Genomic DNA, 53,480 nt, shown 5'->3' on the forward strand with positions numbered 1-53,480 from the left:
AGGGTGCTTTGTTGGTGTTTAGACAAATAATCAATTCCCCTCGTCTGTTTTTTTCACTTTTTGTTCCAAATGCCTCGATGGTGTAATGTCTAAGGCTGTACAAACTCTTCAGAAATGAAAATAAAAAAGTCCTGGCATCGCTTACCGCTGGAGAACGAAGAACTACTTTAGAAATGGCTTGCAAAAATTCGGCGAACAGACACGCCAGTTAATGAGCACTCGAGGCTATGTGGCGACCACTTTGAAGCCGACTGTTTTAGGAAAATCCCGGGTTCCTTGCTTGTCAACTTTGAAACCAGGGTCAATTCCCACAAAGTTTTGCTTTGTGCAAGAAAAATCACCGAGGAAACCTCCAGCAGAGCGAACTCGGTCGAAGGCGAAAGCGTACGTAAACACAGCGTCGGACGATTTGCCAGAAACATGTGATGGCTTTGAAAGTGACAGCATTGTCTGGATCAATAAGGTCCTTATCAAGGGCACTATTTCTATAACTTTGAACTGTGACAGGGACAGTTGATTTCTTTAAGTTTGATCATCCAACGTAAAATACCGGTATGCCGGGGAAATAAGCTATTCACGTGTATTTACCTTTCGACCAAGGATCGCTTCGTTCCGCTCTATTTCGCTCCTCTCCTGTAGGAAAACCATCTCTTTAACGCAGGAATAGTCAGTTGACTAGGGGTGTTCACTCATAAGGAAGCTCCGTCGATGTCATCCTCAGAAAGAGTGATTTTAGGCGAATTTCCTACAGTCATGTCCGATGTGACATATATTTTTCTCTGATAATCCCGCGAAACCATCACCACCAATGTTGTCACTTTGAAAGCCATCACATGTTTCTGGCAAATCGTCCGACGCTGTGTTTACGTACGAAGTCGGCTGCTTCCGTTCGACCGATTTTCGCTCTGCTGGAGGTTTCCTCGGTGTTTTTCGTTGCACAAAGCAAAACTTTGTGGGATTAGACCCTGGTTTCAAGTTGACAAGCAAGGAAACCGGGATTTTCCAAAAAACAGTCGGCTTAATTCAAAGTGGTCGCCACATAGCTTCGAGTGCTCATTAACTGGCGTGTTTGTTCGCCGAAATTTTGCAAGCCATTTCGAAAGCAGTTCTTTGTTCTCCAGCGGTAAGCGATGCCAGGAATTTTTTTTTTTTCATTTCTGAAGAGTTTGTACAGCCTTAGACATTACACCATTGAGGCATTTGGAACAAAAAGTGAAAAAAACAGACGAGGGGAATTGATCATTTCTCTAAACACCAACAAATCACGCGAAGCGATCACCACCAAGACTCGGTTTGACGCTGCGAGAAATTGTTTTGACTTCATCGCGCACAAGTGCTATTACGAAAGCTTAACTCATGAGGCGTAACCAAGCGAAACATTATTTTCCTTACAGAGGGTAACTATCTTCGCATTAATTGTTTTCTCCGTTCTTTACGAAACAACCTGTTTGCCTCAAGATCTGGACAGACAAGCCTTTAGCTTTTATCGGCCACCCAAGTATAGCACAGAGATCAACCAATCAGAAAGAAGCTCCATCTTAGTGCGCCTCAAGCGTCAAGCTCAATGACAAGTGTTGTGTTAAGGAGATTCTTGTCTTGCATGGAAGAACAACATTTCGATGCCAGGAAGCGCACCTCGATTGTTTTAGGAAAACAGATTCTCAAAACCAGCAGTCCTTTGGAGTGTGTGAAACCGTTAGGGACAGTGATAATTTTGTGATTGCCTGTCGCTGCGCCGCTAGAAAAAAATAGATGGAAAAAAAACTGCCTAACTGACTTTTTTACTTGTTGAACACTGTGAAGTAATCATTCAATGAATTTTGTAACCGTTTGTTTTAAAAGGTAAAGAGATTAAATTCACTTCAAAGTCTAATCATATTTATATTCCAGCGCCTGACATGTGCGGTCACGCGCGGTACCTTCTATAAAAATTGTTTATAATTCTGTTGGTTTTTACGCTAACTACAAACTAGGTAAAAAGAAAATAGGGTGAAGTCAAACTGCCTGAGTGATTGACTGTTTGACAAACCGAATTATTGTCAGTGTTTAGAAGGAGAAACTAATTGTGCTTGAAACTGACAGCATCTTTATACTCGGTGATTTTAACTGTTTTTTATTAAATAGGGACCCTGATGGCATGCCTACTTTGGGCAAAACGAAGAAGCTTATAGAGACGTTTGAAGACTTTAATATGCAAAACATTATCTCTCAACCATCTAGAATAACATCTACAACGGAGTACCTAATTGACCTTATTGTTACAACTAAAGCAAACATGGTTCGTCAATGCAACGTGCTGCCATTGGGCATATCTGATCACAGTTTAGTTTACGCCACTTTGAAGTTGAAATCCAAAAGACCCCCTCCGAAGATTGTCCGCTCAAGAAACTTCAAGAGATTCAGCATTCAAGATTTCAAGAAAGATATCGAACGTATACCTTTTCACGTACTGGATATATTCGAAGACAAAGACGACGTCCTTTGGGGCTGGAATCTTTTGTTCAACGATGTTTGCGATGTCCACCCCCCTTATAAATACGTCAAGGTTCGCAGCGTCAGTTCACTATGGATTAACAGCGAAATACGATTAAAGATGAACAAACGGTTTAAATTATTCAAAGTAGCCACTCGCACAAAAGATCCGGTCAAATGGAAGGAATACAAAAGATTACGGAATGAAATCACCACGGACGTACGTCGGGCGAAAACTAAACATTTCAAGTACCAACTACTTGAAATAAAAACCTCTGCGGAGTATTGGAATCTTCTTCGCAATGCCACTGCACCAAAACTCAGAAAGGCTATTGGACCCTTGAAGAGGGAAGATGGTTCTCTGGCAGTCGATAGTAAGGAAAAATCAAATCTGATGAATTCTTTCTTTTCTAATATAGGAATTAATCTAACAAGGAACTTTTCATTCACAAAAGTAAAAGCTGCCACAACATTAAAGGCTGTTCCTACTATCAAAGACATTATTTTATCAAAATCCGAAATTGAAAAGTATTTATCAGATCTTAAATGGAATAAAGCTACCGGTCCCGACAAGATTTCTTCCAGAACTCTAAAAACTGCCGGGAGTGCGTTGGTCCATCCATTATACCATATTTATTGTGAAAGTTTAAGATCTGGCTACGTGTTTGAACAATGGAAAGTGGCAAGGCTGAGCCCTATCCACAAAAAGGACGATGAGAGCGACATGGGCAACTATCGGCCAATTTCTATTCTCAGTATACCCAGCAAGATCCTTGAGTCAGCGGTCTCTTAAAAAATCGTCAACCATACATTCTACGAGCACAGTTTAGTCACTAAAAACCAATGGGCTTATAGGAAAGGCTTTTCTACTGAATTAATGCTTATAAAGTTGACAGAGCAATGGAGACAAGCAGTTGATAACAATAAAGTTGTCGGCGTGGTTTCTGTCGATTTTCAAAAGGCCTTTGACTGTGTATCGCATAAAATATTGCTGAATAAACTCGAGATTGACTTTGGGATCAAGGGCAACCTGGCTGCTTGGCTTCACAGCTACTTAAAGGGGAGGCGACAGTTCACAGTCATTGACGGCGCAGCCTCTGATTTTGCTCGCGTTAATATGGGCGTTCCACAGGGATCAGTCCACGGTCCAACCTTGTTTGCACTTTACACAAATGATCTACCTGATAATATAACAAATGCAACTGTTTTTATGTATGCAGATGATACCACCCTGTTCTGTATCGGAGACACCGTAGACATTGTTATTGCCAAACTGAATGCTGCTATCAAGGAACTGGAGCTATGGTGCTTAAGAAATCAACTATTGCCTCACCCCAAGAAATGCGAAGGCATGCTAATTCATCGAGGAAACTTCACCGGTCCACTACAGTCATTAATACTGATGAATCATTGTATAAGATGGGTTTAACACACCAGGCTGCATGAAGTCTATATTGATAATGGACTTAACTGGGACTACCATGTCAAAGCATTAAAGATCAGCTTTGCAAATAAGCTTAACATGCTGAAGCGCAGCTTGTTTTTACCAAGACCCATGCTACTGGACTTATACTTCAAAGTAATCTACCCATCAATTATATATGGTATCACTGTCTGGGGCGGCCTCACTACTAAGGAGGGCCTGATTGCATTAGAGTCTTTACATTGTAGAGCGGCAAAATTAATTTTTAACAGGTCATGGGATATGCCCAAGTCTGAAGTACTAAGCAAGGCTCGATGGTCTTCCATTGAAACCACATATAAAGTTGATTTGGCTAAACTGATGTTCAAAATAGATAGGAAGACTTTACCTATATCCATCTTAGATACCACCGAAGAAGTTGACGTGAATACTAAGAAAAATCTAAGAAGTAATGCCAACATAAAAGTACCAAAATTCAATACATATTACATGAAAAACAGTTTTACCAGAAGAGGACCTATCGTTTTTAACACACTTCTCCAAGAATCAAATCCAAGAAATATAACCATTAAGCAGCTCTCCTCGTTAGCTTACAAATCAAAGGCACTTTTAAATTTGAACTTTAACTCTATTTCTTCACAGACAGTGAACTTTAAGGATCCCAATTTTAAATATTTTTAGATCTTCTAATTTTGACAGGCTACTTTAATTATTTTATTTTACTGCATTTAATTTTATTCCATTTTACTTACGACCCCATAAGCGTGTAGTCGCTCTAACAATTATCGTGTTTAAATAAAGTCTTTGTATTGTATTGTATTGTGCAAGCTGAAAAACTGACCGAACGCTGATTTGAAAGCACGAGAAAATTGGTTATTAAAGGTTTAAATTTGCAATGGGACAGGAATGAAAAAATACGAAAGGAGTTTACCCAAACACACGAAATATTGTGTAAATATACCAGATGCGGTTCTGTAAAGTCATTACGCTATAATTCGTAGCTTCTCTTCGTCTTAAACAATGTAAGCGCATCAATGGATTGCCTTTTAAGGCAATCCAAACCTTATTTAAAAATAATTATAGTCAAGGTTTCAAAACATGATTTCCCACGCCAATCCCATCCCTTCTTCACTTTTCTTTGGGAGTGCAATAAGGCTACGGACACAATTTCTATGAACAACGTTAGACAGTTTTAGATTGACAGTCGTTTATCCTATCACAAAAAATAAATAAAGAAGACTTATTGCAGTATCTAGCAAATTCGTGAATGCATATCCTCTCTTTATTACATGCACACTTGTAGGGCACTTATGTTCTTCTTACTGTTTCAATGCAAAAATTCGATGGATGCACATGCACAGTTTAAGTTTCCTATGTTTTCTTACAATGTCTAACATTATTTATAATTGTAATACAACAGGCTCCTATCTAACCTATAGTACTCAAATGTAAAAACTTGGAAAAACAACCTAGAATTTGTACTGAAGTGATATATAGGGAACCCAGTTATTTGATAAGGCAAAGAAAAGGCTTTTACATCCACATAACTCAGCTTGTAAATAAGCTCTCTGTGCATACATGTGCAGGTAATATGGGTTAAAGTATTTAATCAAATCACACTGGACATGTTTAAAAGAACTACATGCACTGTTGCATTATTGTTTGTGTATCTTAAATTTTCGACCTCACCAAGCATGGGAGCATGTTTCCAGACTCCCACTCCCTTCACAAAGGCATGTGGCAAAGCAACATATCATGCTTGCTATGCCAGCATAAACAAACTCAACTATCTACTCAGTTCAGATCATACCCCTATGGCATTTTCTAATAACAACCCTGAAAAGGGCCTAAATTTACAAAATATAAAGGAGAATGATAAAGGATATAGTAAAAATTGACAAAGGATGAAAATTACAGTACTGGATTAGGGGTCAATTTCTCAAAAGTCCTGCTAACTGAATGGGCCAGTAAAGCTGCTCTGTTTTCATTCAGGATGGGGATTTCAAAAGTTTTGAAAACAATACACTAAAACTATCAGCTAAAGGAATAAAATGGACTGGTTTAGGTGCCAGAACCTGCTTTTCTATCCTTCAAATTTTGATTTTAAAAAAATGATATTGAGCCTGTTAATAAGTTACCAGGACTTTCAAGAAACGGCCTCTGAAGATTTTACATTGGGAGCTAAATTCTACAATCTACAATACAGCTCCTTCAAATGGGCCTTTAACACCCAGTTTTAAGATTTTCAAGCCAAACAATCAAACAAATTCTGTAAAAGAACAAAATTAAGCCTTGTGCTCCTCAGGTTGGTACATTTTAATCTACGTTTACAGGCAAATGTACATGTACACTAAAATGTATCTGCCTCAGAAAATCTAATTGTCACCAAATCGCTGTGAAGAAATATTCTGAGGAATGGCAATCTGAAGAGAGTCTAACATGTTCTCTAGTTCTGATAAACCCTTCTCTTCCTGGGTTTGGTTCACAATGTGATACCTCTCATTTATCTGGGTTGCAGCCCAGGCTGCATATTTAGAATTTTCCTTCTTGGCCTTGGCATCTTTGGAGGCATTTGCCAGATGAGCAGAGGCCATGAAAAAGCCAAAAAGAGCCCTCATGTTGTTATTATCGAGTTTGAGAGCCTGTGCGAAGAATTTCCTTGCCTTTTCAACGTTTTCGTTTCCTCCAAGGGTATACAGGATTTCGGCATGCCTCTGATGGAACAGATGGTTGTGAGGATTTATTAAGATCAATTCTTCCATGCAGAACTTTGCCTTTTTGTAATCTTGCTGTGAAATGTAGAGTTCAGCCAACTCATTCCACGCCTCTTGATCACTCATGAATTTCTTTAAATAGTCGTTCAGCTCTTTAATTGCTTCTCCGACCTTGTTCTCTGCCTTAAGGATGGCGATCAGCCTTTTACGGACTCCACCATTCGCCGGTTCAGCCTCCAGAATCTTCTCGTAGATCTGTTCGGCTTCGTCGTACTTATCAATCGATTCCAGCCGCATTGCATTGAGTTTTTGCACTCGAATGCTGTTCGGAAATTGTGATTTGAGTTCCCTTAAACACATGGTCGCCAAATCCATTTTACGACAGTCGATGGAAGCCAAGAATACTTGCTCGTAAATCGTCCAAAGTTCGTCTCCAAGTTTGTTTCCATGCTCTAAAATAAGGCATTCACCAAGTTCAGTGACCTCTTCACTGTTTCGAAGAGGCTCATCGCGCCATTGTCTCATTTTTTGCCTAGCGACTTCAAGGTCGACTACTTCGTCCGCCATCTTGAACATATAAGAGCAGGTGACGCTTTTCGTTTTTATCCAGGGTAGGGAGGGGAAATCTTTTGTTCATCGCTTTAAATATTTTGGAAAGAACAAAGGCAAAAGTCATAAATTGAACCGGAAAAACTTAGATATAACAATCAGAACGTTTTCAAATGTGCTTTATTTGAAGGTTAAAGTTTATTTCTATACGCCCAAAACGTAGTTACCTCTCTGCCCCTTCCCCTGACATAATTAAATGGCCTGGTGCTTTCTTAGACGAGAGAGACTGGTACTAAACTGTAAAATAAAGATGGCGTCTTCAGCTGTTTGACTTGAAGGTCGAAAGCGATCGATGTCTTCAACGATTGCTGTTAATATTTTCACATCAGATACTACACAGCGAACCTTTTAAGGGAAAATCATGAATGTCATTTTGGCAGTCAAGCAGTACGTCACAAAGATGATCGTTGATAGTGGGCAAGGAATGAAAGTTCTTCTTATGGACAAGGAAACAGTAAGCGGCAAATTATATTCCAGCTGAGCTGGATGAGAGGCTTGCATGGCCCTGTAGAATTTACATGTTTTTCCCTTTCTCTTTTTTCTCTTATTCCTGAATTTCATATAATTGGAAGTTTCTTATCCAAACTTTGCATACCTTTCTTTTAAGTAGCCATGATTACCTTAACAAGCCTAATTCGTTAGTATTTGGAAATTTGGAAATCTGTCGAACCACACGAAACAATCTTATACTTCAAAATTTTATCGTGGATAAATTTTATTTACTCGCAGCGTATGATGCTCTGTCGATAATTCCTGTAAATCTAAATCCAGCTTAACTTTCATAGCACCAAGGAAGCGAAACATCACTACGAATGTTTAGCTTTGAAAGTGTTTGAAAGTCAGTTTCAGTGAGCAAGTTACTTTTTGGCTCTCTATCAGGAATCCCAACGGTTGAGTGAAATAAAAACAGCGTGAATAATGTCGATGTTATGTCTGATTCTGTTTTTTAATTTCTGTTTTTGTGAGCTACAGCTGTTTCTTGCCCTGAAAAGACAAAAATTCAGATGCAAAGGGTTTGTTTGTTTTGTTTGTTTTGTTTTTACTAGACAGGTGTGGTGAGTATGGTGTACAGTCAGAGTGAGGTGCTACAAAAAGAGGTTTATCTTTTTGAAAGAATTGACACCAGTGGACGTGAAACAATGAAACATTTAAAGGCCATTTGCTTCTTGAGACCAACAAAGGTACAGTGTAGAAAAAGACCTCTAATTATAAAAAAATATATTCTAAGTTGATGGAAACTTGATAAAAGTTAAAAAATAACTGAGTGATAACAGGACATGTTAGTTTTGAAAAACTCAGCACATTTTGATTTGCCATAAGGATGGAACAAATATATTCCTTTCGAAATTTTTCCAACAATTGTCTTTTCTTGGATGTTTACAGTTCTTTGCCGAAGAGAAAAATAGCATTTATCAAAATGTTGCCAGTACACGTAGTGACAAGAACGAAAGGATCTCATCTTTTATCTACAGTTGAATAACAACCTGATGTTCTTTTATTATTTATTATTTACAAGGAGAATGTGGAGCACCTTTGCAGTGAGCTAAAAAATCCAAAATATGGAACTTATTACCTATGTGAGTATTTCTTAACATCTTACACAGTGTATCGCTCAGTTTTGTAAAATAAAATAGAGTTCTGAGGAGTCCTGTAAGGAATTCTTCTCTAACTGTAAATTGTTGTTAACCCATTAATAGCTGCAGCTTTTGTGAAAAATTGTGTTTTGAAGCTAGTCGAGCAGATTTCGGGTCACTTTTGTGGTTTTAAAAGCTCAAACTTACCACAAACCCATTCACAGCTTGTATACTCGACGGCCTTTCGATCCAAATGCAAAATGGTGGCCTGAAAATCTCGGGCAGGCTCAGAAAGCAAAATTTCGCTTTTCTCTCTTTCTCTTACCCTTTTTTTCCCCTTTCCTTGCCTGAAGTTTCTCCTCACTTGCTGGAAATTTAGTAGGCTTCATTTTGGTGTAGAAATTTTTTAGGAAACTACTCATTTTCAAACCACATGCTCAGAAAGGTAGGTAGGTAATGGAACAAGATTTTCGTGCAGATTTTCAGGTCAAAGTTACATGGTTTTTTGGCTATTTCTCCAATCTCCTTCACTCAATTGCGCTCATTCTGGTATCGTTTGTAAGATATTTTCAACCTGTTTAAGTACATGGTCAAAGTCGTGCTCCAGGGTTAAAAGTGATGATGTCACAAGGTGTAGAAAGGGTGTGGTTCCACATGGGTGCTTATGGGCGCACTGGACGTCGATGGGTTAATTAACACAGTGACTGATTTATCTTGTGAAGATTTTATTAAAGTAAAGAATGTTCTGTTTTGCATTGCAGAAAGTAATAAAATTGATTTCAGTCATAAACTTACACTTTTTTTCTTTCCTCTTTAATTTTCCTGTAATTTATTGTCACTTACAGTTTGGCATGCCAGACCTTTTGGATTGATTTATTTAAAGTCCCATTCCTCACTGGGGCTTATATTTTTTCTTTGTCTCATGAAGAAAATCATCCTTCTTTAGACTTCTCTAAGTTTAAGTACTGGTTATCCTATTGTTTCAGACTTTTCCAATTTTATTGGCAAGCCCAGTATCAGAGCAATTGCAGAAGCAGATGATCATGAAGTTGTAAGGGAGGTCCAGGTAATAATTATTAGAACCTTATCATTGATGATAATAAATGGTTTAAACGCATTTAACAATAATAGTTACTGTAATAATAATAACTTAATATTTATATTGTGCAAATTAACATGTGGATATGATCAAATGCACATCACAACACTTTTCGGGGGACTTTGGCCGGACTGCATCATCAGTTTACAAACAATCGAAGGAAACTTATTTGAAAATGCCCCCTCCCTCAATTTCCAGTAAACAGGCCAGACCACATCACAGTAATCTTGTGAGTGGGTTCTTTAACGTCCCCTGCCTAATCAAATTAACTAATTAATAGATGCAGGAGACGGGACCTACAGTTTATTCGTCCTTATCCGAGAAGACTAGAATGTCTATCCATTTCTTGATATTATAGAAAGGTAGTGCATTCTCCTCAGTTATTTGGAGACCTTGAGTGTTGGTCCAGCCGGGGCTCAAACCGTTGACCTCGACCTCCCGCACAACAGTCCAGCACTCTAACCAATTGAGCTAACCGGGAGACTGTTTCTATGGAAACCCATAACCAGTAACCTACATGTAATTGGGCGTTTTTCTTGAGTCCTGTGTTTATGCATCTTGATTTGAACATTCTCTATGGGAAAATGCATTCATTCTCAGTAGTTCTATATGATTCAAGCAAGGCTTAAATATGGATCTCTCTATGTAAAATGGGTCTTGTTAACTCACTATTAATTTTGTCCTCCATATTGTGTTTTTATTCTAGAGGCTTAAATGCACATGTACTTTTCAGTTTGAGTTGTGGTTGGTAACAGTAAAATAGTTAAAAGATGTTGTGTCTATTTTAGTGCCCATAGAAGATTCCACCTTTAATGGTAGCTTTTCTTCCCTACTCATCCCCTATCCTTCTTCCCTATTCATTCCCCTATCCTTCTCGGATAAGGACGAATAATTTTTATTGTATCCTCTTTGAAGAGTGGAACTAATTTATTTATTTATTTATTTATTTATTTTTTTTCATTTTTGGCAGGAATTTTACTCTGACTATTTTGCTGTTAGTCCACATGTGTTTTCACTAAACCTTCCAAGTTGTTCGCGGGTGAGTGTTTTCTTATTTGATATTATATTATTATATCACTATTTTACAATTATAATGTGTAGATGAAATCGAAAAGGCAGATCATTTGTAACATGCTATGGGCAATAAAATTTAATAATTCAATTACTCTGAGTGGATTTAATTCTCATTCATTGTGAGTAGCACAAAACTAATTTTTTTATCAATGTGAATGTCCAGTAATAATTAAGTCCTTACTTTTTTTTTTTTTTTTTTTTCATTTTTCAAACTGTAAGGTTTAATTTCAAAACTTAAAGTATTTTACAAAAACATGATGAACTAAGCAAAACCATGTGCATCTTTTTCTCTAAAATACGGCACATAAGTGATTAGCAATGTTATATACTAGGAAAATTCATTACTTGATGAGGGAAATCCGCATTAAATTGCATGGGAAAAGTGCGATAACAGGATTCAAGTGCAATTTAACGTGGAATTCACGAGTCAAGTGATGGCTTTTCCTTGAATCACATAATTGAATAAAAACAAGAAAAAAAAAAAGAAAACAGCACTACTTATAGTTGTTATGTATAATGTAGATGCAAAACAATATCACTTAGCCTTGTTTTCAAGTCGCAATTCCACACTAAATTCCTCACTTTGTTAACCAATCAGAATGCAAGATTCTATTCAGTGATGCAATTCTGAGTTGAATTCTGATACAAGATTTTACTTATCATTATATGATTACAATTTTTTTCTTGAAGGGTGGATCATGGGATGGTGAGGCATTAGATCGCTCCTGCCAGGGTATTCTGGCTGTTTTGTTATCATTGAAGAAATGCCCTTTGATACGATATCAGCAATCCTCTGAGATGGCAAGGAGACTCGCTGAAATTATTAAGGTCAGAACTTTAATCAAACATTTGTTTGATTAGATCACTATTTATCACAAGTATAACATATCCAACTTCACGGTTCATGTGGATTGGGCCATAGATGGTTTTCTCCTTTTTTCCTATTTGCTGGGGTTCCTCTCCTGTGCCTTACTGCAGTCGAGAGACAGTTTGTCAATAGTTTTAATAACAAATGATCACCTTTTCTTGAAAGGAGAGGGTTACACAAATCTTTATTGCTACTTTCAAACCGAGCAAAATTGAACCAAATTGAACCAGTAGTACAACATGTTGCATAAACTCAGAAACCCTACAGCTTTTTTTCCTTTCCATTGAACATCTTTCCTTTCTTTTCTTGTGTATCTTTTTGAGTTTTTTTTTTTTTTTTTCCTTTGGTGTGTGTGTGTTTTATTTCCAGTTCAAGTGTGTGTGTGTGTGTGTGTGTGTGTGTGTGTGTGTGTGCGTGTGTGTGTGTGCATATGTGCGTGTGCGTGTGCATGTGTGTGTGTAAGCCTCAGATGAAACTGACTAGATCTTTTTGTTTTTGATTGTTTGTTTGTTTGTTTGTTTGTTTGTTTTTTTTTAATTTAGCACAAGATAAATGAGGAGGCTTCGCTGTTTGACTTCAGAAGAACAGATGTTCCTCCCGTACTGTTGATTTTAGACAGACGAGATGATCCAGTCACGCCTCTACTAAATCAAGTGAGTATTTACAATCTTGTCTCAATCCCTTTGAGTGAAGGCAGTGTGTAAAATTAGTAGAGCAAAATCACTGGACTGGACCACGAGCTAATTTCCCTTTTTGGTGCACAGATCTCATCTCTTGGAGAAAGAGAGTTCGTAGTACTACGTGCATTTTGCAGATTTTTATCTTGCCTCACATGATTACTCTGAGTACTTTGTGCACGCCTTTGTCGCGGTCTTGAACGGTCAATACATCGCTGAAGATGGCAGACAAACAACATGCTCGATGCATCACAATTCAGAGACCAGATTTTTGAGAGTTGTTTTGTAACCATTCATCCTTACCTCTTGTGTTTTGTAACCATTCATCCTTCCCTCTTGTGTTTTGTAACCATTCATCCTTGCCTCTTGTGTTTTGTAACCATTCATCCTTGCCTCTTGTGATTTTTATTTGCTCTGACGATGGGCTAACGCCCGGAACATCAGCTTTAAAAACCCTTTACAGTGGCCAATTTACATCATAAACTCAGTTTATTAAACCAAATTATAGTTTCTCGTTCTGCCGTTTGGTTGATGAGTGTCTGCCTGATTTAAAGTCAGGAATATTGACTAACTAGAATCTACAGCGGTCGATAATCTTTTTCCCATTTAATTTCCAGTGGACTTATCAGGCAATGGTACATGAGCTCATTGGTTTGAGAAATAACAGAGTAGATCTGTCGAGGTGTCCTGGCATTACCAAAGAACTTCAGGTATCAAAATTCACGCTTCTGCTGTACGGGAAAAAGCTCATTTAAATTATCCTGGCCTTGTTCGTCATTCGAAGGCACACTGTAGACTTACACAGAGCCCTAGACATTTTATCTTTCCGCAGCATGAATTATATATGAATCAGCGTTAAGGCTTTGAACTGGAACCTTCTTCTGGGCATCGAAGGTTACGCCCATAATTTGCTGGTATATTTACGTACCCTGGCCCCTGAGTTGAGAGAGGCATGGGGAGAGTTAAGATCCTCACTAGCTAAGAATGCACAATTCTGCTTGTGCTCAGTCGAACCAGGACCAGGTTTCATTTTAATGATGTTCTTCACAATTATTTTGTAACAGGAAGTCGTTTTATCAGCTGAACACGACGAGTTTTATCAACGGGTAAGCTTTTAATTCCTGAGTATTGATGGTGTTAAAAGCAAAAAACTCAGAAAAAAATCATTTCATAAGCACAAATTTTCTTTTCTTTTTTATTTTAATCAGAACATGTATCTCAATTTTGGAGAAATTGGCCAGAACATTAAAACACTGATGACAGAGTTTCAACAGAACGTGAAGAGCAACCAGCGTCTAGAGTCCATCACCGATATGAAGGTGAGTCAAAATATATCCTAAAAAAATCAAAGAGTGTCCTGAAAGTCCTTGTGATAAAGCAACAAGAACTTTGGTCAAACAGCTTTAAAGTACCATTGCCCAAAATGTCATCTTCTTGCACTACTGATGTCGGGCAGCGTCTTTCGAAGTAACTCTATGCTCTCCCTATTTACACCGACATTATTTTTCGTGACATTTTTTCTTTCGTAGTTTTGCGAAAAGCATAATTTTATGAAATGTTTTCTTTTATTACGAGACTTGTGAAGGAATAACTTCTCGATCACAAAATTTTAAGTGTAGATGACTTGACAACGACAATTTGCAAGGGAATTTTGAAGGGTTAAAGGACAATTCTGCAAGAATTTTCCTTGACAACATTGACAAGCAAGACAAAATCAGCTCATATTCTCGTGTAACTGACAAGCCGTCCTGGCTAATTGTTTATATCATTTGTCATGAGAAACGTGCTGAATAAATGTGGCTATAGTGTGTCATGTTTTTTCGTTGCAACTAGATGTACTCGGTATCTGTTTGGTTTTGAATGTGTATTTTTCCAACAGGCTTTTGTGGAGAATTATCCTCAGTTCAAAAAGATGTCGGGAACAGTGTCAAAGCATGTTACTATTGTTGGTGAGTTGTCTCGTTTGGTTCAAGACAAGTCACTTTTGGACGTTTCTGAAGTGGAACAAGATCTCGCCTGTCAGAGCGACCATTCATCTGCCTTGCAGGTACAGAACCTTGTTAATTAGGGGAGTCGCCAAGTTTTCGATTACCCAGATATATTTCTTATAATTATCGTAACGAAATGTTATAGAAATATTGGCGAACCCACAAGAGCATGTAATGATGTGTCAATCGAAATGCGAAATGCTAAGGTAGATGTTTTGTAACGAGGTGAGACAGAGTTACAGATGAAAGGTGGATAATTCGAGGATTTTTAAAAGGCTCTTTTTTGGTGAAATTTACGAGAAATAACCCTTTTCGAACGTAACCATAGAAATAGATGTCATCGGAAGGAAGTGGGCAAAGTTAAACTGTTCACTCAATAGCTGTAACCGCCTCCCGGTTAGCTCAATGGAAAGAGCATTGGATTGTTGTGCGGGAGGTCGAGGGTTCGAGCCCCAGCCGGACCAACACTCATGGTCTTAAAATAATTGAGAAGAATTTGCTGCCTTTCTTTAACATCAAGAAGTGGTTAGATATTCTAGTCTTCTCGGATAGGGACGAATAAATGGAGGTCTCGTCTCCTGCAGGGTTAGGGGTAGGAGACGTTAATTTCCCACACACGAGATTACTGTGGGGTGGGATGGGTGGGATATTGGGCGCACTTACCTGTATTTTGGAGCCTCGCTCTGTTGTGCGACCCTCACCACACTCTGGTGAAAGTGATTAAATAGATAAACTCTTTGTCGGTGTTAAACGTTTAACCCCCAAGAGTGATTAGTATATCTAATTCCTCCATACAGTATCACCCCTGAATCACACATTAAGGCCACGAGAAAAGAGGAAATGATCACCAGATAGAGAAGCTCTCAATTGTGAAATAGATTCTCCTTGTCAGCACCTCAGGAAATATATTGAGAACAGTATGGAGAATATACATACTGATGTTAATATGTAAAGAGTTATGATTAGGTTTGAGTGATTTACTTGAGAAACATAATAGTACTATTCTAGAAATCTTCCTTGATAAAAGTGTGGAAAAGTTTCTTTTTTGCTAGTTAAATTTTCAGTTCATCTTATTTTAAATTTCTTCAGAATGTCCGTCGCCAACTGGCCAACGAGAATGTGTCTGAGCTGGACATGATAAGGATGGTGTCCCTGTACGCGCTTCGTTACGAAAAACATAGCAGCAATGACGTGGGTGGCCTGTTGAACATGTTGTCAAGAAGAGGGGTTAGCGAGCCTCTAAAGAAGGTGCGTAGACTTAGAGCTGTATGGTTTCCTAACAGCTACAAGAGAACGGTTTCCAGATCTTCTAGATTTAAATTTTCGTTTGACGTAATTGAATTGTCTAAGCAAATTCGATCGTGACGTTCTTTGAGTAAGGAGGCGCTATCCGTCTTTTGTATGTGAGAGCGTGTAGTTTTTTAGATATTTTTAGAACGCAACTACAGTAAGTTTGGTGTTGTATTGTATTCAATTTGCAAAAAAATCTAAACCAAAATTGTAAGCGCACATCATCAAATTCCACTGCAACATAGCACATAAATAAATTTATAACAATATTGAACAAAGAGCTCTGTTTACAAATGGCCGCACACGAACCATTATGGTGGACCCCTTCGAGCAAGAATTTAAGTGAACATCTTTCTGGTTTAGCCCAACAAAATTTTAAGCGAATACCAGATTTAGTAGATCATCAGATCGCTCTCTAACCAATGCTTCTGTGATACAATACTGTAAGAAAAATGTGTTTCCTCGCCTCTATTCTTATCAACGCCTCTTAGCCTCTCTCCCAGAAAAAAAGGCCGTATTATTCTTGTAAAAAGAGCTGGTGAACGGATTAAGTAGCTTATGCTCTAGAAGCAGCTTCAAAGTTAACAGCATTCGGTAGAATCACGTGTACTCAGCTTTTTAGTTTATATCTTTATTGATGACTTTCTTTCATTTGCCTTTTCAACAATTTTGATATCCTTTTGACATGTTACATGGGACGCGTTTAACACTGTTTTGCCTTCCACAAGGATCGATTCACATTGTTCAGTTCAATTCCTAAAGCTTAGTAAATAATTTTTTTTAAATACAACCAGTAAAGTTTACATGTAATCTTCGTCAGCCGCGTGTTGACATGGTATTTTATCTGATCTTGAAGCGAACCACATACCACTTAGGCTTGAAAACAAACGGGTAAATTTCTAAGGTAAATTGATTTATTTTCTTCGAAGGAATCGAAAGAACAAGAAAAGGCGCCCAATACCCTCTTTTTTTTTTTTTTTTTGCTTTGTTTTCCTTTTTTTTTTTTTAATACACTGAAGCCTTCCATTTCAGAAGAATCTATCAAAGTTAATTATGCCGAATGACTTGCATAAAAATCCTTTTATAGTTTGTGACGTTGAATTAATCCTATAATTGTTGTGGTCTAAAACGTAAGACTCTGACCACATCATACAAGTTTTTTTCTTTTTCCGTCAAACCGCTCGGCATGACCTTCGTTCGATCGTTCTTGTCGTCCACCTTCATTTCACCATCATAACCCATAAATACCTAGACGATTTACTAATGAGTGTTTAATTTTTTATTCTATATATTTTTCTATCTCGAAACTTGATTCTCGAAATCACAACAAATCTTTTCATCCAATTACTCTCTACTACTATAAACTGAACTTGCTGCACGAGCTCTTGATGAGTAGCTGGTCAGTCTTACTGTATCCGAGGTCCTCAGTCCAGTTACCAAAGATTTTAAAGCGTCGCGGAAGTCCTGCTTCATGAAAGTGCAGAGGAGCGGATTGCACAACGCTGTCAAGAAGCGAAAGAAAATGATAGTTGAGACTATTGCGATAGCTGCTTTTGGAGACAAACTATCCTGCCCTATGGCGTGCAGGTCTTCCATTAGTGCCCAGAGAAAATAGAAAAACAATCCAACTATGAACACTGTCATCATGGCGATGAAGATCAATGCGACTTTTTTCTCGTTGACTTGTCGTCTGCCTTTGTTGACCTGAGATTCCGAGCGTTTGGTAAGTTCGCTGTGGATCTCGTTGCCTTGCCTTCGAAGGTGAGTGAAAAGCTTGGTGTAAATGGCGCTCGTCACAAGCAAGGGCACCACGACGAGGGCGGCCATGTGAAGGAAGTCGTATCCGAGGTCAAAACGATTCACTGTGTCTTCAGGTATCGTGGGCTGCAGAATCCAGGTAAGCTGTATCATTGAGGCCAGCAGCGCGAAGAACCAGACAGAAGCCAGCACAAAACGGAGTCTTTCTTCCGTTACGATGGACGGGTACTGCAGAATCTTGGTTACTCTTATGTAACGGTCGACAGATAAGAAGGTAAGGTGGCCCACGGACGAGAAAGCCAGAAAGCGGTTGGAGATATCCATAGGGAGACACACTTCGAAACTCATAACGGCTGAGCAGACAATAACCATTGGTACCGCTACCAAACCTGTCAGAAGGTCGCTTACTGCGAGACTGGTAAGAATCATGTTGGATGTGGTGCGGAGTCGTCGTTTGCGCCAGATGAGCAGCAGAATTAGGCTGTTTGCAAGGATGATGGAAAACGAGAGCAGTCCGTAGATGACAAACGCAACTGTTGGGTCGCTCATAAATATGACTTCCTTCTCATTGTCCTCGGTTGAGTTGCTGTCATTGGTGTGTTTCATGTCGTCGTCTTTCTTCTCTTCGCTTAAAAAGCTGTCTTCGCCTCGGCACAGGTGCCTTCTTCGGCAGAATTCTGTCTAGATTTGTTTGGCTTTTTTTTCTTGCTCTGAATCCTGTTTGCTATTCCACTTGATAAACACTTTCTTTACCTTCTAGACCTGGCTAGCAAAGTCCTTATACTTTCGTCTTGCTTCGGTTTGCAAGTTGTCGGCTCCAGATCTCAATTGTAACCCGTTCAATTCGCTCCACTAAAAGTAAAATAAAAAAGATTATAGAAAAACTGATTATATAGAGTTCAATGAAGTTTTCAATTAAAAAAAAAAAATTGCGGTATTGAAATGGAAAATTTGTGAAGAAGTTGACGTCTTATTAAGGTTCTTATTAATTTTGAGTCAATTCCTACCGACCGAGGAGAAAATGGAAAGGGTACTCACACAAATAGATTACTGAAAGTTAAGAGAAAAATAATAAAATCTCCCCTTTAAAAAAAAAGGTGCTCAGATCATCAGTAATCCTCCTTATCCCTACCATAAAGGTACTTCGTCGATATGTTCTCTTAATCGTGTTGTGAACAACCTACCAAACTGATTAGCTTTCGTAGAAACAGCAAACTCGTGAATTGAAATCTTGTTTTGCACCTCCAAAACGAGTTTTAAAGCTAATTACCGCAATTTGGGGTGGTGTTTCGCTACCAGTTTGCTTGCCGCCATTAGACTCTCCAAAGTTTTTTGTTACAAGTTATAGAGGTCAAAATTCCCGAATATAGTAATTTGCAAATTGAGGATTACCGGAAATTACTAGAAGAGTTGTTACCTTTATGCAAATTCCGTAATTCGCCCTTTTAAAAGAGTATGTGCCTATACGTAAGCTTCGGCTGAATTGATTTCACGAATGCGCTCTTTAAAATACTAGTACGCTTTAAGAATCAATTTACTGACTACTACGGGCAGTTTAGATTCCCAATTTCTTGATGCATTTTCAAATCTATAAACCACTAACGGTGTTTGCAAAATAGATGTCGTGAGTTGAAGACCTTTTTTTTTTTTTTTTTTTTTTACAATGTAAGCGGATATTTGCGTCCTGTAAGCTTTTAATGAAATGGGATGTTATTTGCTTTACAGGGAAATAGGGAATTAATTGCAAATGGATAAAGCATAATTGTGACACTCTGATAGGCGTAGCAGATGGAAAGAAATTGTCTCGATTTTCCCACCTGAAATCGTCCTTAATGCGAATAAAACGCTGGCTGGCTTTTACTGTCGTTAGCGTTGATCTGTTTCAGTCATTTTCTTTGTGTAAACAGATGGCGATTACATGTTTTTTTAGAGAGCTGTTTCTTCTTCGTACACAAAGAAAGTGCAATTTCTTCGTAGAAGCGAAGAATAGAGGTTAGAGTAAAACTAACACATTTTTTTGCCGAGCCAAAGGAAGCTAAGCGACTGTGACGTCAACCAATACAATTTCCTCAGCAAAAACCCGAATTAGGCTTAATTGTGTGGAAGCGATATTATTTGCATGTTAATTATGGACCATTTTCCAAGTTGCACGTGAAATCGTGAAGAGATTGTTATCGCGATATTGGCACCACCCCTTGCTGAAGTTATTTTTCATTCCTCGATGTGTGTGGGATTTAAACCCAAGAAAGACAAACCCTGAGACATTGAAAGCCCATCATCTATTTTACGGTAATCTTTCACAGAGTCCTTAGAAGTAAACAAAAGAAAAAGTTTTCAGTAAACGATGTGAAATTGCGGTCTGGAACTGATAGTGTTAATGTTGAAGTCGCACAAAGAGAAAACGCCGGAACTTGGACCAAATTGTCACTCATGCCGCAATACAGTGACTCAAGCGCGTAGACCGCGTACTTATCACCGTCTATATCCTGTTCTTTCCACAGACATTAATAAAAAAACTTAGCAGACATGTCCGGCTCACCTTCACATCTAGAAATGAGGCCAACTTTGTATCCAAATCAGAGAATCTCTTTATAGCTCTTACAAACCAGCGAAACAAGAGTGTTCTTCAAAGATCATTCATCTTGCCTCTAAGCTATTGACATGCGTTTGATATTATTGTCTTTGGTATAATTAGGTTGTTTCTCAAATGGTTCTAAGTGACAACAGTCCACGAATCAGGGAGATGGAAAGTCATAAAAATGTTTCCCGCAAAATGTACCCTATAAACGACATATTTCTTAAGGAAATTTGTAAAAAAATAAAAACGCGAATGATGCGCTTTTCATAAACTTACGTGCAACAAGAAAGGTTACGAAATACAATCAACGCGACATCTTACTTTCTTGATAACAAAAACTAGTTTATGAATGTTTAATGCAAAATAAAAGGAGGAAAGAAAAAAAACGCAAAATCACAATATATTTTATTTGCCCTGATAAAGTGCACAAGTGATAAACGATCAAATAAGCCTAAACGAATATATGTTTTAGCAAAAATGTTTTGTCTCGTATGCTTTAGGTGGTGACAGCTCTAATCCAGTATGGCGGCAGAAATGTCAGGGGTAGCGATCTCTTTGGACAAAACAAAACTCCGCTGTCATTGACGAGAAGATTCTTCAAGGGATTAAAGGTAACGCCTTCAGTGTTTTTGACGACAAACTAGCGCTATTCAAGTGTATTCATTTAAGTCAATGCTTTGTACTGTAATGAAAAGGTTTCGACGAAAGATCAAAGAAAAAGGACATTGTTGATTGGATTTTTGACGTGTTTCCGACAGCGGCTTTTCAATAACGAATAGTAGGAAAAGGAAAAAATAGAGATTTTCATTTTGTGACAAGTGCGATCACTGTTGAATTTTTGTCCCCTAGCCCCCGGGGATGAGGAGTTACTGAGGTGTATTTTCCTTCTCATGGGAAACGACACGGTCTCTTCGACAGTGCTCATTAAACTGAAACATATCACGTCGAAATGATAATTTTCGGTGGTTGTTAAACCCCCCCCCCCCCACCCTATTAGCCTCGCATTCAAAGGCTTCCTTATTATGTTTTGTTCCCAGGTTCCTTCTGTAGATCCCTCGGTGTTGGCATAGTGAGAATTGTTTTTGTTAGTTATTTTGATTATTTTCCCCTAATTACAAGAGCAAACGGTAACCCTATTGTATTTTCAGGGAGTGGAAAACATCTACACACAGCACACTCCTTTGTTGTCTGAGACACTGGACAACTTAGTCAAAGGAAAGCTAAAGGACACGCAGTTCCCATACATTGGTTCGTCAGTGCTGCGAGACAGGTAGGAACCACTCACAGACCCCGTGCCAAATTTTTGTTCTTATTTAAAATAGCCTCGAAATTAAACATTTCAACCCCCAAGAAAAATCCGAGTTCGTGTACAGGTATAATTTTAAGTCAGTGCAACGCCGTTTGCCTGAGAATTGATTCTTGGTAAATTTGGTCATTGAGAAGTTTATTTGTCTGGGTTTAAGCATACACAACACATCCAATCACTCTGAAGTGTGATGTCTAAAACCTTTTTTTGGTTGGTGAGTGACCACGGTGTTTATAACCTTCGAATTGATAAACACTAATTTAAAACGGGACAACAAAACAATAAGTCCTCGGTTTTTCTATTTAAAGCGTTTGTTTCAAAAGTTGAATCCTTTTCTCCAACATTATCGATGCTGAATCAGTCAGTAACAAATGAGATTAAAGGAACTTATCGCCAACTAAAGAAGCTCTTGACTGTTAAACAAACTCTCCTTTCCAGTACCGTAAAGACTGTTGGAATAGCATCCGATCACGAAATGTAGGCTGGATAGGATTTGATTCCTCGGGAGTTATCGCTAACAGTTTCTTCGTTCCATGCCAGTACTCCAACTAAGTTTTATTTTCCGTATTTCTTCTCCAACCGAGCTACGAATATGCGATCTTTCTTACTGAATAGATTTGGCTTTATTGTTATCTATTTCAAAGGCCTCAAGAAATTATCCTGTTTATGGTTGGTGGAGCAACTTACGAAGAGGCTTATGCCGTATATAACTTAAACAAGACATTGCCTGGGGTGAAAATTGTTCTTGGTGGAACCACAATTCATAACTGCAAAAGGTACCCTTACCCTCTCTTTCTATATGACACCGATAATTGACGCTGTCATTTCATCTTTTATATCTTAAGCTATGAATGATTCAATTGAAATTTTCTTTAAAGGCTTTTCTGGTAAATCCGTTCAGGACGATGAGTGCAAAAATAAAGGTGGCACTTAGTGCTATTTAGTGTTTACCTGCGACAAAAAGCACAAATTTAAGGAAAAGCCATCTCGACACTATCTCTATAAAATTCAAATGAATAAAGGCTGATAGTTTCGAAAGAAACTGTTTGGGGCTGCGTCGGTGGGAGTAACGAAATAATTTGGATATATCAACAAAGTTGAAATGGTAAATTGGCCACCGTAACGATTACAAAAGCTGACGTTTCGAGCGTTAGCCCTTCGTCGCTCCGACGAAGGGCTAACGCTCGAAACGTCAGCTTTTGTAATCGTTACGGTGGCCAATTTACCATTTCAACTTTGTTGATATATCCAAATTATTCTCTAAAATTTATTCTGTTTTATCGATATTATTACTATTGTTGTTACTATTACAGTCATAATTTTCATTACTCTTATGATTAAGAATCACAAATGCCTTGCTATTATTATCATATAATATACTTATATAATAATCATGTAATGGCTGAATCTTAAATAGTACGATATTTCCGTACCTCGATAGCGCTGCACTCCACCTTTGCGTTCACGGTGTTGCCTATTATGATTTGATCTCCGAGTTGATCCAAACTATTTTTGTAGAATAAGAGTGTCGCGTCTGGTTTGTGACTGCGAGCAACGAAGATGAGAAAGTCAGACTTTGACGCATTTCTTTACCTTTTTCTTTTTTCGCCGGAGAGCGAAAATAAATACATGCGAAGTCGAAACAGCTGTGAATACATTCGCTTACGTCGATTAATATACATTATTATCCAACTGTGCTTCGTAGAGTTCAAATCACGCGCGAGACGAGTACAAATATCACGCGATATTTTTACTCCAGAAATATCTGCGAAATTCTCCCGCACAGAAATAACAATTTGGCGTGTTAGATGATAAATCTTTTATTAGACGTTTTGTTGTGTAGTATCGCTGAGTATTTTTACTCGTTGTTAGGCGAGTCAAAATACAGGCAACGAGTAAAAAGAATCAGCGATACTACACAACAAAACGTCTTATGAGATATATGTACTAGCTCACGCAAATTTACAGATCATGATACTTAAAGCGTCCAAGAGGCTTTCTAGCTTTATGTGATTTTTATTACATTTATGGTGGTTAGATCACAATGCAAAGGCAAACTTTAGACGATATTGTTATTATTATTTGTTTTATTTACCCATTTTATGGGTTTGTTAAGAATCCATGTTGAATCAGTTGTTTGAGATTTAGCTGGCCCTCTTCCTAAAGAGGAAGTCATTCGTGAAAAAAAAAATGTTCTTTATAACCAATTTTTTTTTGTATCCAAATTATGGATGTATCAGTTTTAAGGAAGGAGGTGATGAGCACTTTAGTCATCCTATCTTATAACTACATCTTTTTAACTTAACGAGGAAATTTGTGTTTAATTTTAGCCTTCCAAACTTAAAAAACAACAACTCTCATTTGATCTGAGCCATTCAGAAAGTGATATAAAAGTGTTAATGATGCTTAGCAAAAACTTATTCTTTATGTGTTTGTTCAAGCTTCTTATTGAAACACGGAATCAGCATGATTTTCGCATAAATGAACCACTTTTTATATTTGTGAGAAACTGCGCCATTTGGGAATTGGATAATTTCTGGAGAAATAGTAGTTCAGTTCTACGTTTGTTGCCGTTAGGCATTTCACAACCTTTCCACGCTCGCTTGTCAAACTAAGTTTTTGAAATAGTCAGTGTCTAAACGAACGAATAACCTTAAGTTACTCTCTTTTATGGCCTCTATCTGACTCAGCTGATAAAATTTAAGGATTCTTACCTCGAAAACATAAGAGCTGTGGTTAAAATCTATCTGTGATCTATAAAACCAAAGGAAGGTTGTAAATATTTAAGTTTCCTCTCGCGACATACTCATTGTACACATCGAACTCTTCTTGTTTGTGCATGTCTCACACCATTCCGGAAAATGATGACACAACTGTCATTTTGTTGTAGATTCTAAATTGTGTTTAAATCAACAGAATATGTAAGATCCCTCCAGTATCTTCCGTTCAATGGTTCTATAACGATTTTAACGGAAATTTTATATTGCATGGATACATTGAAGTAAGAAAGCATCATGGCATCATCTTGTAAATGAGGTTCGTGTGACGTTCAGCACCAAAAAAAAAGGGTAACAAAGAGGGTTCTAATCTCGTTTCGCGTACGAATTTTATAAAAATTCACGCATCATGTGTACGTTAACGGTTAAGAAAAACAACTTACAATTTCTCTTGTGTGCGAGGTTTCAGGAAAGTATAGACGTTTTCGCGTTAGGAAAGAAAAAATTCACGAGTCACGTATATTTTAGGAGGTAAATCACGCCACCCTAGTTCATAAGTTCGTGAATCACGCTCGCCATTCTGTAAACTTCACGCATCACGTAGAGACCCTTTGACACCTTCATTGTGAGGATGTTGTTTTAGTTATTTCTCGATTTAAGATTCATGCAAAGTTTTTAAAACGTGTGGATTGTCCTTTATCCTTGCTGATAAGTTTGATAATTATTTCGTGGTCACTGATTTCGTGCTTCTATTCAATATTGTAATAAAAATGTATCCGTTTGTGATAGGGGCAACCCCACTTGTCCAACAGCAAACAATATATTCGCTTTGCGGCGTTAGTAACTCTAGTGCCTCGAAGGAAGAGATAACGTTAAATTGATTTACACTTTTATCTGCACCTTGACCACGTTAATTGGATAATGCCATGACATTACAATATCCATACGTGCTAAGTTTGGATTACAAAGCAAAGAAGAAAGAGACGGAAAATTTTATGGTCACCCTGCCTTTTCTCTCAATCTACGTTAATTAGGAATAAGAAAAAAGGCAAAGAAAGGAAAGAAAAATGGAAAAAGGTTGTAGGAAGTTGTTTTTTTTTTTTGGCATATTTTTTCTTTTTCTGTCGTAAATAATTGCTTATTCATACTACAAAATATAGGCCTGCGTCAAAAGTATTGGGTTTATTTTAAATTGTTCAAATGTTGATCGAGAGGAATAGTCACTGACGTCATAAGAAAATCAATATTTTATTACTCGTTTATGTTTAGAAGCTGGCCCAGTTTAACGTGACAAAAGTAATTATTCAAAGCAAGCCATCTCCACTTTGGTCAGTTGTTGTTTATTCCGAACTAAGGAATGATTTCACCACAAATAAATTCGTCTACAGGTAGTGACGAAACTGCAGATGAGCAGATGAGCAACCAAACAGGATAGATTGAAATTTAGTGGCATTATTTGACAACTATTTTATCGTTATATATTTCGATGACAAATTCTTGGTTTCGTATTGATAGCCCTTTTCCGAATTACCTTTAGCCTCTTTTTCAAAGCGAGCTCTGGTGCTCATTCTTTCATATGATCACACGTCTTCATTTATACGTGGAAATTAAAGTCATTTTCGCAAGAATAGTTGAGCTCTGGGCCTCGTTTTGAAAAAGAGGCCAAGATTAATTCTGAAGTGGCAACTTATGCTGGCTTTTCTGGACTATATAATTCATCTTCCTGAAAACGTTACGAATACTTCGCTGTTTTGAGTTTCAAGTTTATCACTCATTCTCTTCTAATAGAATTAGAGCTTTGATGTCTTGGTTAAGACGTCTAACATTTGATTTTTAATTTTGATTTTTTTCACAGTTTCCTTGAAGAAGTAAGTCATTCCACTGGCCAAGGCTCTGCTACTAGAGCCCGGGCTTCCTCTGGTGGAGCACATTACAGATCTTCATTTTCCTCCTCGTTTTTCTGAAGTTGCCCGACAACGTATGAAATCTTGTTAAAGGGCGTTTAAATTTGGTCTCTAAAAATGTAACACATAACTCACAACAGCTATTCAGAAAAATTAGCTTTATTTCAATGAGCCAACGAGAAATCAAAGTAAAAACAAGCAAGCAGACTGAAGCGCGTGAAGAGGCATCTGCCCGACTCGCGATTGATTTAGTTCAGATCTTTTCTTGTTGAGAGATTGTCGCGAGTGTTCCAAATCTGACTCAGCACTAACACAAAGTAAGGCACTTTTTCTTTCATGTTTCTTTCAGCTTCAATTTCCGTACGTCTTGCCTCCCGCATTCTATTTTTCCAGCTTTCTGAGTTCTTACTAAAAACGTAAAGAACAGTTCTTTATAAACGTGCGACCTGTGTTTGAGTGTATATTCGTGGAGTGATAACAAAGTAGTACTTTACTAAAACCTGAAACCCGAAAAGAGTAACTAAAATTAAGGTAAACCTCATTTTGTATGTTAAACAGCTGGATTCTGTATTTCAAACAAGTTGCTTTTTCGTTAGAAGTCGATTCGAAAATATGGTGCGTGACCACGAGAAGCAAAACAGAGACGTACTGCTGGGTGAAGTAAATTTAATACCAAAAGGAAGTGCAATGATGGCAGATAAGCCGATACTTCAGAAAAAAATATAACTTAGAATTATATATGATTTTTTTTAAAAGCAGAAAATAGGACAGTTTCATTTTGAGAAGATAGATGAGAGGGGAATAATTCCGAGTTATTTATGCTAACAGCCTTCGGTATCTTTTGTTCAAATTTGAACTGCTACATTTGACCATGTATAAGGTTTAGAGGTATTTCATTTACACCAAAGCTTCAGAGCATCGTCTATGAGGAGATTTGATACGTGATTAAGAAAAGTTTAATCAAATTCATAAATAAATATCTCACTGACACCATGAAATGAGGATCCGTTTACGAAAGTGACAGCAAACTTCCAGTAATTTTTTTTCCGAACGTGAGGAGATATCAATGGTAGTCATGTCACTCCTCAATTTCATTCACATCCCCTTCGACGAAATACAGTTGCTTTCTCTATCGGAGGGGCTGAAAAAAAAAAAACCTGGCCATTTCTCAGTCTTACTCAATTCCATTGTGCCCTTGGCTACTTCAAATAGACCAAATAAAGCATATACAGTCAGACGATTTGCGTTAAAACGGAAAAAAGCAAACTACCTTCCTGACTAGCGGCCATTTTTAATTAGAGTGACCAATCGGTAAAGAGATAAACAGAATGAAAACATCCTTTACAAGGACCCCAATTATCATTTCCGATTGCATTTCGAAAATTGTTATTTTTATATGAAAACTCTCTAACAATCCTGATTTTTTTGTTTCTGATATTACTGTTGTTTTCTTAAAAATAATAAAGTAGTAGATGTTTTTATTAGATTAGAAGGGAAGAAAGAATCGTGATAGCCCTAAGCGCCATAAACACGCGTGTAGGGAAAAGTCACGTCAGAATGTATGAATTAGGAACTTAAGTAAACCAATAGCTACACCCCCACTTGCGTGCGTGTTAAAAAAATTAAATTTCTTAGCCGTCTTCTGCAAAACAAACGACAACAAGAAATTACCCCAAAGGCAAGTTATTTAGGTTTCCATTCGAAACTCAAGGCAGCTAACATAAGTTACGCTGAATTTGAGGTGTGGTGTGGTAAGAGACGATACACCCATCCAACCTTATGAAACTATATAAAATAGAAATTCGTTTTTCAATCGGGGTTTTTCTTCTTAACTGCTCAACGTCCTAGTCATCAAAAACAATCCCATAAACTCAATTAGTCATCAGATGTGCTTCCTCTCATAACTATACCCTTTAGTTTTAAAATGCAGCGATTTGCAATCCCTAATTCCTCTCTCAACCAATTCGACGAAACGAAACAATTTCTGGCTTCCGCAGTATTTCTTAATTTCATATAGCTACATTAAAGCTAAAAGTAAAACAAGCCTTTGGGTTGTGAGAAAGAAACAAAAGAAGACTCGCTTTCCAGCTGAAAACTTACGAATTTGAAGCATAAAGTGCAAAACGTTTGAAAAGGGAAAAAAAAATTACATTCTAATGGTGACATACAGCGAAAAGCTGCTTTTAAGAATCTGGGCAGTGCACTATGACTGTGCACACGAAACTGTGAGCTTCTAGCTCGAAACATTCGTCGCTTCGCTTTGATTCCGCGAGTCAAGTTACAACCTAGCGTTTAGGTAGTATTAAATGTTTAATTTATACAATCAGTTCTTAAATAAACAGCTCCCGCACAGAGTCGACTCTTCTCTGGCTTTTGTACGAATGACACTCACGAACAGTCCTTTAAAAACTTTTTTGGTGATGATGGTTTAACAATGATTTAATTGAATATGTCATTTTATCGTTATTCGATGCTATTCGTCATTCGGTTAAGGAGCTACGATAGTTTCTCGTATTTTTTTCATGGAATAATTTTCAATTAAATGTCGAAAGAATCAGAATTGTTTAGTGATTGATCTGATAAACTGGAACTGTATAAGCGAGAGGCTGTCGCATATTTTAAAGAATACAACTGAATCAACAAATAAAAAAGGAGGAAAGAAAAAGGACAAAGAAGGCATGCTAAAGTAAAGCCGATCTCCCATAATGGCTACATAACCTTACCTTGGACAGAAGAAAGCAAGTTTCTTCAGGGACAAATTCAGCTGTAAGCGTTGGCTTGAAGAGTGACCGCTTTGGCGCCTTTGATCGGTATTAAAAACAAACTAGCCTGAAAGGTGCAAACTAAAATACTTATGCCCGTCGCTTGGGGCTTTTAACTCGGAATTAATGCAGAATGATTCTGGTACATGTAAAGGAAAAAACAGATATTTTTATACACCTGACTTTAAAACATGTTGAATGTCAATTCTACAAACGATCTTCGACAAGTAATAGGAGGAAGTTTGAACACTCGCTTTCTAAAATATTTAAAAGTTTTAAAAATAAATGTAAAAAGTTAAAATCATTATTTTAGTTGTCAGCCAAATATATTTCAAAAGCATTGGCGATCTTTGAAAAAGTGCCCTTTGGCACGAAAAATAATCTTGATGTGATAAAAATGCCAAAAGATTTTTGCCCTAACGTCCTTTGTAATATCACAGTTTTCCTGGAGTGGTCTCGAATATAATTGAATTGGCACAACCGACTGCTGCTGTTTAACGAGCAGAAATTTTATAACCAAAAATCGTTGCTGTCTTGCTGAAAAGCTATTGGTTGATCTGTGAGCTAGATGAACTAATTCAAATGTTGACGAGACTAGTTGGCGCCACGACGCTATTCGATCAATTTTACAGATACTTCTTTGTTTGAGAATTATATACTAGAGCGCTGCACTAGCATCGCAGAGGTCAGTGGTTCGAATCCCGTACAGGCCTGATTTTTTTCAGGTCTGATTTTCGCTATTGTTTAAATAGCGCTATCTACTGCGAGGATCGTGCATCATATGTACTTCTTTGTTTCTTTTCGTTTTGCTGCCAGGAAGTGAAGCTAACTATGGTTAATTTCGCTACCAAAGATGTTTTGAAGATATATTAATTATAACAATATCCCGTCCTTTAATGTCAAGATCATCTGATCCTAAAAATCATTTAAAAAGTAAACATGCCCAGAGGAAGAGATAAAATTTAATGTTTTGCGTCGGAAGGAAGTGATCTCCCTCCCACGTGTGGCTGAAATTACAACTACAGTTATCATTTAAGTCCACTTAATTATTTCACAACGCTTACTAAGAGAAAACTTTAAAATTCTTGGGGATTTGTGCCATACTGTAAGCAAATGAACAGTTTTGAGAACGTGTTTCCAGGTCGTTATCCATTTGTTCCGGCTGACAAGCTCGAACAGTGAAGAGGCTTTTTTGTGGAGGTTTAGACGCATGACTTAAATAAAGATAGTAAATTAAAAAAAAAAAGTTATCTTTGACATTGCCACTAAAGTCTAAAGTCTGCCTGTCCAGACTAAATTAAGCAAAACAGAAAGCCATCACGAGAGCTTGGTGCAAAAAAAAGAAAAAAAACGCGTCCTCGGTTGCCGGAGGGCATGGGTGGCCGAGTCGTGATTTTAGTAACTTTAATTTCTGATTGAACAGGAGAATAATTATCACGACTGGCCAAGCGCAGAGCGAAGCTAAACTAAATTAATTGATTGATTCCTTTCACAGATTACCCTCAACTCTGTAAAGTGAAATGCTAATGAACCATTGCAATTGTTTTTTTTTTGCACAAGAAAAGTCAGATTACTAGTGTCGGATCGATCTGGTTTCTTCTAGTACTGGGGTGAATATATTGTTATTTACAATGGGGCCTTCATAAAAAACGTTGACTTTGCTTAGCGTCTTCAGCGTGTCACTTTTCATCGTCCCTGGGTGATGTCGGATTTGTGCTCTCCCGATACTGTTTCATCATTTCTGTAGAAAGTTATAAAAAGGGTTAGTTCGTAAGCGCCCAATGGCCCATAAGTTTTCTTATTTTTGCAGCGTGATAATTCCCTCATCCAAGTTTGCTTTACCTTCAACTTCCTCTCTGCTCTTGATTTCCCCAGGTACATAATACTTCTTTCTAAGGTTCTGCAACGAATTCATTCCATTGCATTTTTATTTCAAGCCAAGATTCGAAAAAGCGCCGGCATAGTTTACCAAAATAAAGGTAAATGCACTTGTCTATGTACTAACCCAGTATTTAAAGCGGCTCTGCCACTCAATAGTCGCCACGGACTGCATTCGTAGCACAGAGAAAGAGAGAAGTGACTCTTCTTGGACCATCTCGTACGTCAACGAGAGCTGAGCGATCAGCACGTTGAGAAGAATGATGACAACACTCAACATGAAAAATATTGCCAGTATCGCTCCCAGCCAACTAGTTAACAAAAGAGAAGTAATTGTATTAGATATCAAGTGAGTTAGTAAAAAAAAAGTTGAACAGAAGGACGACGGAGGACAAAGGGAGGGGCAGGGGTAAATGTTGGTTGACTGTAGATGGTACCATAGGGGTGGGGTAGGGGTAAATGTGGGTTGACTGTGGATGGTACCATCGGGGTGGGGTAGAGGTAAATGTGGTAATTTGGATATATCCACAAAGTTGAAATGATAAATTGGCTACCGTAACGATTTCAAAAACTGACGTTTCGAGCGTTAGCCCTTCGTCGGATCGAATAGAGGAATTGTGGGTTGTGTGTGCTTTTAAAGGTAGAAAATGGAGCTACGTTATTGGTGGGAACATGGCAACGAGAAAAACAAGAATAAATTAGTGGAATAAAAAGCGTTCGTTGATCCCTGTAGGAATTAAGACTGCCGGTTTGAAAGATGAGCTTTTGTTCAAGATTTTTACGGCTTTCCGTGCTACCTAAGTGTAAGGAAAGACCGCAGATTGCCATATGTTGCTTAGAATGATTAGGTAAATTAAAATGCCTAGCGACTGGTTTCGATGTGTCCTTGTCATTCCTTTCCACGTCTCGAAGGTGTTCTCGGAATCGATCACCTAGTCTTCTGCCTGTTTCACCGATGTATATCTTTTTGCAATTAGCGCAAGTTATGCAATAGATTACATTGGCGGAGGTGCACGTGAAGTGATCGGTGATCTTAATGGATCGTTTAGGTCCCGATATTTTATCAGTGTTGTGAATGAAAGGACACGTTTGCATCGTGCACGAGCGCATTTAAAAGTGCCTGGTTGGTCATTAGTGTGAAAAGAACTTCTGACCAAAAAATTGCCTATGTTTTTGTCGCGTTTGAATGAAATGAGCGGAGGCTGCGAAAAGATAGTGCTTGTCTCTGGATCGTTTTGAAGTAATTTAAAGTTGTTAAGAATGATGGATTTGACTGAGTGGTTGTGAGAGTGAATGGAATGTGGTCGGAATCTTCCTTATGCGACGTTTGTAGTGCTGAATGTCGATCAATAAGTTGGGCGCGGTGGTAACCCGCTTGAACGACAGAAACAGGGTAACCACGTTTATCGAAAAACTGGTACATTGACTCTGATTTGTGGTGGAAATCAGAGTCATCACTACATAAACGACGAAGTCTTAGAAACTGAGAAAAAGGAATGGAATTCTTAACGTGAGATGGATGTGAAGATGAATATAACAAGTAATTATGCGAGTCTGTAGGTTTGTAATACACACTAGTGCATAAACCGTTACCTTCAATTGAAACTTTGATGTCTAAAAAGGATAGAGAATAGTCAGAAATTTCCCAGGTATATTTCAGATCCGGGTGAAAAGAATTGACTGCGGTTATGAATTGACTGAGCTCTTCTCTGGTAGAGGAGGTAGCGCCGATACAGTCGTCGATGTAGCGACCGTAGAGTTCAGGTTTGGACCCGTTGTATTGGCTGAAAAATTGATGTTCGACAAAACTTACAAAAAGATTGGCATAGCTAGGTCCCATTTTGGTACCCGTGGCTACACCATTGGTTTGTTTGAAGAAGTTGTTTCCGAATGAAAAACAATTGAGTGTGAGCACTAGTTTGGCCAAGCGGAGTAGTGTTTCAGATTAGGTTCTTTATCAGTACGTTGATCAAAAAAATGTTTAAGCGCCAGAAGGCCTTCGCCGTTAGGAATGACAGTGTAAAGAGACGTAATATCCATGGTGAAAAGAAGTTTGTTTTGGCCAAGGAAATTAAAGTCTCGAAAAATTTGAAGAGCGTGTTGGCTGTCTTTGATATACGATGGTAAAGTTTTGACGATGGGAGCCATCATTTTGTAAATGTGGGTTGACTGTGGATGGTACCATCGGGGTGGGGTAGGGGTAAATGTGGATTGACTGTGGATGATACCATTGGGGTGGGGTAGGGGTAAATGTGGGTTGACTGTGGATGATACCATCGGGGTGGGGTAGGGGTAAATGTGGGTTGACTGTGGATGGTACCATCGGGGTGGGGTAGGGGTAAATGTGGGTTGACTGTGGATGATGCCATCGGGGTGGGGTAGGGGTAAATGTGGGTTGACTGTGGATGATACCATCGGGGTATGCGAAGTTTTTATTTTTTTCCATGAAACGTTTCCTTTTTGTATATGGAAAAAGATGGGGAATAGTTTTACTGCACTGCCACTGGCTCAGCCTTCCTTGAAATAGGTCACACTGCACTGCCAAAACCGACGGCTTTCAAGAAATTCCAAAACGGCAGTAATACAACCATTGCCTTTTTGTAAGTAATTTTTGTCTCCTAAAGCATTTATTGATTTTAGTCTCTTGCTGATAAGTTCCTAGCACTAAGGAAACTTTACTTAAAGTCAATGACATTAAAGGATGGGAAAGAGAAAAAGATACTGACTTTGTTAAAGACATGTATAAAATAAAGCGAATTTTAAATAGACAGTTGGACTGTCACAAGAATAATTTTAAAGCACTAGAACACATTTTTCCTGGCTCTGTTACGAGCCAAAGGCGATTGGCTTATGTGCTTTCTGAGTTACACGTGGGCTCTATAACCTAATCTGATGAAGCATCCGAATTGACCAATCAGGCAATGCGTGTTACGTTCATTATATCTCATTAGCAACCCAGAAAAACACTGCAACATTTTAACATTTTTTTTACATCTAAACGGTCACAAAGTATCGAGAAAATCAGAATTTTTCACCATGTCCCAGAAGCAAAACTTAGAAGACTTTCAAATATAAATAGTACTGAAATAAATGTCTCTAAAGTTGAAGTCGCTAAACTCACCCAGCAGTTGACAAGCTACGAACAACGGAGGACCCCTCTAGCCATGTTTTTAAACCAGCTAACATCACACATCCTACGTCTTCTTTACACAGTGAATATTCGCTGCCCAGTGCACTTAATTTAAAGAGAAGGAAATGTAAATTAACCCGATGCTTACTCAAGGACGTACAGCTAAGGACAGTTCTTGTGTTACCCATGAACTTCTCATTGGGAGATGATTTAAATTCGAATTCAGCAACACACAAATCACATGATTTAGGAGGCCAAAACTCGCAAGCTGAAGAATCTACACGACATGTAAATAAATAGAGAAGTCTTGACTGCGCTCTGTTTCGTCTATTTTGTTGGAAAGCATGCAGGAAGCGGCCACAAAAGAAGTGTAGCTTAGGGAAAGACAAAACTTAGTCGAGTGTTTGTTAAGGCACGTCTGAGTAGAATTACAAACAAGAGAGAAGTTCGGGAATTTGTCGTCAATTGTACAAATGGGTCCATGTCGTGACACCACTACTTTGTGTCATCTAATCAGAACACACTTTATTATTACAACTTTATTATAAAGGAAAACACAGCTTGGATGTCAAAAAGGTAAAGGTCGTTAAATATTATTTTAGGTGTGACACACTGTGATTTCCTTCTCCCTTTCGAAATATCTCTCTGATATTCAGTAGGTGGCCTAGAATATAAGCTGAGAAATCTACATTACAACCCAGGCAGACCTGAAAACATTGGATGAGATCAAGCTCTTGGTGGATGTTCACCGCTATGTGTGATTTCTCATTTATTAATATTCGTTTCAATATTATTTTGTAGAAAAAAAATCTCAGACTCTACTTGCCTTCCGAGATTAAAGTCGCCAGCCTTAAGTGCTGTGAAAAATGAGATTGAAAACGCAACCAGGATGATGGTGAACACGACGAGAAACCTTGGAATATCTTTGTAGATGACCATGCCGAGACATTTTATATAAAGACCAATGTACCTTTAAATGCAACAAAAAAATGAGTGGAGTCATAGGTCGAAATCGAACAATCTATTTAAACATTTTTAAGGGATGCTGCTTTATAGTCAAAAGTTGTTTACAGAAAAAGAAAGTGATTAGCTTTAGGCGGGGTATCCCTGCGTGAAGCCCTTGGCTTCTCCATCCCCGTCTTCCAAGCTCTACAGGGGATATCAATGGGGCTAATCGTTAACCGTGAAACGGTGAAAAAGCCATGGCCATTTGGCGTAAAAATTGACAAAAATTAAGCGTCAAAAAATTAAGCGTCAACTGTAAGCAGTCTTCTTTTAACTTTAGCAGAGGAAAATTAGCCATTGGTCGTAAAATGGCTAAAATTGTAAGCCGTAAAAGTCATCATCCAATTCAAAAACTATAAAATTACCTGTCCCCAACTGAGTATTTAAATATTCCACAAAAGTTGATAATTATTGCCAAAGAACCTAAGATCCATTGCGCATCACTTCCGAGATATCGGAAAACAAACGTCGCCGCGATTAAGAAGTATCCAGACAGATCCAGGTAGTTGAAGACGTCTTTGGCGTAGGCCAGTGGTTCTCTAGAGATATAAGGGAGAGGGAGAAAGATAACATTTTTGGTTTCACCTACGACACTACACAAACCATGGATTTAATTTTAGAGGGGAGGTGTAAGACCCCTTTGTTACTCCATTCTACATGAGGTCAGATACGCAGAACCCATATTGATAACAGTTTTTGTAGCTGAAATGGTCATCCTGTACAAATGTTTTATTATTATTATTATTATTATTATTATTATTATTATTATTAGATACTAGTTATCGTACCGCTTGAGCTCGGATATTTCATCAGCTATGAACCATAATGTCATCAAAGTTACTAAGATCTCCGTCGTTCTTCTGCCAGGAGAACTCTTATAATCCAGTGGGTCGTCTGACGTTGCAGCACTCATGAAGGACGCAGAAAGAACCGCCAGGAAAACCACATAATTGAAAAATCTAACCCTGTAATCAACAGAAAGCATTTTGAAGGGTTATGAAAAATACACGAAATTCAGTTCCAATCATGCATACACTATGTGCTTGTGTCTTTCACGAATAGTTAACTCAAAAACTATACATCAGAACAAATATATATCTAAAAGCCTTCAGATATAATTTTAGTTATAGTCTAAGAATCGTTCTTGTATAATTTAATTCCACTAACCACTAAGTTGTCCCGGCTCTGAAAGCCTCCGAACCGCCAATCCTTATTGTCTTATCAAGTATGCAATTGTTTTAGCGGGTTTAAACACCAAAAATACTGATAACAACAACCACTACAGGCTTTTAAATAGGTGAAAGTTATTCTGAAGCGTTACTTACTCTAAATGCACGGTTTTACTATTTGGGCAACGTTATGCAAGTACAACTTAAGCGAGCACTTCCAAATTCCAAAGGTGAAGGTGGGTTAGGAGGGAAGCTTTTTTCAAGGGAGGGTGGGTGAGGGGAGGGAGTAACCCCTTACTGCACACAAACTGATAATTGTATAATTGAGACCAAGCGAATTTTAACCAATCTTTGATTACACAATCAAAAAAAATTCTTAACATCTGAGGTACTAGACCTGAACCAAAACGCGGCATACTTTTCCCACTTTCGTTTCGTCAGCAACTTAATCACAACGTGATTTAAAATTTCCTGCAAGAAAATGAAGGAATGTTCATTAATTTGAAATAGGGGGGAAGGCAAGCTTCTCTCCCAGAGATTTGTTTACTAGCATGATTTTAGCTGGCTTTGTAAAACCACCCTGTCCTCTGGCCCGAATGTCAGACAACTGGCCCCCCGGACAATTAGCCCCAGACAACGCGCCCCCGATCTTCAGACAACTGGCCCCCGATACGAAAACACTTATGTTACGTTGGACAAATATACAGTTTAACCGCATTCCGGTTAGCTCAATTGGTTAGAGCGCCGGATTGTGTTGTGCGGGAGGTCGAGGGTTCGAGCCCCGGCCGGACCGATGCTCGTGGTCTTAAAATAAGTGAGGAGAATTTGTTACCTTTCTATAATCAAAAAATGGATAGATATTCTAGTCTTATCGGATAAGGACAAATAAACCGTTGGCCCCGTCTCCTGAAGAGTTAGGGGTAGGAGACGTTAATTTTCCACGCACGAGATTACTGTGTAGTGGATGTCCTCCCCTGGGGTGGGATGGGTGGGAATTGGCCCTGAAAAGCCCTCATGGGGAGTGGTCAACTAACGCATGTATGTATGTAATTTTATGCTCATAAAGTAATAATTTCTTGAAAGAAGAGAAAAGTTTGTTTTTTAAAGTACATTACGAGACCGAGACTTACATTTGTAGCGATTGATTGTAACGATCGCGTAAACAGCAGCTTCAAATTTTATGGCTAGATTACAAAATAATTTTTAGTGTAATAGAAAAAAATCCGAGCCCCAGATGGGACAAAATGGTCACTTAATTCATGTGTTTACGCAATCGTTACAATCGATCGCTACAAACGGTAGTCTCGGTCTTTTAATGTACTTTTTTCTTCGTTCAAGAAATTATTACTTTATTTCCATGAAAATATAGTTTTCCAACGCAACATAACTGTTTTCATATTGGGGGCCAGTTGTCTGAAGATCGGGGGCTAGTTGTCTGAAGATTGAGGGCGAGTTGTCTGGGGCTACTTGTCTAGGGGACGAGTTGTCCGGAAACCCCCTAGCCCAAACATTCGAATCGTCAGCTGCTAAGCTCGTTTTTCTGTGACTTTATTACCATAAACTTTATAAGTATTTTTAAGGTCCAAATTAAAGAACACAAGCTCGTGCTTTAAAATATTGTGGTAGATTAAGAGCATGGTTTGTTTTAGATTTTCATGTACACTAATAACAGGCGTATGAAAAAATATGAAAATTTACCTTATTTAGATTTTGTTGGAAGTGCTTCGTCAAGTTGTAGTAAAAAGACTTTGGTGTATACTCGTAATCTGGATCATCCGGGAATCTTCCATTGACGTCACTTTCCAAGATATCATAAGTCACGTGAAAGTGAGTTGGCTTGTCCTGTAGATGTTCCCAAGACAGACACGGCACAATATCTGATGGTAAACAAGGTGGGTGTGGCCATCGGGGAGAAACAAGACAATCCAACAAGGCTACGATTGTTTTCTAAAGGAATTGAGACAGAACTGCATTAAGGCACTAGGGATGGTTTCTGGGGGTACATCAGAGGCCTTTTTCATGACTTTTTGTGTTATAATAACAACACCAGCTCGTGTAGGATCTCCGAGACAGTTAAACCTCCCTCTTTGCCCTCTCCGCCTCACGTCTCCTCCCCTCCCTTGCGGCCTTCCAATCCCCTTTCCACCATAAAAACACTCTCCCCATTCTCCTCTCATCGTAATTGATCGGAAGTAAAATGTGTATTGAAGTAAAGTTCCTTTCAAGTTTTGAATTATTTTAAAAGTTTAAAATTAATTATTGGCATTGATCAGCACTTGCTAGTTTCACTTTTTCGAACAAGTTGAGCTTGTTCTCTCGGGTTCAAAGATCGGATGTAAAGTGCCCATATAATTTTATACGTTGATGTTAAGTTTGTACGCGGTAACAAAAGTTTTAATTTCCAGGCAAAAAAGACGCTCTTTCTCTATATATTTATATCAGGATGTATTTTCTTTGTAGAGGGGTTACTGTTTTGGCCATCAATAGTAATAGTAATAGTAATCAAAGTTTAATGTCTTAACGTGGGGCATGGTTACCCATATTGCCCGAGCCAGAGGTTCATGTATGAAACGCAAGACAACAACCCACCCATCCCATCCCATCCCACCCCAGGGGAGGGCATTCATCACACAGTAATCTATTTCGTGCGTGGGAAATTAACGTCTCCTACCCCTAACCCTGCAGGAGACGGGACCTCCATTTATTCGTCCCTATCCGAGAAGACTAGAATATCTAAACCATTTCTTGATGTTATAGAAAGGTAGCATATTCTTCTCAATTATTTTAAGACCTTGAGTGTTGGTCCGGCCGGGGCTCGAACCCTCACAGTCCAGCGCTCTATCCATTGAGCTAACCGGGAGGCGGTTTTAAGTAGCTGTTGTCTCCAATTCGGACCGAGCTTCTGCATAACAATAATTAATAATTAAGAATTACTGAATTACCTGCATCCCGAACTCCTCGGTTAATTTCACCAAACTTATCGCAGCGTTTCTTTCCTTCTTGGCTTTGAACAAGTTTCTGACTCTGAAAAAAAAAATTATTGATTGAACAAACGAGCTGTACCATGTATTACTAAGGGTTACAGCTAATATCGTTCAGGAAAAGGTCATGCCGAATTGTGTTTAAATAGATTTACCATTGACACCAGTTCAAAAATCATTGGGTTTACTGGATATCCTTTTGCTTTTCTAACATCGAAAGAGATGATGTTCAAAGAAAAGTTGACAGCAGTTTTATACGAAACAACGACAACAATAACTCGCAAACCTCCTGTGATCCATTCTCCTTATAAGGAACGCTGCCACGTCGTCTTGACTGTGTCTTATTGCTGTTTCAACCGGCATCTCGCCCTGACCATTTATGGCCATGAGCATGCAGGGATAGCTGTCGATCAAAAGCTTGGAGAGGGAGATGAAATTCTTCGTAGCGGCTATGTGTAATGGTGTATTGTGAAGGAAATCTACCACATCTTTTAAATTCACCCCAGAGCTGCTCAGAAGCCTGAGAAATCTGCAAACCTATGTCGAAATTGAACAAATAACGAAGCTGAATGAGACGTTTCCATGCACCATCCTGAAATTGACAATCTTAGAACCTAACTGACTAGTTTATAAGGGAATTCAGAGTGGATTGAAAGGGAAATTGCTGAATAGATCTTGCGAGTTCAAGGATAAACTCACTCACAATTTTGTTTTCCTCTGCATTTTTTTTGTGCCTGTTAATGTTAATTAGTCAACAAGAAATTTTCCGTTTCCTCTCTTCTCACTTCTCATTAACGCGTGACTTGATTTGACTTTATCACTTCTAATCGCAGAAACGACGGAGAGGAAAAATAGGGAAATTAAGCTGCTTTCAAGAATACGATTCGAGTCAAGAAGGAGATTAAATTTTTCTCTTGCTTAAAAGCTTCAAGCTTTTAACTGACAGGTAAGTCTTCCTTGGCGTCGCCGTCGTGGTTTCTTAAGGTCCCTATTCTTACTGCACCTGAGGCTCATAATTCCAATCCTGTAATAGATAGAGTGCTGTGTTTTCTTTAGTGTCGCACACATCTATAAGTCTCTGAAGGCGAACTAAGTCCATTGCCTGACTTCTATCAACACCTTTTTCCCTCATTTCTTTTTTGACCTGCGAAAAGTAATTTTTTTTTTTTGTTATTTGAATAAAATCCCAGTAAACCTGTTTTAATTTTTTTATTGAGATGCGATTAATGCTGAGGTCAAGACCCAGTTTATTGCGGATTTCTGTTTATACTTTAACCTTTGCTGCCTGTCGCCTCATCCTGGAGACGAGGACTTCGTGAAGTCAGCCAATGTCGGTCAATGTAATGTCACTAATTTTCATTGAAATGCACATTTGCAAAGTTTGACATTTTTTGTCAAAGAAAGAGCTTTTTAATAGGAGAACCACTTCAATTAGAAACTTTACGACTACAGGGGTAATTAGAACTTGTAAGGGAACAAAAGAGGTGTTCTAAAATCGTTATGTTTTCCGGTACGGTGAAATTGAAAACAAGGACATTTGCATAAATAATTAAACCTCCTCTGGAAACAAACCGTGCTCTATAAAAAGGTACATCAAAGTCATTGTTAGCAAATTGTAAATGTATTTTCTCATCCTTAGGCAATTACAACTACTTCTTTATTAAAAGTAAATACAATATATAACCTAATTTCTTTCTTTACCCAGACAAAGGCTCTGTACCAGCATCACGGAGCAACGATGTCAGTGAAATGCATTTCTATTTCTATTAAAGTCTGATAATATGAACTTACTGAAATTAAAAGCCCTAAGGTGTGCTCGCTCCCCCAATTCACTTAAATTTTGTTTACGTAGAGAGCTCATTTTTTCCGAAGACTCCATTATTTTAATCTACAAATTTACATCTGAATTGAAGATGATTTAAGACGATTCACTCTCATTTTTTGGGAATGAGAAGTAAGTTTTAAGTAGATTTTAACTTATACTTTTCCCGGAGGAAAATTAAGATAAAAAAGTAGCTTAACCCATCTGGTTTCAAAGTCAAGGTTTTGCAACTGGGTACTCATTCAGCAATAAATTGGCTCTTTAGTGAAAGTAAAGGAGATTACGTAACCGAAACTTTTTCGAGGAAAATTCATTAGTTAATGTGCGAAACGCAAAATGGATTGTGTCCCTTTCTTAATGGTATTCTGGCATGGGTAAATTTTGGAGAACGTAAAATGGTTGTTCTACAAACCATCTCGTGAAATTCCTCGCTTGATTGCTGTATTGCTTCCACGCGGTCTTGAAGGGTGAAGGAGCTGGCTATCGAACAACTGTCGTCCAGCTGACTCGCGCTTCTCTGAAGAATCAAGTCTTCTGCCGAGATTCGATGAATCATTTTGCCACTGCAGGTCGCTCGCAATCAGGTTCTGAGCATTCCCCTAAGGCGCGCAAATTTACGTTTATTCCGCGACAGATCTCGAGGGTTCTGGCGTCGTAATATAATGTACACAGAACTACTGAATTTGAATTAGAGTTTTAATTATTACCTCTTGAACAGCAGGTGCCTATCGTTAATCTTATATTTGACTCATAAATCAGGCATGTAGTCATGTGACGTCTAGATCCTTCATTTGATTCATTAGTTGCACTAAACACTATCGCGTCCGTGCCAAACAAAACTGAACACAATAGGTGTTCTCCTCTTGAATTATTCACCGAATTGGAGGTGAAAAGTGCTTCTTAATCACGAGCGAATTGACCAATCAGCTGGGGAAACAGCATCATTAACCTGTGCGATATTTACTGAAGGTTATTCTAAGATGTCTTAATTTAGTCAAATTACGCTTCTCAAATTTTTATTTCTGTCTACACGGCATACAAATAACCGATTTACCTCTTATCAACAATTTCCCCTAATTTCAGGTGATCATGGAGATGTGATCACCCCCATTGGTCACGAGTTGGATCACATCCAAACATATCCATGCGAGGTGATTGTAATTATTATCAGGTTAAGAAGTTGATTCTGAAACGTCTCGTCCAGATCAACCATTTGACTATTCAAAAGCGATCTGCCCACCTCGTATAAATTACAATGTTTTGCCTAATCTTGTCTGTTATCTATTTCTGAGCACTGATCTAACACATTTTAATCCAATGTTTCTATTTTACCGTATCCAATACCAGTTATTTGTGGGCCTCTAATTTACAGATTTTGCTTCAACAAAGCTAGTTGGTAGCAAACAGCAAAAGATCTCGTCAACTTCATTTATCTAGTTGATCATACAGGCTTCGCCAGGTGGTGCGAGAGAAACAATGACTGAACTAATTTTAGGCTAGGTGCATACAGTATAATCACTTCTCAAATAGGGTTTCAACAGCAAAAACATATGCAGAGAGATATGCACGGTATGTTATTTTGTAACGGTTTACTTTTGAAAATGTATGTTGACTGGCATACGAAACGTCAAGTTCTATATAAAATACATTGGAATACAATGTTTATCACCGCTGTTTGCCTTATTTTCTAAATCATGCGTGTTTAAGTTTGAGTCTCACGATTTAAAGATGAATATGGTTAAACAAGTCTATAAGGCCTCGTGATCACATGAAGATGTCCTAACGACAAAAAAAATTGGGTCTTTATTACCTAAGTTTACTAGCCAATCCAGTACCGTACATCCTTAGAACCAGTTCTACTTCAAGCGAAGAAACATTCGCAGACTCCCCGTTTGGTACGTTCACCGGGGAAACTAGAAGATGTTGAAGGAAAAAACTAAAAACGTTGGTTGTTGCAAATTAGGAGCACCTCCAAATAAAGGATTGCGCGGGGGGCGTAAGCGAAGAGTTCAGGAAAAGGAAAGTTACCAGAATCACTTGAGTCAACCAAAAAAAAAGAAAAATAAGGCAACTATATTTAACAAATGGCAAACACCACAGCGTACACTATTGAGTTATGGATGCACGCGGGAGGTTTCTAAGCACGAAAGAAGCGTAAGAGTCGCTCGAGGCGATAGCCGAGAGCGACTCTAGCTTCTTGAGTGCTTAGCAAACCTCCCGCGTGCATCCATAACTCGATAGTGTACGGGTGTGGTGTTTACCATTTGTTTTATAACATAACATTGATACATTGTAGCTAAAGAGTTCCCTTTTATTAAACAAATCTTACGTGACCAGAAAAAACAAGCGCGCGCGGAAAAATAGTCTTTGCGTTTGCTCACGTCAGCAGCGTACACCCATGGGCAAATGGGGGACGCTAAATTGACCAATCAGAGCGCGCGCTTCACTTTGGTTATGTTATAATCATGGATGAAAGACCATTAGTTGCAATATTTAAAGAACTTCTCCCTCGATCACTCGAATCAAATCGAGTTCTACCGATGCAAAGGGCAACAATTAGGATCAAATGACATCAGGGTAAAACTAAATTCACACAGCTTTGTTAAATCCTCGGGTCACCTCCAACTGGATAACTTCATCCTTTCTTTTTCTGAATGACAGACTCTAATTCACACCTATAAAACAGAGAGAAAATATCACTTAATTTAGCACAAAATTCAACAAACGTATACCTTCAGTCAAATTTTTTCTAACGGGAAAATGACTTCCAAAAAATCATGGTCAACTCGCGCATAATAACTACCGAAGAGCCTGTTTTTCGCTGTTTACCTCAACGTTTGAAGATTTGTCTCCACTGCCGTGAATCGTGCACCAATCTCCTTAAGATGATCGGTTATTGACTTGTCCGGTTCTGACCTCTCTCTACACTTTTGTAACATTGCTAAGAAATTTGCAAGCAAAAAAGCACATGAGAAAGGAGGTTAGAGTTTTAGACATGTAAGTCTCTCGGGGCGTCTTAAGCAAAGGACCCAAAAAAGTTCCAATTCGAACAGAAAACGGTTTACCTGCAATCTCCGCCCTCGGCTTTATTTCACCTGCCACATAATATTTCTTCCGGACATTCTGAATATAAATGAATCAAAACATAATATATCATCTTCATCGAACTCCGTATTGACATAGCAGTACATTTAGCATTTTTTTTTTCCTTTTTCTCTTGCGTCCTCGTTATTTTGCTCTCTTTTGTCTCTTTTTCGCCATAAAAATTTAGATTTGGTGTTGTTCTTGCTGTTTTTTTATTTCTGTCAGTGAAGTTATACCTGAGGAAACTTTTTGTCGCTATGTGTTAGGGGCTTTATCTCGGGATAGGTCTCATACTGCTCTACGAGATAAACTGAGCCCTTTTTTTTTCAAAATGGTGGCGTCCTCTAGTTGAATTTTCGAAAGAGGAAGTTACGGAACTCAAACCTGGTTAGGTACATTTATTGTAATCATATACAGTTTCTAGACTTTTGCTTTAAAGATGCCGTAAAAATCATATTAACTTACCCAGAATCTAAACCTACTTCCCCACTCGACGACAGCCACGGCCTGCATTCTCATTGCAGTAAATGAATGCTGTGACTCCTCCTGCACAGTCTCGTAAGTCAGGGAGAGCTGAGCGATCAGCATATTCAGCAAGATGATGGTCACACTCAGCATGAAAGCAAGGATCAGAAATCCTCCAAAAACACTGACAAAGAAGTACAGAACATTTGCTTTGAGGTCAGTGATTCTAGCACCGGTTTAAAAAAAAATTAAAATCTCGACCAATAAACTTGTTACCATGATTAAAAATTATTATCTGTGCAAGCCTCATTTTCAAAAGAAAAAAGTTATATTAAATGCTAATACGGTAAGTACTTTAAAATTATATAGATATGCACCATCCGGAGTGCAGGAACTGAGATAAATAATGTTTGGGGCTGCGTCAATGGGAGTAACGAAATAATTTGGATATATCAACAAAGTTGAAATGGTAAATTGGCCACCGTAACGATTACAAAAGCTGACGTTTCGAGCGTTAGCCCTTCGTCGAAGCGAAGATAAATATAGATAAATATGGATAAATATAGATAAATATTGGTTAGGCCATTATTTAATTCTTTTTCTCTGTAAGACCACACAAATTAGAATACAGAGGTAACATAACCTTTCTTCGACTTCCTTCGCCGACTTTTGCTTCCTACAATTTCATCTTCCCTCCATTTTCCGTGTGTATCTATTTCATGGTCACAGACTCAGAGTATAACAGAATGAAACGCACTGAGATGTACTGATTAAACGACACTTGCTTTTATCCACCAGAGAGAAGGATTTACGGTTCGAGAATTCATTTCCTCAAATACCTCTTTGAAAGCTTAAAAATTTCCCTTAATATAGATATTTAGACGTATATGAGCACGATCCTTCGCAGTAAAGCACTATTTGAGCAATAGTGAAAATCAGACCTGAAAAAAAAATTTCAGGCCTGTACGGGATTCGAACCACTGACCTCTGCGATACTAGTGCAGCGCTCTACCAATTGAGCTAACAAGCCAACTGGGAGCAGGCCATCAAATTAATTCGACATAAACCCGTAGATGATAAATCAAACAACAACAAATCGGTTCGAATCCCGTACAGGCCTGAAATTTTTTTTTTTTTTCAGGTCTGATTTTCACTATTGCTCAAATAGCGCTTTACTGCGAAGGATCGTGCTCATATACGTCTCATAACCGCAGTTCACACATATGTTTCATATCTTTGTTGTTGTTTGATTTATCATCTACGGGTTTATGTCGAATTAATTTGATGGCCTGCTCCCAGTTGGCTTGTTAGCTCAATTGGTAGAGCGCTGCACTAGTATCGCAGAGGTCAGTGGTTCGAATCCCGTACAGGCCTGAAATTTTTTTTCAGGTCTGATTTTCACTATTGCTCAAATAGTGCTTTACTGCGAAGGATCGTGCTCATATACGTCTCATAACCGCAGTTCACACATATGTTTCATATGTTTGTTGTTGATAGATATTTAGCTTACCCAACAGCTTCGAAAGTGTTGACGACGAAAGTCCCGTCAAGCCAAGCGAACAGTCCCGCTAACATCACACACCATATTTCGCCAGTACACGATATGTCATTCCTAAGAGTTCTGAAAAAGATAAAAATGCAAGCAGAATGTGCTAAACAACCAGCTCTAAAATTTTAACACTAGCTCGAACTTGTTTAAGACTCCCATTTAAGTGAATACGTACCTATTGTTCACTAGTTCACCATTCAATAAGACCGTTTCTTTATGAGCTTGAAGCGCCAAGTAATACGAAATGGTGAAAGTGAAGAGGATTATACTAAACACATACAGAAATCTAGGCATGTCCCTGTAGATAACTTTATAAAGGCATTTGACGTATTCACCTATATATCTGAAATAAAGGAAAAAGGAACGATAACAGTTCACAGTATGATAACTCATATAGCATGTATCAGATTTGAGAACTTAGATTATGCATCATTATCAGCTTTAGGCTCAAGGGCTTAACATAACCTCTACCGTGTTACATTTACTTACCGATCTCTGCTGGTATATTTAAAAATACCCAGGCTGTTGATTGAGAATGCAAAACATGCAAAGGTCCACTGGTGATTTCTCCTTTGGACTCTGAACACGAAAGTCAAGAATATAAGAACGTATCCGCTGATGTTCAAATAGTTCCATGGATCTTTGACAAAAGTGAGTGGTTCTCTGAAAAAAAGAAAGGAACAGAGCACAGGTTAATACTTTAACTCAAATGGGTAAGCGGAGCTCCATACATAAGAAGATATGTTATTTGCAGACTTGCTCTTCAGGTAAAATCAACCTCACCTTTTGAACTCAACTATTTCCTCCACCATAAAGAAGAATGTGGTGAATAGTATCCAGGCGTCAAAAGCTCCTCTTAAGGAAAAGTATCCATAATCATGTGGCTCGTCAAGCCTTACTGAATACACAAGTGAGGTTCCAAGTGCAATAACAAAGAACATGTAATGGTAGAAACGAATCCTGTAAATATGCAAGTTTTATGTGATAGTTCAGAACAGTACAAAAGATTGGTTGATGATATTGATTGAAGAAGTTAGCTTCTAAGAAATTGTGTTTCTTTGTTGATGGGTAATAAAACTCTTCATACCTAACATGAAGGAGGCTGGGGTAAATGAAACACCAAAGAATATTTATTATAAAGTTCGGATATAACGCGCCCAGTCATTAGTTGAAAGAGGGTGCTCTATCAGTACACAAAACACAAAGTAAGCCAAAGCTGTCAAGCCACCTGCCAATCTATACTACGTCCGTTAATTTCTCGGACCTCTCTCTAGCTTTTTTTCGTTAACTGAAAGTAAAATTTATGAAAAAGCGAACAACAAAAGAACCAAACAAAGGTTTGTAAACATATCAAGCGCCGTGATTGGCGTTATTAGGACGTGAGCAGAGACAAAAGTCCTCAAAGAGAATAAGAAATGGACTGAGTTTTGAGGGCTTTCACGCTCTGTTAAATTGTAAGCTTACGAACGGTAATAAAATTCTAATATAGTATATATAGTTTCTCCCTACACTTCTTTCGTACTCTAGCCGCTTCCTGTGTGCTTTACAACAGAACAGAGCACAGTCAAGGCTTCTCTATTTGTTAATGAAGAAAAACTGACATTTCGATATGTAATTGGAGACAGGTGGAGTAATATGGATCGTGCATGTGTTTCATAATGCAATTGACAATTGAAAATAGTCCTAACCAAACATGAATGATCAAATTAAACGAACGATAACTACTCCCAGCATAAAAAGTATTGCCGTAAGGTACGCTGTGTCTTGCTTGCTACTGTGAGCAATCGTTAATCCTGTTCGGTCCCAGGGTGGTCATTTTCAAAAACATTTTGCCCTGGAAGTTTGGCGGGTATTTTTGTTTTACAATAAAAAGTTGTGAAATACTTGTGAAAAAAATTTCATGGCTGGTGTAACATAACGTTTCGTCACGGTCACTTTTCGAATATTTCCAGCAAACTCGTTCGCGAAATTAAGTCTCGCCCTCTATCGAACGAGGATTCCCAACCACAAGTTCACGAGTTACCGTGAATATATACTATAAAAAATTGTCAAATACTTATGAAAAATTTACGGTTAAGTATCTGATGGGTCTCTTGGTCGAGACGAAACGTTGCGTTACAACAGCCACGAACTTATTTCACGAGTATTTGTCTTTTCTTGATTTAAAATTGGCATACATTCATGACCGACTTTATTTTAAGATTTAAACATAAATGATAGATCTTTTAGTCTAACCTGCACCAAAACGAAGCGTACTTCCGCCACTTTCTCTCTGTAAACAGCTGTATTACGATGTGATTGATGATTCCCTGTATAGAATTCATAGCAGATCATGAGCTATCTCTGTCATTTTCACTTATGCATTCCTCACATCTCGTTTCTTTAGCAGGCAATTATCATTAACCTTGGCGAGAAAATATATATCAGAAAGGCGAAGAGCCTTCGAATAGCAGATTTCCTGTCCCTATAAAAATGCAGATATTTGTATGTGGCTCGCTGGCTCAAGTTTCTTAAGAATATTTAAATTTGCGATTCAGTAGAACAACACAATCGTAATACATTGAAAAAATATTCATATAACTACATGAATCAAGCTATGCGTCAGTTTTGACGTCTAAAGGATATCCAGACTGACGTGTAGAGTTTTAAAGTCCTTAGACTCCTTACCTCAGCTATCTCATCAAGATTCTTGTGCCAATGGCTGGCTAAGTTATACAGACAAGACTTCTGTGGATGTTCATAACGAGTGTCATCTGGGAATCTTCCATTGTCGTCACTTTCCAAAATGTCGTAAGCCACGTAATAATGAGTGGGTGTCTCTGGAAGTTGTTCCCAGGATAAACACGGCAGAATATCGGACGGCAGACTCGGTTGGTGTGGCCATCGAGGAGAAATTAGACTATCCAACACGGCCACGATTGTTTTCTTTAAAGGCAGAAAAAAAAAGTATAAAGAAAAGATGTAAAAAAATCATGCCTCCAGCCATGAAAAGGCATTGAATATTGAAAAATAAATTTTAAATTAGGGGGGACACAATTACTGGTAAGAGAATAGTTCTCAACGTGGCTCTCACGTGGGTCTACGTCACGAACGTCTTCATACTACTGTAACAACAATTTCAAAGTAGAAGCTGCCAGGGAAACAATTTTTCATTTACAAACCTGCATCTTAAACTCTTTTGTCATTTTCAAAAAGCTCACAATATCTTTCCCTTGTTCTTTTATGCCACTGAACAAGTCCTTAACCCTGTAAGAGAAAGGCCTAGATGTCGAAATGCACATTACCTGCCCATTACGTAGGCAGAAAATGGTGTAAAAATGAAAATCAAGAGTGGAAGATAAATCAAAATTGTTTTTTTGTCGTTTCAATCTCGAGCTCTCTAAAGCGGCTCGTCGTGGTAATCCCCCAAGTACTCTAAACCAAGCTACACCTAGGAGTGTAAACGGGTACCGGCCGGCGATCTCTAAGAAAATGCTTAGCAGTAGCCCTAGTCGCTTTACGCAACACAATCTTGGGTAATCTTCAGCTATTTGGGCTACTAAGTTCCAAGGCTGACTTTTCCCTCTTCCTGTTCTTTGCATGCTGCAACTACTGCCGAGAATGCAAGATTTCTACCACTTCCATGAAAGATTTGCAACAGTAGCCATGCGACCACAACCTACCTTCTATGATCCATTCTCCGAATTAGGAATGCGGCCATGTCATCTTGATAGTTTCTTATGGCGATTTCGACCGGAAGCTCATTTTGAGCATTAGCAGTCAAGAGCATACTGGGGAATCTGTCCATCAGATAATCGCCCACTAAGGTATAGTTCTTCTTAGCTGCTATGTGTAAAGGGGTATTTCGGAAGAAGTCTTTCACACTTCCAAAGTCTACGCCAAAGTCACTAAGTAGTCGTATGAATCTTGAAACCTAACAAATAAATCTTTTAATTTCATTTCGGACAATGATTTTTATGGTCAGCAACTTTTACGAGATTGGCTCTTGCAAACGTCATGCATAAGACATAAATTGATTTATAAACACATCAAGGGCCAGCATCAAGAAAACAAAACTTTATAGATCATTTCAGATGTCAAAAATTACATTATTAAAACGATGTCTCAAAATTTGTAACCATAGTTACAGGGAATCAAATCATTTCGAGTGCACCGTGGAATTGCCAACCGCAAGCAAAAATTTCAAAACAATCAAACAAAGTGTTTGGTTCGGAAAAAGTTAAGAGGAGCAAACAAAACTAAAAGTACTAAAGCTCACCTGTGGTTCGTAATTCCATTCTTCAAGCAAAAAAAGCGCTGTGTCTTCTTTTGAGCCACAAGCATCTATCAGTCTCTTTATACGAACTAAGTCCATGGCCATAAATCTCTCAATTCCTTGTTCTCTTACTTCTTGTGAGACCTACGTTTTAAGTCAGACGCGTTCAGGGGTGATACCTTTGCTAAAATTGTCAGCTCCACACTGGAGATATTTAAGAAGGGCAAATGACAGGAAAGGAATGGGAGTGGTATTTGTTTAAGATAGAATTTACAGCGCAGAAGTAATGGCAACCTTTTGCTGCGTATTGAAATATTTGCATTACTGCGAACATCGCTCTCGTCTTCAGTCATTTACTAATCTGCAGTTCAATTAAATATTGGCATTCGTTCCCTATATCTTTTATTTGAAATAAGCTAAATAAAATTTGTCTCCTCTCGTCTAGAGTGAAATCTTCTCAATGCTCGAATTGTTCAGTAGGCTGGAGAATTTTACAAGTATTTCAGTTTTTCATATCTTATTGTTTATCATAAGGTCCCGGAAGGCAAAATTCGCATACAATCTTTCCTTCCTGAGTTTGACTCCAATTACCACCTTATCAGGACACAGCTGTATGCAGATAAGCTCTTAGACAAGAACTTTAAACCTTTTTAATTTACTTCTCTGTTTACAAAACACGGAGAGGCAAATCTCTCGTACTAGAAAGGTATTGTTAGCAATGACAAATTAATTTCACAGTTATGTCCCAGTTATTTCTGATGTTTATTATTATTAAGAAAAAAAACAATTTGGTTTCTTCTCTAAAGGATCGAGAGAAAACAAATAGATGAGCGCTGCTAGGAAAACGTAAATTATGCATATTCATATTAATCGTAAATTCTTCTTTCTCCAAAAACAAAAATTTACTTTATCAATATGCGTCAAGATATAACTTTTCCTGACCTTTCTGTTTGTACGACTATTTTCTGTGTCAGCAATACGTTACTTTATGTTTCTAAATTTTAACGAATACGACTTAAAAGTAAACTCATCACATGTCTCCGCGTGTAAGATTTATAATTTTATTCTCTCTCCAAAAGGCTTAGCTTGATAGGCTTTGTAATGAAAATTAAACGAAATTACTAGCGCAGTATAAAATATAAATGAAGTTCATTATTCCAAACAGAAACTTTGACCAAGGTTTTAATTATAAGAAATTATTTTTTTTGTCTGTTCTTTCATAAATCTACTAGTACTGATGCTATATATGTAAGAATGCTGCATTTGTCACGAAAATTGCTTATAAAATGCATAACACCTGACTAGATTCGATTCACGCTTTAATATTATCAAGCATTCTGTCTAAAGCTTAAGTCTTGGGATAGAAAAAATAAACAAAGAAATAGCAGGAGAATCATGTTGATCGCCATGTTGGTAATATTGATATCACTGAACATGTTCAAATGTTCAAGAGGGCAAGCAGAAAATGAGAGGAATATTACAAAACATGGTTATTTATTATGAACGCTTCCCTTGCTCATATCGATCGAGGAAATAGCTTCTTTGGTAAAAGACCAGCGTTCTCTATGGATAACAGCTAAGACTTACCGATTCATAAAATGCTTCATCTAGGTTTTCCATGGTTGCCGCCCGCCTGTATTGTGAGGAGATTAAGCCATTTACGATTCCTTCCTGTTCGTCGTCAGTGTTTGATTTTGGAAGAATTAAATCGTCAGGCGAGATTCTGCGTTCCATATTTTAGCTGAGGTACACATGCACACAACTACCAGCTCATGAAAATCGAAAATCATCTACCTTACAATGACAAAAAGGGCCGAAAACATGGCTATATTCTTTCACCAGAAATTAGTTGATTTTTACAGCCTGTCACTCCAACTGAAGAAGCACAACTACGCCCAGATACAGTACTTAGAGAATCAAGCGGACTTTGATGGCAGAAATCACAATCGAGCGGAGTTGAGCCAATCCGAAACCCTTACTTCCATATCATCTCCTTTCTTTTCACCTGAAAAAATAACTCGTTGATTTTATTGATCTTAAAAAGCAATTTAACTATGGAATAAACATTTTTTATTATTGTGTATACCGCACAAGTGAATGGAGTTTTTCGCGCGCGCTGATTGGCTAGTTCAGAAGTGAATAACAAGTACCATTTTCCTCCCAGCAGCAGACGAGAGAAAATCAAGCGTTGAGTTTAATTTCCAACCATATTTTGGTATATTGAAAGACATAAACTATTTTTTTTTTCTATGTGTGCTATATATTCAAACAATTTTTCACCTCAGTGTCGATGAAAGTGGTGGATATATTCACCACTCACTACAAGTATCCACCCCGGCCCACTCTGGTGAATAACTCAAGGATATAATAATTTAGATATATATTTGATTTGAAAATCAAAGGAAGATCTTAGTAAAGATAAGTAAAAGTTATCATGAATACGGTGAGGTATGAATCCTCAAGAGAGTCGACTCACTACTTTTTTTTTGCTGCTAAAAGGTATCTGAGCACTTGGTGGAATTTTTTTTTCTGCTCAACTGGTAGACTGAGTATTATAGTGTTGAGGAATACAGAGAGGTTTAAATTAGTCCCAGCGATAGAGTATTTGATGGTGAAAGTAAATTAAGTGAGCCTTGAATTCTTACGAGAGTCGACGCACTGTTTGTTTGTTTGTTTGTATTTTCTCATACACTTTGTTTTTGTTCCTCTAAAAGCTAGTAGGGAATTTGGTATCGAAATTTATGAGAATGAGGTGTGAAACCTCACAAAAGCCGATCCTGTATTTTTTGTTGTTTTGTTGTCCTCACTAAATCGATGGAGTGTCTTTCTGCTCATCAGATATTAATATCTTAAAAGTACCACTCATCAATCAAAACAAATTAAATAAAGTTTAGTTTCAGTTGATTTCTTCACAGGAATTATAAACCACCCTCAGCCCCCTCCCTATTTCTTCACTGTCGTTCACCCCCTTGGTACAAATTTTTTGCTCTCCCCAGCCTTCCTCTTCTCATTATACTAATCAAAGGTAACGGCCGGCCATAATTCTCGCTAGGAAAATACTAAGCTCTTTCTCGCCAAAATGTCTAAGTCAATTCTTATCTAAACAGTTAGGCAGCTCTCTTTGCATGTGAAGTCCCGGTCTTGGCTCATTTTAAGGTTGTCCTCAATGACAACTTCAACTGAACCGGCGTTTGACTCCAGTTCGACAGTAACTGCATCAGGATAGTGAGTTAAAAACACATTTAATGAAGGACTAGTGTGCAAACATTTACTCAGTAGGTGATAAATAACCTCACCAGTTCTGCATTGAGCTAACCGCCTCCCAGTTA

The 53,480-nt window shown here is 38.1% G+C and overlaps 6 protein-coding genes across 14 annotated transcripts; 2 read left to right on the forward strand and 4 right to left on the reverse strand.

Annotated features, from left to right (window-relative positions):
* Positions 1–2,275: 2,275 nt before the first annotated feature.
* LOC111328325 (uncharacterized) lies at positions 2,276–3,265 on the forward strand. Its single transcript, XM_022932726.2, has one exon. The coding sequence runs from the start codon at positions 2,276–2,278 to the stop codon at positions 3,263–3,265; it is 990 nt and encodes a 329-aa protein (XP_022788461.2).
* Positions 3,266–5,146: 1,881 nt separating this feature from the next.
* Positions 5,147–7,194, reverse strand: LOC111328338 (ER membrane protein complex subunit 2). Its single transcript, XM_022932740.2, has one exon. The coding sequence runs from the start codon at positions 7,183–7,185 to the stop codon at positions 6,271–6,273; it is 915 nt and encodes a 304-aa protein (XP_022788475.2). The 5' UTR covers positions 7,186–7,194; the 3' UTR covers positions 5,147–6,270.
* Positions 7,195–7,441: 247 nt separating this feature from the next.
* Positions 7,442–28,403, forward strand: LOC111328303 (vacuolar protein sorting-associated protein 45). The gene is made up of 16 exons (XM_022932708.2): positions 7,442–7,672; positions 8,265–8,399; positions 8,735–8,795; positions 9,779–9,858; positions 10,862–10,930; positions 11,656–11,793; positions 12,376–12,486; positions 13,128–13,220; positions 13,575–13,616; positions 13,719–13,829; positions 14,390–14,557; positions 15,588–15,746; positions 20,625–20,735; positions 21,273–21,394; positions 22,075–22,206; positions 26,003–28,403. Exons 1-16 carry the CDS (start codon positions 7,580–7,582, stop codon positions 26,109–26,111), a joined length of 1,734 nt encoding a protein of 577 aa, XP_022788443.1. The 5' UTR covers positions 7,442–7,579; the 3' UTR covers positions 26,112–28,403.
* LOC111328305 (histamine H2 receptor) lies at positions 16,404–24,906 on the reverse strand. Of its 7 annotated transcripts, XM_088756867.1 has the most exons (4): positions 24,591–24,906; positions 24,145–24,184; positions 22,864–22,975; positions 16,404–18,398 (listed from the first exon to the last, which is right to left on the reverse strand). In XM_088756867.1, the coding sequence occupies exon 4, from the start codon at positions 18,150–18,152 to the stop codon at positions 17,133–17,135; it is 1,020 nt and encodes a 339-aa protein (XP_088612993.1). In that variant the 5' UTR covers positions 18,153–18,398; positions 22,864–22,975; positions 24,145–24,184; positions 24,591–24,906; the 3' UTR covers positions 16,404–17,132. The 7 variants fall into 7 exon arrangements, with proteins under 7 accessions (XP_088612993.1, XP_088612992.1, XP_088612994.1 ...); XM_088756866.1 differs by lacking the exon at positions 22,864–22,975; XM_088756868.1 differs by lacking the exons at positions 24,145–24,184; positions 24,591–24,906 and having other exon boundaries at positions 22,864–24,065.
* A 1,354-nt stretch (positions 28,404–29,757) lies between the features above and the next one.
* LOC111328278 (uncharacterized) lies at positions 29,758–42,451 on the reverse strand. The gene is made up of 13 exons (XM_022932674.2): positions 41,211–42,451; positions 39,980–40,120; positions 39,263–39,513; positions 38,938–39,019; positions 37,694–37,942; positions 36,393–36,466; positions 35,615–35,791; positions 35,192–35,365; positions 34,648–34,791; positions 33,813–33,926; positions 30,819–31,002; positions 30,656–30,713; positions 29,758–30,554 (listed from the first exon to the last, which is right to left on the reverse strand). The coding sequence occupies exons 1-13, from the start codon at positions 41,352–41,354 to the stop codon at positions 30,493–30,495; spliced, it is 1,854 nt and encodes a 617-aa protein (XP_022788409.1). The 5' UTR covers positions 41,355–42,451; the 3' UTR covers positions 29,758–30,492.
* Positions 42,452–43,088: 637 nt separating this feature from the next.
* LOC111328331 (uncharacterized) lies at positions 43,089–52,176 on the reverse strand. 3 transcript variants are annotated; one of them, XM_022932732.2, is made up of 14 exons: positions 51,739–52,176; positions 50,155–50,295; positions 49,559–49,809; positions 49,058–49,142; positions 48,564–48,821; positions 48,132–48,205; positions 46,680–46,856; positions 46,386–46,559; positions 46,072–46,239; positions 45,858–45,968; positions 44,348–44,531; positions 43,864–43,921; positions 43,628–43,739; positions 43,089–43,473 (listed from the first exon to the last, which is right to left on the reverse strand). In XM_022932732.2, exons 1-14 carry the CDS (start codon positions 51,883–51,885, stop codon positions 43,434–43,436), a joined length of 1,980 nt encoding a protein of 659 aa, XP_022788467.1. In that variant the 5' UTR covers positions 51,886–52,176; the 3' UTR covers positions 43,089–43,433. The 3 variants fall into 3 exon arrangements, with proteins under 3 accessions (XP_022788467.1, XP_022788468.1, XP_088612990.1); XM_088756864.1 differs by lacking the exons at positions 43,089–43,473; positions 43,628–43,739; positions 43,864–43,921 and adding an exon at positions 44,991–45,059 and having other exon boundaries at positions 44,411–44,531; XM_022932733.2 differs by lacking the exons at positions 43,089–43,473; positions 43,628–43,739; positions 43,864–43,921 and having other exon boundaries at positions 44,389–45,059.
* Positions 52,177–53,480: the final 1,304 nt, after the last annotated feature.

Source organism: Stylophora pistillata, chromosome 4 (genome assembly GCF_964205215.1).
Source record: "Stylophora pistillata chromosome 4, jaStyPist1.2, whole genome shotgun sequence".
In the NCBI taxonomy this organism is placed as follows: domain Eukaryota; kingdom Metazoa; phylum Cnidaria; class Anthozoa; order Scleractinia; family Pocilloporidae; genus Stylophora; species Stylophora pistillata.

Excerpts from the sequence above, each read along its gene's own strand:
- LOC111328278 (XM_022932674.2), bottom strand. The coding sequence starts at position 41,354 with ATGATTCATCGAATCTCGGCAGAAGACTTGATTCTTCAGAGAAGCGCG. Across the intron at positions 34,792-35,191 it reads AAATACTCAGTTGGGGACAG|GTACATTGGTCTTTATATAA; the intron begins GTAATTTTATAG and ends TTGCATTTAAAG. Across the intron at positions 33,927-34,647 it reads GGCGACTTTAATCTCGGAAG|TGCACTGGGCAGCGAATATT; the intron begins GCAAGTAGAGTC and ends CTTTAAATTAAG.
- LOC111328338 (XM_022932740.2), bottom strand. The coding sequence starts at position 7,185 with ATGTTCAAGATGGCGGACGAAGTAGTCGACCTTGAAGTCGCTAGGCAA.
- LOC111328331 (XM_022932732.2), bottom strand. The coding sequence starts at position 51,885 with ATGGAACGCAGAATCTCGCCTGACGATTTAATTCTTCCAAAATCAAAC. Across the intron at positions 43,922-44,347 it reads GAAGTAGGTTTAGATTCTGG|AATGTCCGGAAGAAATATTA; the intron begins GTAAGTTAATAT and ends ATTTATATTCAG. Across the intron at positions 43,474-43,627 it reads ACAAATCTTCAAACGTTGAG|GTGTGAATTAGAGTCTGTCA; the intron begins GTAAACAGCGAA and ends TCTGTTTTATAG.
- LOC111328305 (XM_088756866.1), bottom strand. The coding sequence starts at position 18,152 with ATGAAACACACCAATGACAGCAACTCAACCGAGGACAATGAGAAGGAA.
- LOC111328325 (XM_022932726.2), top strand. The coding sequence starts at position 2,276 with ATGGTTCGTCAATGCAACGTGCTGCCATTGGGCATATCTGATCACAGT.
- LOC111328303 (XM_022932708.2), top strand. The coding sequence starts at position 7,580 with ATGAATGTCATTTTGGCAGTCAAGCAGTACGTCACAAAGATGATCGTT. Across the intron at positions 9,859-10,861 it reads AAGTTGTAAGGGAGGTCCAG|GAATTTTACTCTGACTATTT; the intron begins GTAATAATTATT and ends CATTTTTGGCAG. Across the intron at positions 20,736-21,272 it reads GATTCTTCAAGGGATTAAAG|GGAGTGGAAAACATCTACAC; the intron begins GTAACGCCTTCA and ends TTGTATTTTCAG.